This window comes from Cryptomeria japonica, chromosome 2 (assembly GCF_030272615.1).
Source record: "Cryptomeria japonica chromosome 2, Sugi_1.0, whole genome shotgun sequence".
Taxonomy (NCBI): domain Eukaryota; kingdom Viridiplantae; phylum Streptophyta; class Pinopsida; order Cupressales; family Cupressaceae; genus Cryptomeria; species Cryptomeria japonica.
This window is the reverse complement of record NC_081406.1, coordinates 487,294,794-487,366,882: the sequence shown is the minus strand read 5'-3', so window position 1 is coordinate 487,366,882 and position 72,089 is coordinate 487,294,794.

Here is a 72,089-nt window from a genome sequence, read left to right as displayed (position 1 = left end):
CCCCCCCTCTTAGTAGTTGACCGGATTTGTATTCTTTCATCATACCATCAATTGGTATCAGAGTGAACTAGGTCCTCTAAGGCCTAAGCCTAACAACTTGAGGTAAATATCTTGTTTAACATGATGAAAAAGGAAGGTCCGAAGTTTTACAAAAAGAACTACAGAATATGGATTGATAGAATGAAAATTTATATCAAGTGTCTTGGAAATTAGTACTGGGAACATGTTAATACTTAATATGTTGCACCTAGTGGGATTATGATTGATGATCAGAAGAAAGAGCGATAAGAAAACAACCAAGGACTGGAGGCTATTATCAGTTCTTTTTCTAATGCAAAATATATTGGTGTTCATGTTCTAGAGATTGCACATGAGGTATGGAAGAAACTTGAAGAGATTTATAACAGTGATGAACATGTGAAGATTGCCAAGGAAGAGAGTCTAAGAGGAAATTTTGATGACATGCGGATGGCTGAAGGTGAGAATATCCAACAATATGGTTAGAGGATAAAAGAGATAGTTGGAGAGATCAAGAGTGTTGGTGGTAAAGTGGAAGACACCACAGTGGTTAGTAAGGTGTTGAGAACTCTGCTTCCGGTCTACACTATCCGAGTTGTAGAAATTCAGGAGCTAAAGTCAGTTGACAAAACCAAGGTAACCCTTGACTCCATCATTGGTAAGCTTACTACTTTTGAATTAAATGGTTATGATGGTAGTATTAAGCAATCTGAATCAGCATTTAGAGCTTCAGTTTCTAACCGATCTATGAGGAAAAGTAGATGTGTCAGTCACTGTCATGAATCTAGATCCAACAGAGAAATTGATGATGAAGGCAGTTTGGTTGAGCTTGAAGCATTGTTGAGCAAATGATTGCCCAGAGGTATCGGTAAATACAATGGTAAATTACATTTGAAATGTTTTCCATGCAACAAGATTAGACACATTGAAGCTAACTCTCCTAATGGTGATAATGAGCACAAGTGAGAGAATTTCAAGAAGTACAAGGGAAAAGGAAAAAGAGATTGTCTTATTATAGTGATGGTGGTATCACTGATGAGGAATCTGAAGGTGATGCTAATGAAGACTTTATCTTTGTAGCCATTAAAGAGGAGACATCTGATCAAAAGGCTTTAGTTTCTTGCATGGATAATTCTGATGAATAGATTATTGATAGTGGTTGTTCACATCACATGACCGATTACTAGAGAAAATTTATTTATTTGAAGGAATTTGATGGCGGGGTTGTAAGATTTGGTAGTGACTCACCTTGCATGGGTAAAGGTAAGGGAACTATTTCTCTTAATGAGAAGAGTAGTGCAGATGATGTCTATTGGGTTGAAGGTCTCAAGAACAATCTTTTGAGTTTTTATCAACTCAATGACAAAGGATACCCATTAGAGTTTAAGAACGGTATGTGCAAAACCTATGGGAGCAAAGGTGAACTGATTGCAACTGGCAAGCGCACTAAAGGTAACTTATTTCACCTGAATCCTAAAGTCAGCAACTGTTTAATTACTAAAGTGGATGATTGTTGGCTTTGGCATAGGGGATTTTGTCATTTGAATTTTGATAACATTGTTAAAGTGAGTAAGTCCAAGACAGTGAGAGGTTTCCCTTAGTTGGACAAACTGATTAATGCTCTATGTAAGAAATGCTAGTTGGGAAAGATGACATCCTCAAGTTTTAAGAGGAAGTCTTTTTCAGCGGAACATCTGTTAGATTTGGTTCATACAGACCTATGTGGACCAATAAGGACTAAAAGTATTCAAGGTGACATATATTTTATGATCTTCACTAATGATTTCTCAAGGATGATGTTGGTCACATTCTTAAAGGATAAAATAGAAGTATTTAGTAAATTCAAGGCATTCAGGGCCTTAGCTGAAAAGGAGAGTGGTAAGAAGATAAAGTGTTTGAGGACTAATCAAGGCGGTGAATTTACTTCTGAGGAATTCACTAGATATTATGAAGAAAATGGTATCAAACAACAACTTTCTGCACCAAGGACACCACAATAGAATGGTATTGTAGAGAGGAACAAATGGTTAGTTGTTGAAGCTGCTAGGATGATGTTGATACAAGGAGGTGTAGCATAAACTTTTTTGAGAGAAGATGTCAGCACAACTGTCTACACAATGAATTGGATTTTGGTAAAAAGAGGTAAGGATAAGACTCCTTATGAATACTGGTATGGTAGATCACCTAATGTTGGTTATTTCAAGATATTTGGCAACAAATGTTTATTAAGAGAGGTGACTATATTAGTAAGTTTGAGGCTAAAAGTGATGAATGCATATTTCTTGGTTATTTCACCAAAAGTAAGGCCTACATATATTACAACAACCAGACACATAGAATCATTGAGAGTGCTGATGTTAGAGGGGATGATTATCCTGAAGTCTCAGGAGAAACTAGTATGGAGAGAAAGGATGAAGATCCTTTTTGTTTTGTTTTTGGAATCAGAACCTGTGAAACCTAAAACCGGTAAAGTAAATGCTATTGTACCAGTTCAATTGGAATAGGTAGACTCAAAAGAAGATGAACCTGAAGATAATGATCATGTTATTCCCAGGTATGTGAGACTCAATCACAATCCTAACTAGATTATTGGAGATAAGGATGCTGGAGTGCTAACCAGAAGAAGAATTAGAGAGAATTCTTTCATGATATTCACTATTGAGCCTAGAACTGCTAAGGAAGCATTTGGAGATAATCATTGGGTCAAAGCTATGGAGGAGTAGCTTGATCAAATTAAGAAGAACAACACATGGACCCTAGTACCCCGACCGGTGAATAAAAAATTGATAGGTACTAAGTGGGTTCTTAAGAACAAGCTGAATGAAGATGGTGTAGTAGTTGAAAACAAAGTTAGATTGGTTTGTAAAGGTTATGCACAAGAAGAAGGAGAAGATTATGGTGAGACTTTTGCACCAGTTGCTAGACTGGAAGGTGACAAAACTGTACTAGATTTTGCAGCTCAGAAGGGATTCAAAGTATATCAGATGGATGTGAGGTCTGCATTTTTGAATGGAATACTGGAAGAAGAAGTATACATTGAACAACTAGATGGTTATGCCTCGAGTGATGAAAAAGGCATGGTATATAAGTTGCACAAGGAATTATATGGATTAAAGAAATAATTGAGAGAATGATATGAAAGGCTTCATTCACACCTGATTAAGATAGGTTTTCAGAGAGCCAGTGAAGATAACAACATATATCTCAAATTTGAAGGAGATAAGATACTGGTAAGTGAAGTGTTTGTGGATGATATCATATTTGGAGAAAATGATGACATGAGAAATGAATTTGCAAATGAAATGAAAAGTGAGTTTGAAATGTCTTTAGTGGGAGAGATAAAATTTTTCATAGATTTGCAAATATAGCAAACGAAGAGTGGTATTTTCATTATACAGTGTAAGTATGTGAAAGAGGTATTAAAGACATTTGGTATGAGTGATTGTAAACCAGTTGGTACACCAATGGTTACAGGTTGTAAGTTGTCTAAGGAAGATGATGCCTCATCTGTTCATGAAAAGGAGTACAGGTCAATAATTGGAAAATTGTACTATGTTGTTCACAACAGACCGGATATAGCTCATGCAGTTGGTCTAGTTGCTAGATTTCAGAAGAATCCTAAGGAAACCCATTTGATAGAAACCAAGTGGATATTTAGATATTTGAAAGGCACCGTTGACTATGGATTATGGTATCCATATGAAGGAAACTTTGAGTTGAAGGTGTATATAGATGCATATTGGGCAGGTAATGTTGATGATAGGAAAAGTAAAATCGGTGGAGCATTCTTTCTAGGAGGAAGATTTGTTTCATGGAGTAGTTAGAAGCAGAGTTGTATATTACAGTCTACTGTTGAAGCTGAGTATGTTCCTACTTATATGAATTGTACCAAGGCTATCTGGATGAGGCACTTTATAGAAGGTTTCAAGATGAAGTTTACAGAACTTGTAAAGATCTTATGTGACAATACCAGTGCCATAAATATTTCCAAGAACCCTCTTTTGAATGCACGAACCAAGCATATCAAATTTAAGTATCATTTCTTGAGGGCAAAAGTGCAGAGTAAAGATGTGATCTTGGAGCATGTTTCTACCAAGGAGAAGCTTGCAGATATCTTTATTAAACCTCTACCTAAGACTACTTTTAAGTATCTTAGAAGTCAGCTAGGGGTTGTACCCCTTCATGAGGTGAATTGAGCATGATGTAGATTAAATCAGTCCCAGAGATACTTGCAGAATTTTATAGCAGGATTGGTGTAGAAGTGGAGTTATTCCACAGGGGGAGCATCAAGTTGCAGGTTGTTGATGCTGAACAATGAGTTTGACATTGCATGTTTTATTTTCTATTTGGCATTGTTGTCAAAGGGGGAGAAGAAATATGTGATTTTTGGAGGAGATGAATTGTATGATTGTTCTATTGCCAGGGACAAGCTAAAGACAAGGAGAGTACATTGTAAAATGTAAATCAGGATTCCTATTCACAATCACAGCAATCAATGGTATTAATATTTTTATTGCCATCAATGACAAAGGGGGATATTGTTGGCATTTGCACGAAGATTGCATTAATGAAATGTTATGTTGTCATTGATGTCAATTAACCGGTAATGATATTGTTATAATGTTATTTTTTAACTGGTAGGAAGAGCTAGTGAAGGAAATTCTAACTGGTAGGTAAGTTTGTGGAGTAAATCGGTATTGCTAAGTTTTGGAGAGTTGAACCGGTAAACCCTACCTATTGATTTGATAAACCCTAACCGATTAAGTTTGGTGAATTGGTTAATATTGGTTTATGATCTAATGATGAAATAATTATGACACGCATGCATATTGTATGAGGAGAGTTTCAAAGTGTTTTTGACGGATTGGATAATGGTTTTTATCTTGGGAATGAGAAAGTATATTGCATGTGATGAGTTACTGAGATCGATGAAGCGGTGATCAAGGAGCAGTCAAGGCTTTCTTGAATGATGTTCATAGATTGTTATATAATCCAACGGTCATACCTGAACCGACTTGTTTGTAATCTCTATGAGAGAATTAGGTTTTTGTTGTGTTACCGACCTAATTGATTTGTTTATAAGGTCGATGAGCTGGTTTGTTTAGTGTGTTGGCAAAGTTGTAGTTGAGTGTGTTGTTGCCAAACTTGATGATGTATCTACAATTTGAGCAAAGGCAGATAAGAGCATCAAAAGGATCTGAACAAGCAAGTGTAGTGCTATTCAAATGGATCGACAAACTCCTATTGTTTTCTAACAATTACAACAGTAAAATCCCCTAACCGGGTAAGCTCTAACAAGCTTAGTGTTATTCAAATCCTCTAACCAGGTGGTCCATTAGCTTGGATTTCAAATCTTCTACCGAGGTTACTCCTTACAGGGTATTGCTTCAAAATAGTCAATCCCTTAATTGGGTGGTCCCTAACAGGATCTGTTCTTAACAAGACTTTTTGTAAAAGCTTTAACAAGCTTGGCTCCTAATAGGGCAAACTTTAGAAGAGTTTTGATAGTTATCTTGTGAGTCTCATCTCACCGTGGGTTTTCCCATTTGGGTTTCCACGTCAAAATATTGTGTCAAGTGGTGAATGTTTTTGTGGTCATGTTTTCTATGGTTGATTTTCTTAACTACTTAATCCACTTTTATAAGTTATGATAACCAGTAGAAATCAGAAATAAGGTTTTACTTATGTCAAGTAAATGTATTTGGATGTTTGTGAGTTTCAAGTTGTTTATTGTTATCAGTAGTAACAATCAACTGATTTTAACTTGATAGATTATTCTGACAGTGATATTGCATTTATAGTTCAGTGGTTTAACTTGTTAGTTTAAAGATTACTTTGAGAGGTTGTTTCAAGAGTTAGGTGAAAGTTTATCAATTTTTCCAACTACAGATTCACCCCCCCTCTTAGTAGTTGACCGGATTCGTATTCTTTCATCATACCATCAATTGGTATCAGAGAGAATTAGGTCCTCTAAGGTCTAAGCCTAACAACTTGAGGTAAATATCTTGTTTAACATGATGAAAAAGGAAGGTCTGAAGTTTTATAGAAAGAACTACAGAATATGGATTGATAGAATGAAAATTTATATCAAGTGTCTTGGAAATCAGTACTGGGAACATGTTAATACTCAATATGTTACACCTAGTGGGATTATGACTGATGATCAAAAGAAAGAGCAACAAGAAAACAACCAAGCATTGGAGGCTATTATCAGTTCTTTGTCTGATGCATAATATGTTGATGTTCATGGTCTAGAGACTGCACATGAGGTATGGAAGAAACTTGAAGAGATTTATAGTGGTGATGAAGATGTGAAGATTGCCAAGGAAGAGAGTCTAAGAGGGAAGTTTGATGACATGCAGATGGCTGAAGGTGAGAATATCCAACAATATGGTTAGAGGATAAAAGATATAGTTGAAGAGATCAAGAGTGCTGGTAGTAAAGTAGAAGACACGACAGTGGTTAGTAAGGTGTTAAGAACCCTGCTACCGGTCTACACTATCCGAGTTGCTTCCATTTAGGAGCTAAAGTGAATTGACAAAACCAAGGTAACCCTTGACTCTATCATTGGTAAGCTTACTACTTTTGAATTAAATGGTTATGATGGTAGTATTTAGAAATCTGAATCAACATTTAGAGCTTCAGTTTCTAACCCATCTATGAGGAAAAGTAGAGATGTTAGTCACTGTCATGAATCTAGATCTAGCAGAGAAATTGATAATGAAGATAGTTTGGTTGATCTTGAAGCATTGTTGGCCAGATGATTGCCCAGAGGTACTAGTAAATACAAAACTAAATTACCTTTGAAATGTTTTGTATGCAACAAGATTGGATACATTGCAGCTAACTGTCCTAATGGTGATAATGAGCACAAGCGAGAGAAGTTCAAGAAGTATAAAGGAAAAGGAAAAAGAGATTGTCTTATTGCAGTTGATGGTGGTATCACTAATGAGGAATCTAAAGGTGATGCTAATCAAGACATTATCTTTGTAGCCATTAAAGAGGAGACATTTGATCAGAAGGCTTTAGTTTCTTGCATGGATAATTCTGATGAATTGATTATTGATAGTGGTTGTTCACACCACATGACCAGTGACCGGAGTAAATTTATTTCTTTGAAGGAATTTGATGGTAGATTTTTAAGATTTGGTAATGACTCAGCCTGCATGGTTAAAGGTAGGGGAACTATTTCTCTTAATGAAAAGAGTAGTGAAGATGATGTCTACTGGGTTGAAGGTTTCAAGCACAATCTTTTGAGTTTTGATCAACTCAATGACAGAGGATACCCATTGGAGTTTAAGAATGGTATTTATTAAATCTATGGGAGCAAAGGTGAACTGATTGCAACTAGCAAGCAGACTAAAGGTAACTTGTTTCACCTGAATCCTAAAGTCAGCAACTATTTAATTGCTAAAGTGGATGATTGTTGGCTTTGGCATAGGAGATTTTGTTGATAACATTGTTAAAGTGAGTAAGTCCAAGACAGTGAGAGGTTTGCCTCAGTTGGAAAAACCGGTTAATGCTCTATGTAGGGAATGTTAGTTGGGAAATATGACATCCTCAAGTTTTAAGAGCAAGTCTTTTTCAATGGAATATCTGTTAGATTTGGTTCATACAGACGTCTGTGGACCAATAAGGACTAAAAGTATTCAAGGTGATAGTTATTTTATGATCTTCACTGATTATTGCTCAAGGATGATGTGGGTCACATTCTTAAAGGATAAAAGAGAAGCATTTAGTAAATTCAAGGTATTCAGAGCCTTAGTTGAAAAGGAGAGTGGTAAGAAGATAAAGTGTTTTAGGACTAATCAAGGCGGTGAATTTACTTCTAAGGAATTCACTAGATATTATGAAGAAAATGGTATCAATGAAAACATTCTGCACTGAGGACACCACAATAGAATGGTATTGCAGAGAGGAACAACCGGTCAGTTGTTGAAGCTAGTAGGATGATGTTGATAAAAGGAGGTGTAGCAAAAACTTTTTGGAGAGAAGCTGTTAGCACAACTATCTACATGATGAACCAAATTTTGGTAAAAAGAGGTAAGGATAAGACTCCTAATGAATACTGGTATGGTAGATCATCTAATGTTGGTTATTTCAAAATATTTGGCAGCAAATATTTATTAAGAGAGGTGATTATGTTATTAATTTTGAGGCTAAAAGTGATGAAGGTATATTTCTTGGTTATTCCACCAAGAGTAAGGCCTACAAATATTACAACAACCGGACACAGAGAATCATTAAGAGTACTGATGTTCGAGTGGATGAGTATCCTTAATTCTTAGGAGAAACTAGTATGGAGAGTGTAGCGTCCTAAAATTGTGACACTTGCAATTTTGACTGCATTTGGGTCTACACGATGGTGATGCAACACGGAACCTGAATGGAGACCCCGAAACTTGTTCATGACATCAAAAACTACATTTCTCAGCACCCTGGCCTGATCCTCCTTGCACCCCACTGTCCCTGGAGGTGGGACCATGGCGCCCAGTGCCCTGGTCCTTCAGGACTAGGGCACCCAGCGCCCTGGTCCCCCAGGACCATGGCGCCCAACGCCCTGGTCCCTGGCCCTATTTTGGGCCCGGTCTCCTATGGGGCTTCGGGTCTTTATGTTTGCAATTTGGAAAATAGTACTTCTTGGTCGGCCCAAGGTTGAGAAAATCAGTCTTTTAACCCTAATTGGCAAGTATATAAACTACATTTCCTCTCCCATTTGGAGGAGGAAGGACATATGTGAGCAAGGCGGAAATGATATTCAAACATTCAAACATTCAAGCATTCAAGCATTCCTTCAAGCAATTGATCATTCTAAGTCTCCATTCAAGGCTAAGTGTTGCATTCAAGACAAGGATTCAACCATTGAAGAGGAGATCACTTACAACACATTACATACTACATGCATTACACCTTCGCATGTAAGAATACAAACATTCTTACAATAAGGTTGCAGGTACGCGGCTGTAATTGAAGATCTGGAATCCTTGTGTAGAGATGAACAGATCCCCCTTCGTTTCGCGGATTTTTCGGAGGACCGTGTGCACGCCGGGTGCCATCGTCCCGTCAACTTTCGCTCAAATTTGCAGAATAGCACCGTCTCGACATTTTACTGCTAATTCCAGGTCCGCAGCTTCATCCTATATTCCTATCTCTGTTTATAAGTGAATTTTTCCTACTTTTCATGCATTCCTAGTTCAATCTTTCTATCTACATTTCTTTACAAAAGAGGGTATCCTTGATGTCTTAACCCTTGAAACTCATTTAGAATCCAATCTTGCATTGTGTGGGATTGGATCTTGTGGGTTTCAACCCCTCTTTTGAATGTAAAGTCCCTCCTAAGTGAAAACCATCAACCCTAGTGACTCTCCCTTCTCTCTCCTTGGAGTTGGGGAGGGGAGAACGACTAGGGTTCGATTTTTCCGCTTTACAGAGAGAAAGGATGAAGATCCTTGCATTTTGTTTTTGGAACCAGAACCTGTGAAACCTCAAACTGGTAAAGTAAATGCTGATGTACCAATTCAACCGGAATAGGTAGACTCAGAAGAAGATGATAATAATGAAGAAGATGAAGGTGAAGATAATGATCATATTATTGTGAGGTATGTGAGACTCAATCAGAATCCTGACCAGATTATTGGAGATAAGGATGCTGGAGTGCTAACTAGAAGAAAAATTAGAGAGAATTATTGCATGATCTTCACTATTGAGCCTCAAACTACTAAGGAAGCATTTGAAGATGATCATTGGGTCAAATATATGAAGGAGGATCTTGATCAAATTAAGAAGAACAACATATGGACCCTAGTACCCTGACCGGTGAATAAAAATGTGATAGGTATTAAGTGGGTTTTCAGGAACAAGCTGAATGAAGATGGTGTAGTAGTCTGAAACAAAGCTAGATTGGTTTGAAAATTTTATGCACAAGAAGAAGGAGAAGATTATGGTGAGACTTTTGCACCAGTTGCTAGACTGTAAGGTGTTATAACTGTACTAGATTTTGCAGCTCATAAGGGATTAGAAGATATCAGATGGAATGTGAAGTCTGCATTTTTGAATGGAATACTGGAAGAAGAAGTATACATTGAGCAACAAGATGGTTATGCCTTGACTGATGAAAAAAACATGGTATGTAAGTTGCACAAGGAATTATATGGATTAAATAAAGCACTAAGAGAATGGTATGAAAAGATTCATTCACACCTGATTAAGATAGGTTTTCACAAAACGAGTGAAGATAGAAACATATATCTCAAATCTGAAGGAGATAAGATACTGGTAAGTGAAAAGTTTGTGGATGATATCATATTTGGAGGAAATGATGACATGAGCAATGACTTTGAAAATGAAATGAAAAGTGAGTTTGAAATGTCTCTAGTGGGAGAGAGAAATTTTTTCATAGGTTTGCAAATACAACAAATGAAGAGTGGTATTTTCATTACACAGTCTAAGTATGTGAAAGAGGTATTAAAGACATTTGGTATGAGTGACTGTAAACTAGTTGGGACACCAATGGTTATAGGTTGTAAGTTTTCAAAGGAAGATGATGCCACATCTGTTCATGAAAAGGAGTACAGGTCAATGATTGGAAAATTACAGTATGTTGTTCATAGCAGATCAGATATAGTTCATGCAGTTGGTCTAGTTGCTAGATTTTAGAAGAATCCTAAGGAAACTTATTTGATAGCAACCAAGAGGATATTCAGATATTTGAAAGGTATTGTTGACTATGGGTTATGGTATCCATATGAAGGAAACTTTAACTTGAAGGTGTATACAGATGCATATTGGGCAGGTAATGTTGATGATAGGAAAAGAACAACCGGTGGAGCATTCTTTCTGTGAGGAAGACTTGTTTCATGGAGCAGCAAGAAGCATAGTTGTATATCACAGTCTACTACTGAAGATGAGTATGTTGCTGCTTATATGAATTGTACCCAGGCTATCTGGATGAGGCACATTTTATAAGGTTTCAAGATGAAGTTTACAAAACCTGTAAAGATCTTATGTGACAATACCAATGCCATAAATATTTCCAAGAACCCTGTTTTGCACGCATGAACCAAGCATATTGAATTGAAATATCATTTCTTGAGGGAAAAAGTGCAGAGTAAAGATGTGATCTTGGAGCATGTTTCTACCAAGGAGAAGCTTGTAGATATCTTTTTTAAACCTCTGCCTAAGAGTAATTTTGAGTATCTTAGAAGTCAGCTAGGGGTTGTACCCCTTCATGAGGTGAATTGAGCATGATGTAGATTACATCATTCCCAGAGCTACTTGCAGACTTTTATAACAAGATTGGTGTAGAAGTGGAGTTATTCCATAGGGGGAGAATCAAGTTGCAGGTTGTTGATGCTGAACAATGAGTTTGGCATTACATGTTTTACTTTCCATTTGGCATTGTTGTCAAAGGAGGAGAAGAACTATGTGAGTTTTGGAGGAGATGAATAGTATGATTGTTCTATTGCCAACAACAAGCTGAAGACAAGGAGAATACATGGTAAAATATAAACCGGGAATCCTATTCACAATCATAGCAATCAATGGTATTGATATTTGTATTGCCATCAATACCAAAGGGGGAGATTGTTGGAATTTGTAGGAAGATTGCATTAATGAAATTTTATGTTGTCATTGATGTCAATTAACCGGTAATGATATTGTTATAATATTATTTTTTAACTGGTAGGAAGAGCTAGTGAATTAAATTGTAACCAGTAGGTAAGTTTATGGAGTAAACTAGTATTGCTAAGTATTGGAGAGTTGAACCAATAAACCTTACCTGTTGATTTGATAAACCCTAACCGATTAAGTTGGTGAATTGGCTATATTGGTTTATGATTTGATGATGAGTGGTAATGATTATGACACATATGCATATTGTATGAGGAGAGTTTCAAAGTGTTTTTGATGCATTGAGATAATGGTTTTTATCTTGGGAATGTGCAAGTATTGATAACTTAATGATGAACGGATAGTACCAAACCAGTACTGAGAGGGGGGGGGGGTGAATCAGTACAGGCAAAAACACAATCCTAAAACCGGTTTGTCAACAGACACTATGCATAGTCAGACAAACAGTAACTCCAGTCTTAAACAAAGTACAACCAACAAAGCCCAGAATAACTGAGACAAGCATAAACCGATTGACACTTATCTTCTCATACAATCTAATACTTCATTTCCATTTCACCCTAGTGCATGAACAGGTAATCTATCATCAAAAGATATATAAACAACTAGATCAACGTGATTCACCTTTAGACACAAATCACTCAAACCATTACATGAATAACACCATACATGACACACAGATTTTTCACGTGGAAACTCAACTGGGAAAAACCACGGTGGGGATGAATACCCACAAGCTGTTTTTGAACTCTTTAGAAGTTTGCTCTATTAGGAGCCTTGTCTGGTTAAAGACTGATACAACGGGTTCTGTTAGGAATCGATCCTGTTAGGGATCACCCGGTTAAGGGATGGCTAGAATACCCAGTTAAGGGTTAAACCCTGTTAAAGGTTACCTTGTTAGAGGATTTCAAGAACTCAATGGTTTTGAGTCACCCTATTAAAGGATTTATAGTAAGTCAGTTAAAGCTACACTGTTAAGGGATTTCCCAACTGTTGAAGTGGTTAGAGATCAACAGGTATTACAACGATTTGGTAACAACACTCAATGCCAATGCAGATTTGCTTTAGCTCCTCTTCACCTTCTGCACTTACACTCTGCAGGTATGACTTCTCTCTTATGGTCTGGCAAGAATCAAGTATCTCTTCTCTTGGATACACACACACAACTTTTGCCAACAACCTTAGAAAGAAACACAACATCGACCTTATAGGAAATAGATAGGTTGATAGCATAAACCCTAAACCCTAAGCCTATTAGGTTAAGCAATTCAAACGGTTCAATCCTAACTGTTGAGCACATTGCATTAAATGCAACAGTCTTGAACCAATCTCAAGATGTTCTCCATCATTCATTTTCCACCGATTTCATGGTGGCTGATAACCCATCACATGTTATCATCGTTTATAGACTTCGCACATTCCCAAGGTAGATAGGAACAATCTCCTTCATGCAAGATCCTTCATGTGCACAAGGATGACGTGGCAACATGATCTGTTCTTTGTTACAATGCTAACTCATCGCACAAAGTCACCGATTGAGCCACACAGGCTTGAAGCACTTAAACCAGAAACCTTGAAGTTGAGACTACCAACTGGTAGTCATACAAAGCTTCCATGTGCCGGTTCCCATAACCACATGCCAGTTCACCTTAAACAAACACACCGCTTCACTTTGGTACAAATGCTAGTTCACAGTGTTATACCAGTTCTCACATATACCAGTTCTTGGTAACATACCAATTTTCACATATACCGGTTCTCTCCTCTTCAACATATTGACATCAATGACAACATACAATGTCAAAATGTCCTCATACCGGTTCACATAATGCCAACAAGTATATTGCATGTAATGTAAAGCACATGATGAGTTACTGAGCTCCATGAAGCGGTGATTAAGGAGTGGTCGAGGCTTTCTTGAATGATGTACAAAGTTGTTATGTAATCCAACGGTCATACCTGAACTGACTTGTTTGTAATCTCTATGAGAGAATTTTTTTTCTCTTGTTTTACCGACCTAATTGATTTGTTTATAAGGTCGATGAGTTGTTTTTTTTAGTTTGTTCGCAAAGTTGTAGTTGAGTGTGTGGTTGCTGAATCGGATGATGTATCTGTAGTTTGAGTAAAGGTAGATAAGAGCATGAAAAGGATCTGAACAAGTAAGTGTAGTGCTATTCAAATAGATCAGCAAGCCCCTATTTTTTTCTAACAATTACAATAGTAAAATCCCCTAACCGGGTAAGATCTAACAAGCTTAGTGTTATTCGAATCCTCTAACCAGGTTGTCCATTAGCTTGGATTCAAAATCCTCTACCGAGGTTACTCCTCATAGAGTATTGGTTCTAACAAGGCATTATAGTCAATCCCTTAATCGGGTGGTCCCTAACATGATCTGTTCTTAACAGGAATTTTTGTAAAAGCTTTAACAGGCTTGGCTCCTAATAGGGTGAACTTTAGAAGAGTTCTGATAGTTATCTTGTGAGTCTCATCTCACTGTGGTTTTTCCCATTTGGGTTTCCACGTCAAAAATATTGTGTCAAGTGGTGAATATTTTTATGGTCATGTTTTCTATGGTTGATTTTATTAACTACTTAATCCACTTTGATAAGTTATGATAACTGGTAGAAATCAAAAATAAGGTTTTACTTATGTCAAGTAAATGTATTTGGATGTTTGTGAGTTTCAAGTTGTTTATTGTTATCAGTTGTAACAGTCAACCTGTTTTAACTTGACAGATTATTCTAATAGTGATATTGCATTTATAGTTCAGTGGTTTAACTTGTTAGTTTAAAGATTACTTTGAGAGGTTGTTTCAAGAGTTAGGTGAAAATTTATCAGTTTTTCCAACTACTGATTCACCCTCCCTCTTATTAGTTGAGCGAATTCTATTTCTTTCATCATACCATCAATTGGTATCAGAGAGACTAAAGTCCTCTAAGGTCTAAGCCTAATAGCTTGAGGTAAAGATCTTGGCTAACATGATAACGAAGGAAGGTTCAAAGTTTAATAGAGAGAACTATAGAATATGGAGTGATAGAAGGAAAATTTGTATCAAGATTCTTGGAAATCAATACTGGGAACATATTAATACTCAAGATATTGCACCTAGTGGGATTATGACTGACGATCAGAAGAAAGAGCAACAAGAAAACAACCAAGAACTGGAGGCTATTATTGATTCTTTGTCTGATTGAGAATATATTGATGTTCATGGTCTAGAGATTGCACATGAGGTATGGAAGAAACTTGAAGAGATTTATAGCGGTGAGGAACATGTGAAGATTTCCAAGGAAGAGAGTCTAAGAGGAAAGTATGATGACATTTAGATGGCTGAAGGTGAGAATATCCAAAAATATGGTTAGAGGATAAAAGATATGGTTGGAGAGATCAAGAGTTCTAGTGGTAAAGTGGAAGATGCCATAGTGTTTAGTAAGGTGTTGAGAACCCTACTTCCGGTCTACACTATCCGAGTTGCAGCCATTTAGGAGCTAAAGTCATTTGGCAAATGCGAGTGATGATGGTGATTCTTCTAGGCATTAAGTTCCATCTCATTTTTGTCGATATTTTGGTTCTCTTTGCACTTATGATCCTAATAGTTCTGAGAATGCACGTGCACGAGCAAAGTTTGCTACAAAGAATATTATCATGACATAATCCTTGCTGAACGAAACATTTGGCATTGATACCCAGGAGAATTTCATTACAAGTTCATTTCATTCTTTTTATTAAATCTTATATTGAAATTTAATAATATATCTAAATTAGTAAATTATTATGATAAAAAATTTGGATCAAAGTGTTCACAATACTAGCAACATTCCTGCATCACCCTTTTTCACGACTTCGTCGACTCCACAGGTATACAATGAGTGAAGAAATATAATTATTATATGTAGATAGTTGAACCTTATGTGAATAATTTTCTAATTACTCATTTTAGATGTCAAATAGTTTGATGCCAGAGCTTCAATATCAAGACCTCGCAGTGTATTTCATCAACAATCTTTCACCTAGGTAAGCAATTTATCTTTAATGTTGTTATTAAATAATATAGATAGTTTTGACGATTAATCAATATACTTTGTTTAATTTTCAGATGTTGACATCAGAGACTCCTCCTGCTATTTGCACATCAATGGAGCGCATGTTGCTACAACAGTAGCAAGTTCAACTGCTTTGACAGAAGTATGAGACGTATTTGTAAATTTAGTAAATTTAGCATTACATTTGTTATCTTAATAATATGTTATTGAAAATTTTAATGACACTTGTATTTAGTTTAATTTATATTGTGATGCTTACAAGAGGGGCTTGTCACTCCAGATCATGAACTTGCACCTGTTGTGGATGAACATCATGATTATTTGTATGTGGTAAGTGACTATTCTATTATATGTCATTCTAAAATTCAATTTTTGTATATGCTAACATCATTATTTTCATTGTATCAGGTGGAGTTACAAAAAGGTCTAGAGAGGAGGTCGAGTGGGTGTACTCGAAAGACACCTGCATTATATACATCTCCATCCCCTCGACATACAAAGATATCTTGTGATCTGTTTCCTTCCCCTAGAGAGAAATGAATATAATAGAGTCCTATTTTGTATGCCTATATGGAAATTTTGAACATATGTTTTGTATTACGAATATGTGACATTCTATGTCCATATGCCTTTTGGCTAGCTCCTATTTGACTTTATTGGATACCATGTTGTATGCCTATATGGCAATTTTGAACATATGTTTTGTATTACGAATATGTGACATTTTATGTCCATATGGATTTTGGTAATCTCCTATTTGACTTTATTGGATGTCATCTTGTATACCTTTATAGCAATTTTGAAAATATGTTTTTTTTTTTGAATACATGACATTCTATGTCCATATGGATTTTGGCAAGCCTATTTGTCTGTATTGGATATATTTGATAGTTTTAATGGTATACAATGTTGTATGGATTTGTAGCTTTTTGGTTAATGAAAATAATTTATCATGGTTATCCATAATTGCAGTACATGATTAAATGAATAATTGCACAAATTTTATTGTTACTTAAGCTTTGAACCTAAATATGTGTTTGTAATCCAATATACAAGCTTATAGGGATCAACACAAATTCAATAGTTATAGTTGAAATAAGACTATATAAAGGAAACATGGATAGAACCAAAATTAGACAATGTAAGACACCATTGTACCAATACCCATTCTAAAAAAATTGCATAGCCCATACACTTCTATTCATCTAATGCATACCCTAATAGAGCTACTTTAAATGACTCCCAACAATTAATATTACTTAAGAGTATTTAGGTCTATTAATCTAATGCATATCCTAATAGAGTGTCATAGAATGACCCCATAGGATCAAATGACTCATTTATATGTCTCACAGGCATCGAGAAACGCATCGCCGAAGTTTGACAACTTTTTGCGCTTTGAGCACTTAAATGGGATGGCCGGTAGGGTGTGGCCTGCATCGATCAGACAAGTTGGAGAGAAAAATGAAGGCATTCCTAGCGTAAAACCATCCACCTCGACACTTATGAGCTGACGATTTGGTGCCATGACGAGCGGATTGAAAGATGGGGCATTGTACAACTTTTCATTGAACTCATCTGACGCTTTTTGTCGCAGCTGAGAAAGTGTAGCCATGAGAAATTGGATCCAAGTCTACCTAACCAAGAGAGGATTTTTTAGAGTGCCATAACACAACCTTGTAGGATCAAATGACTCATTCTTATGATTAATAGGTGCTAAGAAACGCGATGCCAAATATTGACAACTTTGAGAAACTTGAGCACTTAAGCGATTTTGCTGCTAGGGTGTGGCCTGCATAGATCAGACAAGTTGGAGAGCAAAAAGAAGGAATTCCTAGTGTAAACCCAACCACCCCAACATGTACGAGCTGACAGTTCGGTGTCGCGACGAGTGGATTGAAAGATGGGGTATTGTGCAACTTTTCATTGAACTAATCTGACGCTTTTTGTTGCAACTGAGAAAGTGTCGCCACGAGCAATTGGATCCGAGTCTACCTAAATTGAGAGAGGATTTTTTAGATTCCCATAAAATGACCCCGTAGGATCAGACGACTTTTCCTTATGATTAACAGGCGTCGAGAAACATGATACCTAATATTGACAACTTTAAGCAACTTGAGCACTTAAGCGATTTCGCTGCTAGGGTGTGGCCCGCATCGATCAGATGAGTTGGAGATAAAAATGAAGGAATTACTAGCATAAAACTGATCACCCTGACGTATATGAGATGATGGTTTGGTGCCGCGATGAGCGGATTGAAAGATGGGGCATTGTACAACTTTTCATTGAACTCATCTGATGCTTTTTGTCGCAACCGAGAAAGTGTCACCACGAGCAATTGGATTTGAGTCTACCTAAACAAAGAGAGGATTTTCTAGAGTACCATAACACAACCATGTAGGATCAAACGACTTGTTCTTATGATTAACAGGTGCTGAGAAACGCGATGCCAAATATTGATAACTTTGAGAAACTTGAGCACTTAAGCGATTTCGCTGCTAGGGTGTGGCTCGCATCGATCAGATGAGTTGGAGAGAAAAATGAAGGCATTCCTAGCATAAAACTGACCACCCCAATGTGTACGAGATGAAGGTTTGGTGCTGTGACGAGTGGATTAAAATATGGGGCATTGTGCAACTTTTCATTGAACTCATTTGACAATTTTTGTCACAATCAAGAAAGTGTCGCCACAAGCAATTGGATCTGAGTCTACCTAAACCGAGAGATGCCTTTTTAGAGTGCCATAACATGACCCCGTATGATCATATGACTCATTCTTATGATTAATGAGCATCGAGAAATGCGATGCCGAATATTGACAACTTTGAGCAACTTGAGCACTTAAATGATTTAGTTGCTAGGGTGTGGCCCATATCGATCAGACGAGTTGGAGAGAAAAATGAAGACATTCCTAGTGTAAACTTGACCACCCTAACACGTACAAGCTGATGGTTTGGTGCCACAACGAGCGGATTGAAAGATGGGGCATTGTGCAACTTTTCATTGAACTCATTAGACACTTTTTGTCGCAACCGAGAAAGTGTCGCCATGAACAATTAGATCCGAGTCTACCTAAACTGAGAGAGATTTTTTTAGAGTTCTATAACATGACCTCATAGGATCAGATGACTTGTTCTTATGATTAATGGGCGCCAAGAAATGCGATGCTGAATATTGACAACTTTGAGCAACTTGAGCACTTAAGCGATTTTGCTGCTAGGGTGTGGCCCACATCGATCGAACAAGTTGGAGAGAAAAATGAAGACATTCCTAGCTTAAACCAGACCACCTCGATGTGTACGAGCTAATGGTTTGGTGCTACGATGAGCGGATTGAAGGATGGAGCATTGTGCAACTTTTCATTGAACTGATTTGATGCTTTTTGTTGCAACTGAGAAAGTGTCACCATGAGCAATTGGATCCGAGTCTATTGGTATTATGGATGACTTCATCATTTGTTGCATTGGTTTTATCATTGATGTCAACACTTATCTTTCTCAAGGTCTACATTGTTGATTTGGCACTCTGGTTATATTGGTTTATTGTTGAACCGACACATTGTGGTCTTGGTATGGATAATGGTTTATGCACAGTCATCTATATATGCTTCACCGATAGGATATATGGTTCACTGGCAGTGATGATGACTTGTTATTGTGTTGACTTGAATTTCATCCTCAAAATGCTACCTGCAACAAGTTAGTTTCACAAAATACAAAATGGAAATGCTACAAGAAATACAAACTCAACCAATGAAACTACATGAAGTACATATGAAATAAAACACTAATATTACCTTCATGGTTTATGTCCCATTGTGTCCTAAGTCCACTGTTCTTGGTTGCAGATGGTGTGCTCTCAGACAATGCACTAATGGCTTCCAACATGGCATATGAAGAATGGACTGATAACTTGTAGTTAACTGATAATATGATATGCAAATACTACATGATTATGCTAAATGATTATACTATGATGCTATATGATATTTGCTATTTGCTATTTGCTATTTGCTATTTGCTATTTGCTTCAAGATTAAAACTCAGGGATGCATATGATTAATTTGAAGACTAACTCTCTCTCAACTGAAGCTCTTGATTTTATAGACCTTGAGAGGATTAGATGATGTGGCTTAGATCAACGGTCTTGATCAGATCTGCAGGTTTGAATGGCTGTGAGCAAAGGTGAAGGTTGAGAGAAAGGGGGAAGGAGAAGACAAGTGTTACTCGTCTCACCTTGACTGGGTTGCTGATTGAGGGAATCTAGGGATGGTTGGAGGAAATTTAGGCATGAGAGGACAAGTGGACTCAAGTCCTTCCTAAGATGTTGGGGGTGTTGGAGAGAATATAGGAAATGGTTATAAAATATGTGTACGTACACAATATTCATTAAGTTTGGAGGTTGAAGATAAATGATGAATTAATATTTAAGAAATATTAATTTCCTTAGCCACATGATTGATGGGTTAGCAAAGGGAAGATGAAGTGGAGATGGAGGGTGAGTTGGAAAAGGGATTAAATAATTTTGAGAATTATTTAATATTTGAGACTATAGGATAGGAGAATTACCATTAAATATTAGATATTTAATTGTTTAGAGGAGATAATTAAATATTAGATATCTAATTAACTAGAGGAATAAGATAAATGAATTAATTAATAGAAAGATACGAAAATGAATTAAATAAATTAATCTTTTCAAATTAACTATTTAATAGAAGAATAATTATTAAATAAATATAAAATATTTATTTAATTGTTCATAGCCAAATTTTATGTGTATACATTTTGCCCCTCTTTGAAATGATGTGAAGACAACATTGTTTCAAGATTAAATCAAGTCTTGATAATGCGTCTGTCAAAGATTGAAAATCCTGATTGTGTGCCCCCTCAGGAGATTGATCGTGAAATTGTCAAAAATTCTGGTTTGAATGATTAATCTCTTGATAATTTGATAAACTTATGGCCAATTAAATTCATTTGTGAAAAAAAAAAAATTAAATTGCTCCATTGAAATTAATTACTCTTCAAATAGTAAATATAAAATTAACCAAGGTTAATTTTAATTTCATTGTTATCCTTGTCAGCTTGTGGAGAAAATATTCTTGCTGAGGTGGTGAAATGGTGATTCCCGTGGAGAACCAACATTTTGAGCTTGTTCGACGTTATCAACGACTTGTCAAGTATGGGTATCCGGTAGGTATCTTATCCCGAGCTTTGTTTTCAAGTTTTCATGCAAATTATCATGTTTTTAGCGCGTTTTTGAATTTTCAATTTTTTTGCAATTTTTGAATTTTTTCGGCATTAGGTTAGCGCTTTTGTTTTTTGTTTTAGTGCATATGCAATTAGGTTTAGCGCATTTGCATAGATTAGCACAAATATTCGTTTTGTTAGCGCATATGTTAAGGATGTTAGCGCTTATGCATAGGATAACGCAAATGTTTTGTTTGTTAGCGCTTTTGCCTAATAAGGTAGTGCTTTTGCATGGGTTTGTGCATATGCTTGTAGATTTAGCGCATTTGTTCAAAAGAATAGCGCATATGCACTAGTTTAGCACAAATGCCTTTAGATTTAGTGCATTTGCTGTAGTTTTGCGCAAATGCTCAATAGGATAGTGCTTTTGATCAAATTTGATGTTTTTGATAAGTGCAAAGGCTAAAAATCACTTTGATGATTAGATTTAACGTGTTTAATATGTATTGATGATGAAATAGAGACTTGATTGAGCGATTTGTTGGATAGATAGATAGATAGATTGATTGCGTGATTGGCTTGATTGCTCGATAGATTGCTTGATTAGCTTGATAGATTGCTTGATTAGCTTGATTGCTTGATAGATTGCTTGATTAGTTTGATTGCTTGATTGTGTGAGTAGTTCTAAGAAACCGATTTAGTTTCTGATGTAAGAGCTTAGCAGAGTTTTGAGTGAACTCGGTGATTGATAGAAAACCATGATTGATAGGTTTTAAAATGATTTGATAGCGTAAGTTGCTTCAATTTGATTTGATAGATAGATAGCATAGATTGCTTTAGTTTGATTTGATAGATAGATGATGATTTGATGATCGATTGATTTCTCTTGATAAATAGGAGAAACTTGATGTTCTCCAGTGTCGGGAGAAATTACCGATAGTGCATCATTTAGTGCCAGAGTTGACACAGGCAGAGGTTAGACATATAGATGCCTGTGGTTTACGCCATTTGTTGTATATACCTGGGATTACGCATAATAGAGTATTGTTGATGGTGTTAGCCGAGAGATGGCATAGCGAGCATAACACTTTACACCTACCTACGGGTGAGATTAGTGTGACTCTTGAGGATATCTATAGGATTCTGCACATCCTAGTGGCTGGTGAGCTAGTGCACTATGATTTTTAGGATTGTGTTGGTACAAAGGCTTACAGAGTCGTATTTGCTGATGATAGCATTGGTAGAGGAGAGATCCGATGGGTGGATATGGTGATGTATTATGAGGCTCTTCCCGTTATTCTTGCTAGTTTGATTGGAGGATTTATATGTTTTGATAGGCGATCATGAGGTTTTTCGATTGGATGGGGTGAGATTCTCCTGAGTATGATGCAACATCGTACTCGATATGCTTGGGGTGTTTGTATGTTGGCACATTTATATCATGATCTTCGTCAGGTGGTGTATGATGAGAGTACGAGTTTGTCTACATGATGCACTTTATTGCAGATATAGTGCTAGGAGCACATTGCTATTACTCGACCTATCCATTATAGAGTTCGTGGAGAGAGGCAGCCATATGTATATTTTTATGCAAGTATCCTTACTCAGCATAAGCTAGGTAAGATGGAGTATTGGCGGTGGGTGCTTGATTCATTGGATATCATTACTTGGAGACCATATGTTGATTGTGAGCCATGGATGGATGATGCACAAACATTACCATTTATCATGCAGAGTAGATATCTCATTGGTCGGACTCCTTACATTGTTGAGCGACAGTTGATTAGTCGCATTCTGAGACAATTTGGTATCATCCAACATATGCCTACTAGTGTGATGATATATGCTTGGCGGTATAAAGATAGGCAAGATTGGGGACCTTTGTTATCATTTTAGATTGCTCGTGCAAAGTTTGTTGCTACTCCAAGAGTGGCTTATGATATGAGATTGCACATTCTTGATCGTGGGGTTACTGCAGAGTATGCTCAGTATATACTAGCTCATCCATTTCCTCGTATTACCGATCCAGTAGATCCTCCTCCCAGCTTAGGAGATGATGATGATTCAGATGATCTAGGTGTGAGGAGACGTAGATAGAGATGAGAGCTTAGAGCTACTCAGGAGGCTGGGGGAGGTGGAGATGAGGGTGGGGATGGAGGTCGTGGTGGTAAGAGACCTGGATGGAGGGGACGTCGACTGAGAGTCCATGGAGGACCATTTGGACTGGTTGGTAGGATTGGGAGACCATGACCTATGGGTGGGAGGGATCATGGCAGGGCAGGGATGAGATCATCGAGAGGGTTTCCATTAAGAGGAGGAGGCAGGGTGACTGGACTAGATGGGGGTTGCGGGAGAGGCATTTATTTTGGATAGATTCAACCAGACCCTAGGGTTAATATTGTAGCGCATGGTGGAGATGATGAGGATCCTGAGGATTATGTTCCCCTGATTAGACGATGGGTTTAGAGAGTTACTCGACCGAGATTCCAGCAGTTAGATAGGTTGTTGGTGAGGAGGGGATTGGGTTTCATGCACCACAATAGGATTTGCCAGAGCAGGATGCACCAAAGCATGATATGCTAGAGCATGATGTACCAGAGCATGATGTGCCAGAGCAGGAGACCATTGACAGTCTTAGAGCACAGATTGATCAGCTTCAAGCATAGGTGCAGACTCTTATGACTGAGAGGGATAGAGCTTTTAGGAGACAACAAGATACTCAGGGCCTTCTTGATCACATTCAACAGGTTGGATTAGGTAATCTCTCGGCTGACACTGTTAGAGTATTAGTTGGGGCTGGGAAGGAGACTTTTCACGGGCGACGATGATATGAGGAGGTAGTTGCAAAGAGCTAGAGAGAAGGTAGTTATCATACTACCATGCTGATGGACACTAGTAGTGGTGGGGTCATGGGACCTCCTCAGAGGAGTGGTGAGCATGGGAGACAAACATATGGAGGATCATCTCACCCATAGCCACAGAGATGGACAGAGTCAGGTGGTAGTGGTATAGGACAACCGTGACTTGATGTGGAGGCACTTGTATTGTTTATCTTATATCATTGTATACTTGGACTTTTATTGTTTTATGATGATCTATATGTAGACATGGACTCCATATGATGATGATCTTTATTATGCATGTTATTCTATTTGATGATCTATATGCCTTGATTATATGGATGTAGTGATTATATGGATGATGTTTCTTTATACATGTTATTCTATGTGATGATGATATGGATACAATGATTATATGTTTTTGTTTATTTTCAATTTTGATGATCTTGGATGCAAATGAAAATGATTACTATCTTAAATGATGCAAATGTAATGATCTATATGGAATGCAAATGAATGATTGATTTTCTTTTGATGATGATGCAAATGATCTATATGAAATGTTTTTGTATTTTTATATGTAATGTATATAATGATTATGAATCTAAGTGCAAAGATGCAACTAAATGATCGTTAATGGAATGATAATGCAAACTATAATGATGATACACTATATGATGAATAAAAATGCACTTAATTGAATGAAAACTAATGCAATGATAAAATGCAACTAAATGAAATGAATGATGATTAAAATGTTTGTTAAAAAAGAATGTACCTATAATGATTAAATGCAAATTGTTTTTGTTTGTCCAAGTATACTCAATCTTTATTTATGACCGTTGATCTGTTAATGAAATGATATGCTTATAATGCAACTGACCATTAATGCTTATAATGCAGATGAATAATGAGCTAATGAAATGATCTAACTAAAAATTGTACTGCCATTCTTCATATGCTATCTTGTAACAGTGGTTGATTTCATCATTGAGCTTTAAAATGTTGTAAGAAAATACAAGCAACTTGACATAATGATTCAAGATGACCTGAGTATTCCTTACATGGATTTTGATATAGCAAGTTAATACAAGCAACTTGATATAATGGATCAAGCTGACCTGAGTATTGCTTGCAGAACAGACAAGGATTATCCCCTTTCATGCATGACTTGGAACATCCTCCTTGATCTTTTGCCGATCATATACTTAGACAAGTACATACCATAGTAAGAGATAAACCACAAACAACAATCAAAGAAAATAATCATGCCCCATCATAGCTTCTCTAATCATGGACATCCTTGAGTTGCATAGAGTACATGATTACCAATAAAATTAAGATATTAACAATGAATCTTGTATGTCATTTACATGTTCTTATGGTCATTAAATGATATAATCATCTTGACGAATGATCTTTGATAATCCTTTATTACTTGTTAATTGATTGGTTTCTGAGTTGCATGATTTAGTTGTTGATGAAATGTCTTGATTTTCGTTGCTTTGTTTTCTCATTATCTATTTCAAAATCCTAGGTGTTTTTGGTTTTTCAAAGTTTTTCGAATGTTTTGGGATTTTCAAAGATTCAAAAGATCACCTTAGCAAAAAGAAATTAGGATTTTGCCCCCAGTGGAAATTTTTATTATTATGGATGTATGAATTGATCAAGATCCAAACCATGGCAAGATAAAAATGCAGATATGATTGATTTTCATAAAATCTAAGACAATGACTACGGCAAATATGTCAAAGATTGATAACTGTTGGTAAGATGCATATTTCTTGCTAAATGGTTCAGAGAAAATGGATGCAAAAGATGGAATGGATAAACTAAGATAGATGGAAGCGATAGATGCGATAGGATGGAGTGGATAGGTGCACAAAGCGATCTCATAGATGGAGGAACTCACTTTTTAGATAGCGCCTTTTTACCAGGTTTTCACCATCTAAATTTATTGTATTTTTTTGGATTTTATATGCTTTTTATTGATTTTTTTTCAAGATTTTATATGCTTTTTGTTTATTTTTTTCAGGACTTTATATCTGAAGCATAGAATTTCTTGAGATGGATAGAATTGATAGGTTCATCAAACCAATCACCTTCAGGGGTAGATAACTTGTATGCTCCTGATCCATATGTTGCTACTATGACAAAAGGTCCTAGCCAATTCGGTTCAAATGTTTCCTTCTTTTCCCGGTCTTGCTGATTTCTTGGATTTTCTCTTAGAACTATATCTCCAATCTAGAAAATACGTGGCTTGACTCTATGGTTATAACTTCTTGCCATTCTTTTGATGGTATACTTTCAAATGTTCTATTGCATTTTGGCGATGTTCCTAAATCAGTTCTAGTTCTTGGAGTCAAGAGATTCGTTGTTCTTCTTCTGGTATAAGACCATGCAAGGATCCTCGTAGAGAAGGTATCTCTACTTCTATAGGTAATATGGCTTCTGATCCATAGACCAAACAGTATGGAGTTTCCCCTATTGGAATGCAGACACTAGTTTGGTATGCCCAAAGAGCAGGATTTAGTTGAATGTGCCAATATTTTCCAGCTTCATTGACTGTTTTCTTCAAGATTTTCAAGATAGTTTTGTTTGATGCCTCAGCTTGACCATTACCTTATGGATAATATGGAGTAGAGAACCTATGTTGGATATGAAACTGTTCACATAGCTCTTTCACATCTTGATTTTTGAATGGTCTTCCATTATCAGTGATAATGGTCATAGGAACTCCATAGCGACAAATTATATAATTCAAGACGAATGATGATATTTGTTTTCCTATCACTGTTGTTAAAGGCATTGCTTCAATCCACTTAGTAAACTATTTAGTAGCAATCAAAATAAACTTATGTCCATTAGAAGATGAGGGATTGATCTTTCCTACCAAATCAAGGCCCCATTGTGAAAATGACCATGATCCTATCATAGGATATAACTCTTGTGCTGATACATGAATGAGATTTCCATGGATCTGACATTGTTTACATTTTCTAGCATATGTGAATGAATCTCTTTCCATAGTAGGCCAAAATTAACCCATACGAATAAGTTTCTTAGCCAATGTTAAACCACTTGAGTGTGTACCACAAATACCCGCATGAATGTCATTAAGAACTCTCTCAGATTCATCCTTTTCAAGACATCTCAACAACGTACCATCTAGACCATGCCTATATAGGATATCAGCAATAATAGTATAGCGAGAGGACTGACGGATAAATTTTCTTATCTGATTACGAGATAATTCAAGAGGAAGGATATGATCTTTTAAATAATGATAAATTTGATCGTATAAGGATTGACTAGTTCTTGATATATGGAAAATTCGATAGGTATGCTAGGATTGGATGGTAGGGGTTAAGATATCTTCCACGATAAATTCCTAACGCTATTGATTCTCCTTATTCTACAAGAGAGATGCTATTGTAGCCATTGCATCTGCTACTTTATTCTCATTTCTTGGAATCTGGGTGAATGATATTTCTTTAAATTCCTCCACCAGTTGTTTGTATGGCATAATATTATCATCCTTTGTTTGATATTCATCATTTATTTGGTTTATGATAAGTTGTGAATCACCATAGACATGTAGTTCTTTGACATTCCACTCAATGGCCATTTTAAGCCCTATAGCCAATGCTTCATACTCTGCAGTATTATTGGTGCATAGAAATCACAGTCTATACGATTTCTGAATTGTGTGTTCTTGAGGTGTGATGAAAAACATTCCTGCACCTGATCCATATTGTGTATAAGAACCATCAAAGTACAATTCCCAAAAGTTTATACTTACTATTAAGATATCTGCATTAGGAAATTTGATGTGCAAAGGCATGTCATTTTGTAAAGGTGCATCAGCCAATTGATCAGTGACGACTTGTCCCTTGATAGCTTTTCGGTCAACATATTCTATGTCAAATTCATTTAGTATCATAACCCATTTGGCTAGTCTCTCTTTCAATGTTTACTTGCTCAACAAATATTTGAGAGGATCTATCTTTGCTATTAGTTTCACAAAATGAATCAACATATAATGTCGCAGCTTCTGAGTTGCAAATACAATTGCTAGACATATCTTTTCAATTGAGGAATAATTTAATTCATAGCCAACAAGTGTTCTACTGATATAATAAACTGCTCTTTCTTTTCCTTCATCATCATGTTGAGCTAGGAGAGTGCTTGGTGATACACTTGTTGCGGAGACATAGAGTAACAATGGTTTCCATTTGGTTGGTGATATCCTTACTAGAGGACTCATAAGATATTCTTTTATTTGCAAGAAAGATTCTTCACATTTTAGATCCCATTTGAATGGAACATTTTTATGTAGAAGATGGGTGAATGGAAGACATCTATCTGCTAACTGAGAAACAAATCTCCTGATTGATTGCAATCTTCCTTGTAAAGAGTGCAATTGACTTATGTTCTTAGGTGACTCCATCTCCATGATAGATTTAACTTTTTTAGGATCTACTTCAATGCCATGAGCTAATATAATGTACCCAAGGAGCTTTCCAGAGGTTACCCCAAATGCACATTTCTTTGGATTTAATCTCAATTGATATCTTTCCAGCCTGTCAAAAATCTTGCTTAAAATGTTCAAATGTTCTTGTCTTGTATGAGATTTTGCATGTATGTCATCGATATAATCTTCCATAAATGTGTGCATCATATCATGGAAAATTGTCGTCATAGCCCTTTGATAAGTCGCTCTTGCATTCTTAAGCCCAAATGGCATAACATTCTAGCAATATGTTCCCCATGCACAGGTGAAAGTTGTTTTCTCTTGATCTTCAAGTGTGATTCTTATTTGATTATATCTTGAGAAGCCCTCCATTAATGAAAACATCTCATGTCCTGCTGATAAGTCCACTATGATATGAATGTTTGGTAGTGGGAAATCATCTTTTGGACATGCTTTATTCAGATCTCTGAAATCTGCACAGACCCTTATGCTCTTATCTGGCTTTGATATTGGTACAATACTTGAAACCCATTCTGGATAAGCAACTGGTCTTATGAAACCTACTTCTAATAGTTTCTTCAGCTTGGTTTTTACGAGAAGAGCAATGTGCAGATGCCTCTTTCTTAGCTTCTAATTAATGGGTTTTTCTTTTAAATCCACATTAAGATGATCCATGATAAGATCAAGATTAAGTCCTGGCATATTTGCATAAGACCAAGCAAAATTTATTTGTCTTTGCGTAAAGAATTCCATGTATTCTTTGCTCTCTTTTTTTGACAATGAGGTAGCAAAATGAGGTATTTTAGGATCCTTTGATGTACCAATGTTTACTACTTCTGTTGGTTCTATCAGGATAGCAGATCTCTCTTGAAAATATGTAGGAAGAATGTCAAACCTTCCATCTTCTAATGCCTCAAGAAAGTTTTCACCATTAGATATGTCCTTTGTTTTCTCTTTTGATTGATCTAATGTTGCCATGAAATGGTTTTCAACAATAGGTCTCTTTCCTTGTTTTATTTCATTTTTGCGACTGGAAAGTTTGGCATTTTCTTGACTACGAGAAACATCACTTGATTCTGCAATGGAAGATATCTTAGGTGGGATGGGTTTAACAATGTTAAGGTACACAACTAAGTCATGATCATTAGAAAAGACATTCAGTTTGGGGTTATCTAAATTATCCCAATCAATTAATTCAAGATGAAGAAGGGGTAAATCATAATCACTGTCATCATTAGGTGTTTCAACATTCATGACATAATGATCATAGCTTGGCGTATAATAGGTACTGTCATAGATTAAATGTTTTTGAGAATTGTCTTTCTCAAGCGTTTCCGAAGTAGTCTTAACAAAATTAATATTAGCATTGTGTAGTTCACACTCAAGTGGTTCTTCAATTGACATTTTTCCCTTAAATGAATGGATTATATCCAGACGCACATCTTTAATACTGCAAATTCCTTCTTGATTGACCTCATTTGCATTTAGATGTTGACATATTTGTGCACATGATAAAGAGGATTCTTTTAATAGATTTTGTCTCCTTTCAAACTCAACTTCTTCTGTACTAATAGTCAATCCAACTTGACTATCTCTTAGTTCTTCTAGGGTTCTGCCACATCTGGATACATCTTGTTCCTCTTTTGATGAAAATCTTGTATTTTCAAATGCTTGATCTATCCTTGTTTGTACTTCTTGTGGCATTACTTCTTTGTCTTTGTCATTTCCTTTCCTTTTTGCATATGCCTCTTTTCTTTGAATTCTGAGTTTTTCTTGCCTTCTTTCTAACTTCATCTTTTGTTCTGCAATAGACAAGTCTTCTTTCGTGATAGCTGCTTGATCTTCATTGTGTTCCTTACTTGATGTAGTAGATAAGACATCTGGACCCCATTCATACTCATTGGAATCTATTTCTGAATCCTGATCTAAGATTACTCCACTATACCATACTGGAATGTCGTATGGTGCAAAAAGTTCTTTGATTTCTGTCATCTCTATTTTTACTGCTTCTGGAATATCTTGTTCAGATTTTGCATTTGTTTGACAAGATTTTTCTTCACCTTTGATGGTAATCTCCTCTTCTTTCTTTTCATGTTCTTCTTGCTTCTTTTGTTTATTGGTTACTGTTTGGGCCACTTGATGTAGCTTTTCTTGCCAATTTTCTTCTTTAGAAACTGATTTCTTTCTCCACTTTTGCTGTTGATGATTATGTTGCTTTTGATTTAATTTTAGATATCCAACCCAGATTTATCTTCTATGGATTGTGAGTGCGGACAAATAGGTTCTAAAATACCTTGATGTTTCTTACCAATTGGTCCTTTTCCTTCATATCCCATCTTTTGCATGATTTCATATCCTTTGCCATATTGTTTTATGAGAATATTGACTTCTGCTACTATTGCTATAGTTTTATCTTCATCCTTGTACAACCAACCAAGAATTTGTTTGTCGTCATTTTCCTCTTCAAGAGTTCTAGCACTAACAAAAGTTCCTTTAAACATATGTTTTGATTTTCCTCTTGTCTTTGATTGAATATCTATAGGCTTTCCATATGACTTAGGAGAAAGTGGAAAATTTTGTAAAGAATACTTCCCCATTCCTTCATCATTTAACTTGAGCTTTTCTTCAAAAGTTTCCCATAACTTTTCTTGAATTTCTTTGGTAGGATATACTGATTCTCTATTATGTGGAACTCTTGTATCTTGTGTTGGCCTCAAATTCTTGCAATATTGACTGGAATCTACAATTATAGTGATCTCTTTTCCTTCATGAGGAAATTTTACACATTGATGATATGTAGAAGGAACTACTTGCATCTTGTGAATCCATGGTCTTCCTAGAAGAATGTTGTAAGAGAGGTTCAAATCTAAAACCTGACACAATGTATCCTTTTCCATAGGTCCTATTCTTATTGGTAGCACAACAATTCCTTTAGAAGAATGTTTTGCTTCATCATAAGCCTTGATGGTTATTTTCTTTTTCGGGTCTACTGCATTTTCTGAATATCCCAAAGCTTTTATCAAACTTAATGCACAAATGTTTAAGCCAACTCCTCCATCTATGAGTACACATTTAACACGAGTTTTATTAATGGAGACTTCAACATGTAAGGGAGCATTGTGAGGATGTTGTAAGGATGCAACATCATTTTCAGAAAATGATAAGCGACGAGGAGCTACAAGGTGTCCTACAATGTTTTGGAATTGATCTACATCCAAGTATTTTGAAACTGTTGTTTCCACTAAAGCTTTCTTCAAAATTTCCTTATGCATAGGTGAAACCTTGAGAAGTTCTAGAATTGATATTTGAGCAAGTATTCTTTGTAATTGCTCCACTAAATTGTATTGTTGTGATGTGGAATTTGAGTCTTTTTCTATACCTCGAAAGGTAACCTTTGCTTTGCTTCTTGTGATAACATTGATTGGCTCTAAAGATGGATTTTTGTTAACAATGATCACATTTACCACATCATCGTATGTATAAGTGTAATTCACTTTGGCTTTTCCTTTGTCATCTTTTAATTGGGACGATTCACCTTTGTCATAATTCAGAAGTGGATTTTTGAAAGCCAAGTGTGATTCGCTTGTCTTATGGCTATCCATTGTGATGGTTCCATTATCGATTAGATCTTGGATAAGGTGTTTCAATTTCTGACAATCATTTGTTAGGTGTCCTTTATTTCGATGATAATTGCAAAAAAGATTGTCATTCCACCAATTGGGCTTGACTGGTGGTTCATAACTTCTTGCTTCTGGTAAAACAATCAATTTGTTGGCAAGCAGAGTTTTTAGAGCTGATTCCAAAGATTCTCCAATGTTTGTGAATTTCCTCCGAGGATTGGAGAAAAGGGACTTGACTTTATGGTTTTCTGGATTGTTATTGCTTAGGTTTTGACTTGATAGATTAAAAATTGGTTGTTGTTGTTTTGCAGTACTATTATCATCATTCCCTTCATTGCTGACATTCCTATTCTTTGACTAGAACTTGGGTTTGTCATTGTTGTTGTATGAATTATTGAAAAGTTTTAGCTCTCCTTTCTTTATCATTGCATTCTCTATTTTCAGACCATTCTCGATCATTTTGGCAAAAGAGGGAGGACATTGCATCCTTAGTCGATAACTCATTTCACTGATAAGATTATCAATGAATATGTCCATTTTTTCTTGATCAGGTACATCTCGGGGATACCTATTAAACATGCATTTCCATCGTTGTAAGAAAATCATAAAGGATTCACCATTCTTTTGTTTAACATTGCAAAGATCTAGCATTGTTATTTCATTCCTTATATTGTAGGAGTATTGTGAAATAAACCTATTCACAAGTTCTTCAAAGGATTTGATTCCGGATGGTAATCTTGAAAACCACTCTATTGATTGTCCATATAAACTCCTAGGAAAAAGACGCATAAGGTAAGTTTCATCATGAGCAAATTCCATGCCCATAGTACAAAACTCCCTAATGTGATCTCGAGGATCAAATTTTCCATCGTATTTGTCATATTTAGGAATCTCGCAATGTTGTGGAAATGGTATCATATTCAGATTTTTATTGAACGAACATGGGCATATATCTTCTAATGAATACTTCTTGGAGCTTGTCCCATTTTGCATGTCTTGTATTTGTTGTTGTAGAGTTTGTATTTGTTGAGTAAGGTTTGACAATGGATTATCCACATAGTTTCTCCTTGTTTCCTCGTGAGTTCTCTTATCACTACGCTATTTTCTTTTGTCATCCCTTTCTTTCCTTGTTTCTTCATTGCTTTCTTTGTTCACATCTTCGTTATTTGGCTCATCTGTGTTTTGGGTGTTACTTGCCTCCGCATCTTGTTTCAAGCTTTCTATGTTAAAGTCTTGTGGTAGTTTAGCTCCAGATTTTGCCAACATCAAGAGATATTTTTCTTTTTGTTTTGCCAACAATTTTTCCATTAGCCTATCAAATTTGAAATCTTTCTCAAGGTCTCTAATGGTGCTATTGATTGCTTCTTCGTCAACAATGATAAATCCAAAAGTTTGGAATACAAGATTATCTTCTTCCTCCATTTGTTGTTGTTTTTTAAGTTGTTCATGTTGGGCTCTAGTCCAAATTGGCATGTGATTATTTCAAAGTTGTTGAAAGTTCCTAAGGACAAAGTCAATAGGTGATTATTGGTTTAGGAATATATGCCTTGTTGATTTTACCGCTATTGTTTGTTCATTGGGATAAAGCGTCTCTTTGTTGAAAAGAACGTCTTTGCAAAATTTCACTGTCAAAATCTATACCGCAGCCACATAGGTAGTGATAAAAATGGTGTAGGAATGTCCTATGTTTCAATAAGATCTTGTGATTGATATACAAGAATCTTATCCTTTTTTGAGTAGCTTTATAACTAGGTTTTCTTTTATTAAGGTGATACTTAAAAGTCATATAAGCATTTGGCAATTCACAAGTTTGTTTGATTCCAATGTTGGTGCAATTCTAGCTTTTATACAACCTAGGTTCAAAATAGGAAAGATATATCAAAGATTAGGAACCTAGTATAGATTGATCAAGCTTTGTGATAGAGGATTTGATTATCCTGATGAGAAACTTGACAAGGATGTCAATTTTTTTTTGCACTTAAGATGTTTGAATCAATAGCTTGTTGAATGTTGATGTTTATAGAACCTTTTGGGAATAACCTGTTATCTTAGTGACCTAGTTGTTTGAGCTAGTTTGAAAATACGTGATGCTTTAGAGACAAATCTACTTCAAGAATTATTTTGATATTGATGTTTTGACACTTTGATTTTGATCTGGTGTTTCAAGTGTTGGAAAGCTTTTTGTATTACCCTTTTGATCACACTTTTTCAGTAATTTGTTGGATTTTTTCTCTCTTGTAGATGATAATTTTCTTCAATTTTTGACCATTTGGAACATGTTACAGACATAGGAGAAATAATGTTTAATAAATAAAATGCACAAGCAAGTACAAACCCTATGGTAGGCTGAGACAATAGTTGTTGAATCTCACATGGGGTTTTCCCCGAGGCTATGCTATTCAAAGTGGATATTTAGATACTTGACCCCACTGGCTCCACCCTTAACACTCACTTCTTCGGGGCAGCCAAGCACCAGTTTCCATGAAAACTCCCCATGGCAAACTTTATATCTCTACTAGGAATCGTATGTATGTGAACCGCTTCAGAGGTCTGACTTCCTGCACCAACAACTAGAAGGATTTTGGCAACTAGTACAAGTGGCTTTTAGTAAAGGCTTCCGGTCATGTGGCCATACATGCGACACTTTCAGCTCTGTAAACATACAAGGTTCCCAACCTATAGAGGTTACGCTCCATAGGGTTTATGGGGAAACATAGTGTCGGTATGAACTTATCAGCACATGTTGTTTGGGACTTTCATCACAAACACGATTTATTTATAGTGGATTGGAAGGACACGGTATTAGCCCATTTCCACTTTAGGTCATTCCCCTCTCACTGACCCTCTTAAGGCAGCTCAGGAAGGTAGGCCCTCTAAAGGATTTAATTGCTTGAAAGTAAAGAAATCGTAAAAGAGTGGGTTTGGCTTTTTGGTCACCCAATTAACGGGAGAGCATATACATACCACTTCCAATACACAGAATATAAGTGTTCTTTTTAATCTTTTCAAAGCAATTGTTGGCTAAGTCCTATTTGGAGATGTTGCTCCAACAAGCATGGTATTTATTTTAGCCCTTTTAAAAGTCTATGTGCAACTATTTTAGAGAAAATACTAAAAATGCAAGTTGCATGTTGTCAATTCATCCTCTTAGTTAAACTAGATGAACAAGATATGATATGTTACTTCCCAAAAAAAGGCTTTTAATTAACTAGATGATGAAATGCATAAAATTTTCCTTAAATACCATCCTGCACATGCATGTTAGTAATCTGAAAAATCTGATTTCTTGGACATTCGAACCTGCAAGAAATTTTTTGTCAGTTTGTAAGCAAAAGTGCTAATCTAACACATGCACTACCTTTTTGCTCAAAAGTGCTAACCTGTAGGTCAAAAGCACTAACCTAGACTATAAAAGTGCTGCTCCGTGGATACAAAAGCGTGATTTATTTGACAAATGTGCTAACCTAGGACACAAATGCGTGAACCTGTAATACAAATGCTCATGCGCTAACCTATGGTGCAAATGCGCTAACCTAGAGGGAAAATGCGCTAACCTGCAAAACAAAAGCACTGTCAGAATTCACACATGCGTGAATCTGAATTATAAATATGTTAATTTTATTATTTGCGAGATTTTTAAAGGTATATGCGAGGTCTATGAGCCCCACGGTGGGCGCCAAAATATGTCGACTTGAATTTCATCCTCAAAATGCTACCTGCAACAAGTTAGTTTCACAAAATACAAATGGAAATGCTACAGGAAATCCAAACTCAACCAATGAAACTACATGAAGTACATATGAAATAAAATACTAATATTACCTTCATGGTTTATGTCCCATTGTGTCCTAACTCCATTGTTCCTGGTTGCAGATGGTGTGCTCTTAGACAATGCATTGGTGGCATATGAAGAATGGACTGATAACTTGTAGTTAACTGATACTATGATATGCAAATACTATATGATTATGCTAAATGATTATACTATGATGCTATATGATATTTGCTATTTGCTTCAAGATTAAAACTCAGGGATGCATATGATTAATTTGAAGTCTAACTCTCTCTCAACTGAAGCTCTTGATTTTATAGACCTTGAGAGGAATAGATGATGTGGCTCAGATCAACGGTCTCGATCAGATCTGCAGATTTGAATGGCTGTGAGAAAAAGTGAAGGTTGAGAGAAAGGGGGAAGGAGAAGACAAGTGTCACTCGTCTCACCTTGACTGGGATGCTGACTGAGGGAATCTAGAGATGGTTGGAGGAAATTTAGGCATGAGAGGACAAGTGGACTCAAGTCCTTCCTAAGATGTAGGGGGTGTTGGAGAGAATATAAGAAATGGTTATGAAATATGTGTACGTACACAATATTCATTAAGTTTGGAGGTTGAAGATAAATGATGAATTAATATTTAAGAAATATTAATTTCCTTAGCCACATGATTGATGGGTTAGCAAAGGGAAGATGAAGTGGAGATGGAGGGTGAGTTGGAAAAGGGATTAAATAATTTTGAGAATTATTTAATATTTGAGACTATAGGATAGGAGAATTACCATTAAATATTAGATATTTAATTGTTTGGAGGAGATAATTAAATATTAGATATCTAATTAACTAGAGGAATAAGATAACTGAATTAATTAATAAAATATTAATTAATAAAAAGATACGAAAATGAATTAAATAAATTAATCTTTCCAAATTAACTATTTAATAGAAGAATAATTATTAAATAAATATAAAATATTTATTTAATTGCTCATAGCCAATTTTTATGTGTATACAATTATCATCTGGAGATCATTTGGTTATGTTAAAGACATGGATTGGATGTTTGGATTCGGTATTTTTCTTATTGGACTAATTGGGTTCACATATTTGCCTTTACCAGCAGATAGGTATAGGTTATGGACCGGTACAAGATATCATGTTCCAGATCAACACGACACGATTTGGAAATGGTTTATTGATTGAATAATGTGTAAATGTATTGAGTTGACACATTGTATCGCATCAAGACTTATTTTGTAATTGTAATATCTTTAGTGAGCCAACCTCATGATAAGGTCTTAGGTTTTGTATAAATAACTGTAAGATCTTATTTGAAGATCATTATGAGTGTATGCGAATATTGAAGATCATTGTGAAGAGAGAAAATAAGTAGTTTCTTGTGCGAATCATGCAGATATTATTTGAAGGTTGAAGGAAATGTTATGCAGGTGTTTGGCACTCATGGTCAGAGCTTAAACCAGTACTGAATCCAACATTGTAGATGCTATACTGAAGCAATATATTGTTATTGGATTTAATCATCCAATTGCAGTCAGTGTGACTCCTATTTTGTGTTTGAGTAGTGAGTTCTAGGCGGTTGGCCTTTTTGCATGTGCAAACCCCATTATTGTATACACTTACTATCTGCAGTAGTATCATTTGATTGTGGGTAAGGTTTCCCACCATGGTTTTTCTCCTTACAAGGTTTCCACGTCAAAATCTTTGTGTCATGTGTTGTGGATGCATTTTGATTTCTGTTTCATGCATTAAGTTATACCAGTACTGCTATAACTGTTAAGTTATTTTACCGACATTAAGTTTGTTTTACCGACACTAAGTTGGATTAATTAGTTTTGGGTTGTATTTTATTGACAACTGATTCAGCCCCCCTCTCAGTTGTCTTTCCGGTTCCTAACCGAGTCTACCTAAATCAAGAGAGGATTTTTTAGTGTGCCATAACATGACCCCGTAGGATCAGAGGGCATGTTCTTATGATTAACGGGCACCAAGAAACATGATGCCGAATATTGACAACTTTGAGCAACTTGAGCACTTAAGCGATTTCGCTGCTAAGGTATGACCTGCATCGATCAGATGAGTTGGAGAGAAAAAAGAAGGCACTCCTAGCATAAACCTGGCCACCTTGATGCATAAAAGCTGACGGTTCGGTGCCGCGACGAGTGGATTGAAAGATGGGGCATTGTGCAACTTTTCATTGAACTCATCTGACACTTTTTGTCGCAACCAAGAAAGTGTCACCACGAGCAATTCGATCCGAGTCTACCTAAACCGAGAGAGGCCTTTCTAGAGTGCCATAACACTACCGCATAGGATCAGATGACTCATTCTTATGATTAACAGGCATCGAGAAACGCGATGCTGAATATTGACAACTTTGAGCAGCTTGAGCACTTAAGCAATTTCGCTGCTAGGGTGTGGCCCGCATCAATCAGACGAGTTGGAGAGAAAAACAAAGGTATTCATAGTGTAAAAATGACCACCCTAACGCATATGAGCTGATGGTTCGGTGCCGCGATGAGTGGATTGAAAGATGGGGCATTGTGCAACTTTTCATTGAACTCATCTGATGCTTTTTGTCGCAACCGAGAAAGTGTCACCACGAGAAATTGGATCTGAGTCTACCTAAACTGAGAGAGGATTTTTTAGAGTGATATAACACAACCCCATAGGATTATACGATTCATTCTTATGGTTAACAGGCGCCGAGAAACGCGATGGTGAATTTTAACAATTTTTCACACTTTGAGCACTTTAAGGATTTTGCTACTAGGGTGTGGCCCAAATCGATCGGGTGGGTTCGATAGAGGAATGAAGGCATAAAATTAGCCACCCAAATGTGTACGTGCTAAGGGTTTGGTTCCGCGATGAGTGGATTGAAAGATGGGGCATTGTGCAACTTTTCATTGAACTCATGTGACACTTTTTGTTGCAACCGAGAAAGTGTCGCCACGAGCGATTGGATCTGAGTCTACCTAAATCGAGAGAGGATTTTTTAGAGTGCCATAACATGACCCCATAGGATCAGACAAATTTTTCTTACGTGTCCCTAACATAGAGAAAAATGATGTCGAATTTTGACAATTTTTCACTTTGAGTGATTGACAACAAATGGGCAATTTTTACATCTTTTACCATATTAGCCTAAAACTTCACGAAATGATCCCATGTGATCTCTAATGGTCCAAAATGATATTATTTACATAGAATCACACAAAACAAGACAAAAACACAAATTTTTATATTACAATGCCTCAAGTAGTTGAAAAATACAACTCATGTACATGTATTCAAATATGATTGATATTACAATTTTTTGCATTTACATTTAATCCAATAAACCATCTGGATATTCTCTACTCTTTATCGTGTCTAGTATGGCCTCATGGTCAGACTCACAAACCTTCCATAGGTTCTTGTTTAGTGGTCTACCCCCATATCTAATCAAATGAACATTTGAAGCTACAACAAGGTTAGAATAATGAAGAATCTTCCTATGTGTCTCAAAGTCCTCAAACAACCATAAGTTAGAATTCTTCACTGGGTACCTTCTAAGCCATGTACCAGTAACAACTGCTGATCCTATGGGGTACTCAATATTTTCTCCATCTACCACAGGGCCATCCAGTTTCTCTTTTGCGTCCACACAACAACACATGTAATAATCTGGTCCTTCTTCATTGTCTTCATCTACAATAACTGCATAAACATGGCCTGCAATGATAAAGTGAGAAGAATTTAGCAAACAACTAAGGTAAAATATTAAAGTGCACAAATTTTAGATGTGGATAATTTACCTCATTGGACTAAATCTGACACATGGTCAAAGTCAACTGATGCTTCCATCTGTGCTAGTTGTAGTACACTCGGAGGTCGATATGTCTCAAGTGGGATTAGAGGTCTCATACACCATTCGTCCACCCACTCCTTTGACTCACACTCATTATAGGCACCATCTCTACATGAAGAAAAATAACATTCCATCTGTTGCATATGTATAGTCCATGAACCTACATTAGAGCTTTTGAAAGAGTGTAGCTCACTCGATCCTGTCAATGTACAACAATCTTGGAGTTTTGCAATGTTAGTATCATCTACCAACCAAAAAAATCTGTGAACTGAAGACTTACCTTGATTACCTGGACCAATTGTACCATTGCACCATTGAACAATTGTTTTTGCATCTTTCAAGTTTGCATTCCCTTTGTACTTTAACTCTTTTCATGCTAAAGCTCTTTTATTACATGCTCCTGCACCATCATGCTTCCCCTTTCCATGCCCAACTCAGAGAAATTCCACATATGTTGAATAGTAAAAAAAATATGCATCCTACTCAACCAAAAAAACATCTGAGAGTTCTTAAATTGCGATGCACAATTATCTGACCATATGATATGTTGACAGAATGATATGCCTCGACTAGCCAAATCATCGTAGAATATCTGAAAACAACCTTGCACAAACTCTGTAGAGTGTGAGCAATCATCACTGATGTAAAAATGATACTCCCTCAATATCTTCCTATCCTCTTCCATACTATCATGCACATGATTGAATGCTATATGCACAAATATAGCAACTTGTGTGGAGTTGTAATATTGTGATTGCACCTTGTTCTGCAGTTGTAGTGTGTAGTTCTCTGCAAAGTCAACAATTGAAATCATTGTATGAAGTGGAAATGTGTCCTTGCATAAATTAAATTATGAGTCCAACCAATGAGATCGATGGTTATGCCTTGCATACTCATACACTATATTCTCATGAAAGATGCCCATAAACTGATACACTGGAATCTTCTCACTAACCAATTCACACCTTTTTTCTTCTTTTCCATCTTTTATCATGTAGGCCACTATCTTATATTTTCCAAATTGCACTAATTCATGAACAATTTCTTGTCCAATATCCATATGTTGACAAATTTGTAAATGTCGCAATCCACCACAATGAACACATGTGCCATCCAAGCAACACTTATTGTAATATACTTGACCATCTACTCTTTCACATAAGATCCTAGATATGAATTCCCTTGAAGATGTCGGTGGACCATTTATGTTGCATTCCTACAAAACATTGTTAGCATGCAAATCTATACATATGTGTTGATGAACATCATAATGGTTAGAAAATTTGATATGTACTCTACAACAACAAGTTGTGTGTGTATGGTTTATTTTGACATAAAAAGGCTTTACCACTTCAAATAATCTTTGACTAATTTTAATTTGAGGATACATACGTTGAAACTTGGTAAAAAATTGTGTTTGAGTCATATCCAAAATTTTTTTTGGATGTGGATCACGGATTTTACTACCAATCCTCCTTCTTACAACATCTCTTTGATTTGGAGAGAGCCTTGTGTTATTCTTCCAAAAATATTCAATTAGGGATCTCAAGGCTTCAACAATTGCTTTGTCTTTCCGTGGTAATCTACCGGAAAATGCCCTTAACTCATTGTTATATGGATCCTCTGCTCTTTGTCGCCTTCCCATAGCTATCATTAGAGTTTGTCTATTTTTTTTAATTTTTTACTTGTCTTTCTAATAAGGCGAGCTTTCTTAGTTTGAGTGCTTACAATTATTGATGTAATGACACGTCGTGTAGAATTACTATCTTTTGTGCATAAGTTAGAACCAACAATATCATATGCATTCATCAAATTCCTCACAATAGATTTGTCGCTTGATTCAATCGACATTCTTAGCCCAAGAATCTTCATTATGGGCCTAAATTTCAGATTTCTCATCATTTCAACAAATAGCTGACATCTTCCCATCTCATTTAAAGGCTCAAAAAATATTTTCCATATCCGGTTAGCATGTCTTTGAAAAGTATGCTTTAGAATATTGTCAACCATTGGTTTCAAAACATTAGCACCAATATCAATCAAATACTTAGGCTTTCTATGCAAAACTCTAGGAGGTGTTATCAAACTTTGAGTTACCTAAAGATTAGTAATGTCAACAACATTAGGGATAGGTGGTATACCTTCAATCGGAGATGAAAATGATGACATACCTTGAAATTGAGGTGTACAAGATGGTGTAGCTCCAATACTTGATGTCAATCGTGAAGTACTTGCAATGTCAAATGTCATAGAGGGAGCGCATTCAATATGAGATGTTGTAGACGCCAATGATGTGCCAATAAGAGATGGTGTGCCTTCAACTTGAGATGTAAGAGATGGGGTGCCTTCAACTTAAATTGTGGTAGACATGCTCTCAACCTCAGGATTCAATTGTCTTATTGCATGAAGGTTTTGCATCCGTTGCCTTTGTGTGGCCAATTTTGTCTCTCTCTTAGATTGGATGGGTATTTCATGTTCCTCTTCAATTGGCACCTCTTCTTCTATGGTATTCAATTTCCTTGCTTCATGAAGTTCCTTCATTCCTTCTCTTTTTTTTGCATTCTTAGCTTCACGCTCTTCCGGTGTTAAATTTTTTGGTCGTTTCCTCGGCATGATGATGATTTCTACATGTACATGCACATAAAAGAGAAAAAATTTAATTCATAAAGAGATTTCAAGAGGTGTAAGGGGCAGTCCTAATGCATCTATGACTGTCCTAATTATGTTAGGACAATCCTAATGCATCTATGACTGTCCTAATTATGCATATGTTACAATGGATATATGAAATTGAAATTATTTCATGTATTCTTTTTTAAATTATTTCATAAGATCTTAAAAAGGATGTATGAAATTGCAAATTTTGTTTTAAACCACTAAACAAATAATTTTCTTATGCAGCTTCCTTCAAATGCATTGTTAAATCTAATGTAAATCTAATAGGATTATAATCAATTTTGAAAAAACACTTTTATTATAACATTTAAACAAAATAACACTTAATAAGTATTTGAATTCTAAAAAAAAGAAAATATTACCTCAATTATTCAATTTTGGTAAAAAAAACTATGTTCTTCCTCTTCGACGTTGCCAAATGAAAAAAGGGTGGTGGAGAGCTGATGGAATGTATAAAATAACCTTGAATAAAATGTCAACACCATGCAAAAAGTATTTTTTTGTCTGATCATGTGCAGAAGAAGACAAAATGAGAGAATGTGGGCTTGGATCACGGGTCCCATATAACCGTTTTTTAGTGCAGCTCATTTGGCTAGCGCCAAATATGGCACGAGCCAAATGACTTCCATTGAAATTTTTTAACCTTTGATAAATTTATACTCTATACCCTATAATCTATACTCTATACCCTATAGTTTGATAGCCACAACCATAAAAATTAAACCATTTAAAACCTATAACAACCCTAGATCGTATGACCCAATATGCTAAATCCTCGACCCTATACAATAACCCTATAACCTGATATGCTAAACCATATGAGGTAAGGTTGGAGGGTGAGATATGGAGGGAGGGGGGGAATAATGTGGGTGCAACACTTATAGAAGGAGGGAGAAAGAAGAGGAGGGATACAAGAACAAAGAGAGAGAAAATGGAGGATTGCGGGAGAGTTAGAGATAGGGGTAAGGAGGGAATGGAGATACCTAGAGAGGGGAAGGAATGAGGAAGAAAGTGAGGGAGATACCTCGAGAGAGGAGAGAGTGAGGAAGAAAGTGAGGGACAAACCTAGAGAGGGAAGGGTGTGAGTAAGAAAGTGAGGTCGACAGATCTGGGTATAAAGGACATAGAGGGGAGAGGGGTGATATGGGGGTTTAAGGATAGTGGGTGGCATGAAGAAAGTATGGGAGAGACCTAGAGAGAGGAGGGAGTGAGGAAGAAACTAAGGGAAAGAGGTGAGAGAGGGAATTAGATGGGTGTAAGGATGGAGAGGGAGATAGCTCGAGGCATAGGGGAATAAGGGAATTGTGAGAGATAGAGAGGGGAGGGACAAAGAAGAGTATGCATCTATAAGATTGAAGATCCCGAGAAGAGGTAAGGGGAGAGAGAGAATATGAGATCTAGTTCATAGAGAGAGATGGAACTACGAGGGAAGGGAGATTTAACTACTGAGAGATTTTGAGAGGTGAGAAACTTGGAGGAGAGAGGGGTGATATGGGGGTTTAAGGACGGTGGGGGGGATATAGAGTTAAACATTCAAAGGGACTAAGAGACTTAGTGATAAAGGGCATAGAAGGCCCAAGGGATTTGAGAGGTCTAGAGGGGAGAGATAGGTACTGAGGTTTAAGGAGGGTGGAGGTGATAGAGAGGTAAACATGAAGGGAATGAGAGACTTGGGGATAAAGGACATAGAGGGAAAGGGAGGTAAAAATCCATAAGGAGGATGAGGGGGATACAAAGGTAAACATGAAGGGAATGAGATACTTGGGAATAAAGGACATAGAGAGGAAGGGAGACCTAAGAGGCTTAGAGGAGAGAGAGAGAGAGGTGGGATAAAGGAAATCTAGAGGGGAAGGGAGGTGAGAGGCACAAAGGGGAGAGAGATATGAGATGGGGGTTTAAGGAAGGTTGGGGGTGATAGAGAGGTAAGAGTGAAGAAAGTGTGGGAGAGACCTAGAGAGAGGAGAGAGTGAGGAAGAAACGAAGGGAAAGAGGTGAGAGAGGGAATTAGATGGGTGTAAGGATAGAGAGGGAGATAGCTCGAGGGATAGGGGAATAAGGGAATTATGAGAGCTAGAGAGGGGAGGGACAAAGAAGAGTATGTATCTATAAGAATGAAGAGCTCAAGAAGAGGTAAGGAGAGAGAGAGAGAGAGAGAGAGAGAGAGAGAGAGAGAGAGAGAGAGAGAGAGAGAGAGAGAGAGAGAGAGAGTATGAGATCTAGTTCATAGAGAGAGATGGAACTACGAGGGAAGGGAGATAAATAAGGAAGAGGTGAGATGGGGTTTTGAGGAGGGTGGGGGGATATAGATGTAAACATGAAGGAAAGGAAATATTTGTGGATGAAGAACATAGACAAGAAGAGAGGTAAGAGGCATAGATGAGAGATTAAGGAGGATGAGGGGGATATAGAGGTAAACATGAAGGGAATAAGATACTTGGGGATAAAGGACATAAAGGGGAAGGGAGGTGAGAGGATAGAGGGGAGAGACAGGTGGGAGACTTGGGGATAAAGTATATAGATGCGAAGTGAGTGTTAGGTCCCAGAGACAATTGAGAGGGGGGGGGTGAATCAGTTGTCTAATAAATTCAAACCAAAAACAACTTAACCAACTTAATGCTTAATACCGGTAAACTAGTTCAATATGCCGATAGACAGTTTTAACAGTTAATTGCTATACCAGTAAGGATTAGTGTATGAAACATAAAGACAAAGTCATCCATAACACACAACACCAATATTTGTACGTGGAAACCCTGTAAGGGGAAAAACCATGGTGGGAAACCTTACCCACAATCAGATGATACTATTGCAGATAGTAAGTGTACATAAATGGGGTTTGCACATGCAGAAAGGCCAAGCGCCTATAGCTCACTGCTTAATCAAAAAATGGGAGTCACACTGACTATAGTTGGATGGTTAAATCCAATAAGAATGTACTCCACAAAATAGCATCTTTATATGCTGGATTCAGTATCAGTGTAGTTCTGATTGTCTTCACAAAAACCCTTCGTCAATCTTCAAATGATGTCTGCATGTATAGCTCTGCTTATTCTTGCATATACCTTCACACAATCCTTTTTTGCATTCCACATGTGATCTTACAAATAAGATCTTACATTTATACCATAACTTAAGACCAATTTTAGTAGGTCGACTCTACAAGATATTACAATAAAACATTTTTACAAACAATACAATATCCGATGCAATAACCGATTGAAAATGTCGGCTTAATGCATTTACAACAATAATTAATCATCTCCATACCATGCCATGCTGATCTGGAAAAGATAAACCTACCGGTGTAACCCTGGACCTAATTGCCGGTAACAACAAATATGTGAATGCTAATGTACCAATAAACAAAACTCCAAAACAAAGTGTTCACACACACAATGTCTTCGACATAACCAAGTATTTTCCATATCATTCCAAGTGCCGGTGATCATTATATCTTGCCGGTGTACTAGATACCGGTGACTGTGCATGAGTCACTTGCTTGCCGGTGAATATTGCTGATTCTTCAAAGTGCTAGAGTTTTAGTAAGTGTTGACATCAATGACAAAACCATACCAATATACCAACAATCTCCCCCTTTGGCATTGATGGCAACACAAGATGGAAAAACCATCAAAGTGCCAAAACAGAAATGCCAAATACCAAAAACCAACAATCTTCAAAAAGAGATCATAACCAGAAATCAAAATATAGATACAGAGAGTAATAATCTCTCCCCCTGGGAGCAACATGTGTTTTCCTTGTGTTTTTCAAAGTTTTTCCATACCAATCTCTCCCCCTTTGACATCAAATGCCAAAGTTACAATAAAAACCAAGTTCATATACAAAATACCAATCAATTCAATATACCTACTACTCCCCCTAAGAAGTAGCTTCCCATCAAAGACAGAAAAAACATTTCTCTGTTAATTCTGCCGGTTGATGACAATCATCAACTGTCTAAGTCTCTATAGGTGGTGGTATGACTGCAAGCTGATCTCTGAGATATTCAAAAGTCTCCTTAGGCAAAGGTTTAGTGAAAATATCTACAATCTGCTCTTTAGTATTCACATAAGCCAGTTTTATCTCCTTTGCTTCAACATTTTCCCTTAGAAAATTTAGTTTGATAGAAACATGTTTGGTTTTAGAATGTAATATCGGATTCTTAAATATATCAATTGCTGCAGTGTTATCAGAATAGATAGTAATAGGTTCCTTGCATTTTACCTTTATGTCTTTCAACATTTGCTTAAGCCATAGTACCTGTATACAGTTAGTTGCTGCTGCAACATATTCTGATTCTGCTGTTGATAAAGATGTACAACTTTGTTTCTTACTCAACCAAGAAACTAATCTGTTTCCAAGAAAGAATACTCCGTCGGTGGTGCTTTTTCTATCATCCACATCTCTTGCCCAATTTGCATCTGTGTATGCACATAATTCAAAGTTTTCATCTCTGGGGTACCATAATCCAATATTTATAGTGCCTTGTAAGTACAGGAAAATCCTTTTTACTGCTGATTCATGATTTTCTCTAGGATTACTTTGAAATCTTGAAACAATAATTACTGCATTCATAATATCAGTCTGGTTTGTGTCAAATATAGTAAACCTCTTATCATAGATTTGTATCTAGTTGGATTAACAGGTGTAGATTCATCCCTTAGTGATAGTTTGTCATTTGTTATCATAGGTGTGCTTACCGGTTTAGAGTTCTCTGTCCCAAATTTCTTTAGTAACTCTTTTAAGTATTTGGATTGACTCAAGAATATACCTTTATCAGTCTGTAAAATCTGCAATCCTAAAAAGAATATTATTTCTCCAATCATAGACATTTCAAATTCTTGCTGCATTTTAATAGAAAATTCTTTACATAATCCATCTTCTCCTCCAAAGATTATATCATCAACAAATACTTCTATAATAAAGATGTCATCATTAGCTACTTTATAATATAAATTGTTGTCTGCATTTCCTTTAGCAAAACCAATCTTTAAAAGATACTTATCCAATCTTGCATACCAAGCTCTTGGAGCTTGTTTCAATCCATACAAAGATTTTCTTAACCTACAAACCATATCATTGTCATCTATCAAAGAAAATCCATCAGCTTTTTCAATGCACACTTCCTCTTCAAGATCTCCATTTAAAAATGCACATTTAATATCCATTTGATAAACTTTGTAGTTCTTGTGTGCTGCAAAAGCCAAAAATAATCTGACTACCTCAATTCTAGCTACCGGTGCAAAGGTTTCATTGTAATCAACTCCTTCCTTCTGAGAACATACCTTACACACTAGTCTTGCTTTATTTTTGACAACCTTACCATCTTCATTAAGTTTGTTTCTAAAAACCCATTTGGTTCCAATTACATTTTTATCTTTAGGTTGGGGAACTAATGTCCAAGTGTTGTTTTTCTCAATTTGTTCTAATTCTTCTTCCATAGCTTTAATCCAAAATTTATCTTCACATGCCTCATTAACAGATGATGGCTCAATTTGAGAAATAAGACATACCTCTTCATTTGCCAATCTTCCTCTTGTCATAACTCCTTTAAACTTGTTTCCAATTATCTGATCTTCAGAATGATTCAGTCTTACATACCGGGGTGTCTTTGTTTGTTGTTGTTCCTCAGTTACTGTGGAATTCTCAGATGATACCGGGGTAACTGGATCTTCATTCTGTACCCATGGATTCAGTGTAGGTTCATTTGTCCAAATTTCTGTTGCCGGTTCAGAGTCTATATACCTTGAAGTTCCTCTGAATTGTTCATCAATCTTTACATTTGTACTTTCAACAATTTTCTGCAATCTTTTGTTAAAACATCTATATGCCTTGCTCTTAGATGAATAACCAAGAAATATTCCTTCATCACTTTTAGGATCAAATTTGCCAATATACTCATCTCTTCTGATATAACATTTATTTCCAAAAATTTTGAAATACTTAAGAGTAGGAGTATTACCAAACCATAGTTCATGAGGGGTCTTACCGGTTTCACCTTTGATGTGAACTTTGTTGAATGTATAGACCATTGTACTAATTGCCTCTCTCCAATATGTTGGTATTTTGGTATGGTTTTGTCATTGATGTCAACACCTACTGAAAACAAGCACTTTGGAGATCCAGCAACATTCACCGGCAAGCAAGTAACTATTGCACAGTTACTGGTATATAGTTCACCGAGAGAATATAATGTTCACTGGTACCTAGAATGATATGGAAGAAACTTGATAATGTCGAAGACATCATGTGGACACCTTGTTTTGAAGAATTGATCATTGGTATATTCATATTTGCATATTTGCTTTTACCGGCAAATAGGTCTAGGGTTATCTAGGGTTACACCAGCAGGTTTATCTTTTCCAGATCAGCATGGCACGCTATGGAGATGATTTATTATTGATGTAAATGCATTAAGCCAACATGTTTAATTAGTTATTGCATCATATATTATATTGTATGTAAAATGTTTATTGTAATATCTTGTAGAGCTGACCTACTAAAATTGGTCTTAGGTTATGGTATAGATGTAAGATCTTATTTGTAAGATCAAGTGTGGAATGCAAAAAAGAATTGAGTGAAGGTATATGTGAGATTAAGAAGAGGTATACACAAAGACATCATTTGAAGGTGAAGCTAAGTTTTTCTATAAGCATATCAACATTACATTAGTACTGAATCCAACATATGAAGATGCTATTTTATGCAGTACATTCTTATTGGATTTAACCATCCAACTGTAGTCAGTGTGACTCTCATTTTGTGATTGAGCAGTGAGCTCTAGGCTGTTGGCCTTTCTGCATGTGCAGACCCCATTTATGTACACTTACTATCTGCAGTAGTACCATCTGATTGTGGGTAAGGTTTCCCATGGTGGTTTTTCCCCTTACAGGGTTTCCACGTACAAATATTGGTGTTATGTGTTGTAGATGACTTTATGTTTATGTTTCATGCATTAATCCTTACTGGTATAGCAATTTACTATTAACACTATCTACCGACATACTTAACTGGTTTACCGATATTAAGCATCAAGTTGGTTAATTGGTTTTTGGTTTGAATTTATTAGACAACTGATTCACCCCCCCCCCTCTCAGTTGTCTCTGGGACCTAACAATTGGTATTAGAGCTTTGTCCTCTTTTGCAGAAGTTTAACAACTTGAGGAGATCCAATGTCTACTAATTACTTCAGGAAGGACAGTCCTAAACTTGATGGAACCAACTATGGGATATGGAAGATCAGGATGTAGACACATCTAAATTGCATTGGTAAAGACATCTAGGAAGTTAAAAAGAATGGTTATATTGCTGTTGTAGCTGGTTAGACTGCTCGAACTACCTTAGCTAAAGATGAAGAGAATGATTGCAAAGCAAGAGAAGCACTTTTGAGCACATTATCAGATCAACAAATCATGGGATTATTAGATAGGTCTACTGCTAAAGCTATTTGGGATCATTTGGAAACACTAAATGAAGGAGATTCCACAGTCAAGATTGCAAAACTTGAAAGCTTCCAAGTCAGGTATGAACATCTGAAAATGGAAGAAGATGAAAGGATTTCTGCTTTTATGGAAAGAGTAAATGAAATTGTTTTGGGTATTAAATATTGTGGAGGAACTTTGAGTGAGGATGAAATTGTTTCAAAAATATTAAGAGGATTACCACCGGCATATAAAATGAAGGTTATTTCTATAAATGAGTTGAGAACAATGCCTAATACATCAGTAACTAGGGATACATTAATTGGAAAACTTTCAGTCTTTGAAATTGAGGAATTTGGTCCTATTGCTACTATAAAAACTGATTTGGCCTTGAAAGTATCAACATCATTTGCTCCATCATTTGAAAAATCAGACTGGAAAGCCTTTTATGCAAGAGAAGTTGAAGAAACCAGGAAGGAGAATGAAGAGCTTGAAGAACTTGAAGCACTATTTGCAAGAAAAATGCCAAAAGGTCCAGTTGGAAGTAAGTATGAAGGTAAAGCACCCTTTAAATGTTTTAACTACAATAAGATTGGTCATATGGCTTCGAGATGCCCTGATAGACATGCTAGACTAAGAGAAGAAGCTAGAAGAACATACAAGCCTAATCCTGAATATCAGAGATATAGATTTAAGAATAACAAAGACAAATCCTGTTACATTGCTGATGAAGGTGATTCTGATGAGGATCCAGTAGACAATGGATGGGTTTTTGTTGCTATAACAAAGGATCAACCGGCACCTACTACTCAACCAGTAGAACAAGCCTTAGCAGCCAAAGTTGAAGTAAAGGATGAATGGATCATTGACTCAGGATGCTCACATCATATGACAGGAGACAAAGGTAAATTCTTGAACTTTCAGGAATACAATGGAGGTTTAGAAAGATTTCGAGATGACAAAGCCTGCTCAATCAAAGGTAAGGGTTCAATATCTCTTGATGGTAAGAATAACATGGACAATGTCTACTATGTTGAAGGATTAAAGCATAATCTTTTAAGTGTTGGTCAATTAGTTGAGAAAGGATTTCATTTACAATTTAAAAATGGAAAATGCAAAATCATGACTAGAATTGGTTTGAAAATTGCAACCGATAATCAGACTAGAGGTAATATCTTTCATTTGAATAACAGTGAAAAGGCATGCTTAATTGCACATATAGATGAAAGTTGGTTATGGCATAAGAGACTATGTCATGTAAACTTTGATTGCAGGGTAAAAATTAGTACTTCTAAGGCAGTTAGAGATCTACCTAAAATTGTGAAACCTCAGAACACAATTTGTAAGGAATGTCAATTTGGAAAACAAGTTAGAGCTAGTTTTAAAAGTATTCCAGAAAAATCCAATAATGCTCTTGATTTAATTCACACTGATTTATGTGGTCCAGCTAGAACTAAAAGCCTACAAGGTGATAGATATCTCATGCTAATTATTGATGATTATTCTAGAATGTGTTGGGTTACTTTTCTCAGAGAAAAATCAGAAGCACTTGGGAAGTTCAAACTATTCAAAGCAATGGTTGAGAATGAAACCGGTAAGAAAATCAAATGTTTAAGATCAGATTAAGGAGGAGAATTCACATATAAGGACTTTAATACATTCTGTGAAGTGAATGGAATCAGAAGACAGTTATCAGCACCTCGGACACCACAATAGAATGGAGTTGTTGAAAGGAAAAACAAAACTATCTTGGATGCAGCAAGAAGTATGTTATCAGAAGCAAATCTACCACATGTGTATTGGAGAGAGGCAGTTAGCACTGCTGTCTATACATTCAACAAAGTTCACATCAAAGGTGAAACCGGTAAGACCCCTCATGAACTATGGTTTGGTAATACTCCTACTCTTAAGTATTTCAGACTTTTTGGAAGTAAATGTTATATTAGAAGAGATGAGTATATTGGCAAATTTGATCCTAGAAGTGATGAAGGAATATTTCTTGGTTATTCATCTAAGAGCAAGGCATATAGATGTTTTAATAGGAGATTGCAGAAAATTGTTGAGAGTACAAATGTAAAGATTGATGAACAATTTAGAGGAACTTCAAGGTATATAGACTCTGAACTGGCAATAGAAATTGTGACAAATGAACCTACACTAAATCCACTAGTATAGAATGAAGATCCAGTTAACCCGGTATCATCAGAAGATTCTACAATAATTGAAGAACAACAACAAACTAAGACACCTCGGTATGTAAGATTGAATCATTCTAAAGATCAGATAATTGGAAACAAATTTAAAGGAGTTATGACAAGAGGAAGATTGGCAAATGAAGAGGTATGTCTTATTTCTCAAATTGATCCATCATCTATCAATGAGGCATGTGAAGATAAATTTTGGATTAAAGCTATGGAAGAAGAATTAGGACAAATTGAGAAAAATAATACTTGGACCTTAGTTCCCCGGCCTAAAGATAAAAATGTAATTAGAACCAAATGGGTTTTTAGAAACAAACTTAATGAAGATGGTAAGGTTGTTAGAAATAAAGCAAGACTAGTGTGTAAGGGATATTCTCAGAAAGAAGGAATTGATTACAATAAAACCTTTGCACCGGTAGCCAGAATTGAGGCAGTCAGATTATTCTTGGCTTTTGCAGCTCACAAGGACTACAAAGTTTATCAAATGGATATTAAATGTGCATTTTTGAATGGAGATCTTGAAGAAGAAGTATATATTGAACAACCTGATGGATTTTGCTTAACAGATGACAATGATATGGTTTGCAGGTTAAGAAAAGCTCTGTATGGATTAAAACAAGCCCCAAGAGCTTGGTACGCAAGGTTGGATAAGTATCTTTTAAAGATTGGTTTTACTAAAGGAAATGCAGATTGCAATTTATATTACAAAATAACTAAAGATGACATCTTGATTATTGAAGTATTTGTTGATGATATAATCTTTGGAGGAGAAGATGGATTATGTAAGGAATTTTCTATTAAAATGCAGCAAGAATTTGAAATGTCTATGATTGGAGAAATAAAATTCTTTTTAGGATTGCAGATTTCACAGACCGATAAAGGTATATTTTTGAGTCAATCCAAGTACTTGAAAGAATTACTAAAGAAATTTGGGATGGAGAACTCTAAATCGGTAAGCACACCTATGACTACAAATGACAAATTATCTCAAAGGGATGAATCTACACCTATTAATCCAACTAGATACAAATCTATGATAGGAGGTCTACTGTATTTGACACAAACTAGGCCTGATATTATGAATCAACAGTAAAAAGGATTTTCCAGTACTTACAAGGCACAACAAATATTAGATTATGGTATCCTAGAGATGAAAATTTTGATCTATGTGCATACAAAGATGCAAATTGGGCAGGAGATGTGGATGATAGAAAAAGCACCAATGGAGGAGCATTATTTCTTGGAAAGAGATTAGTTTCTTGGTTGAGTAAGAAACAGAGTTGTACATCTTTATCAATAGCAGAATTAGAATATGTTGCAGCAGCAACTAACTGTACACAGGTACTATGGCTTAAGCAAATGTTGAAAGACATAAAGGTAAAATGCAAGGAACCCATTACTATATATTGTGATAACACTACAACAATTGATATATCTAAGAATCCGGTATTACATTCTAAAACAAAACATGTTTCTATCAAACTGAATTTTCTAAGGGAAAAAGTTGAAGAAAAAGAGATAAAACTGGTTTATGTGAATACTAAAGAACAACTTGCAGATATTTTCACAAAACCTTTGCCTAAGGAGACTTTTGAATATCTCAGAGATCAGCTTGGAGTCATACGACCACTGGTAGAGACTTAGACAGTTGATGATTGTCATCAACCGATAGAATTAAAAGACAAATATTTTATTTCGGTCTTTGATGAGGAAGCTACTTCTCAGGGGGAGTAGTTGGTATTTTGTATGAACTTGATTTTTGTATCTTTGGTATTTGATGTCAAAGGGGGAGAGATATCTATGGAAAAACATATTATCTTTTGAGGAGAAATTGAGATTGTTGGTTTTTGGTATTTGGCATTTATGTTTTGGCACTTTGATGGTTTTTCCATCTTGTGTTGCCATCAATGCCAAAGGGGGAGATTGTTGGTATTTTGGTATGGTTTTGTCATTGATGTCAACACCTACTGAAAACAAGCACTTTGGAGATCCAACAACATTCACCGGCAAGCAAATAACTATTGCACAGTTACTGGTATATAGTTCACCAGCAGGATATAATGTTCACCAGTACCTGGAATGATATGGAAGACACTTGATAATGTCGAAGACATCATGTGGACACCTTGTTTTGAAGAATTGATGATTGGTGTATTCATATTTGCATATTTGCTTTTACCGGCAAATAGGTCTAGGGTTATCTAGGGTTACACCGGTAGGTTTATCTTTTCTAGATCAGCATGGCATGCTATGGAGATGATTTATTATTGATGTAAATGAATTAAGCCGACATGTTTAATCGGTTATTGCATCAGATATTATATTGTATGTAAAATGTTTATTGTAATATCTTGTAGAGCCAACCTACTAAAATTGGTCTTAGGTTATGGTATAAATGTAAGATCTTATTTGTAAGATCAAGTGTGGAATGCGAAAAAGAATTGAGTGAAGGTATATGCGAGATTAAGTAGAGGTATACATGAAGACATCATTTGAAGGTGAAGCTAGGTTTTTGTATAAGCATATCAGCATTACTTCTGTACTGAATCCAGCATATGAAGATGCTATTTTGTGCAGTACATTCTTATTGGATTTAACCATCCAATTGTAGTCAGTGTGACTCTCATTTTGTGATTGAGCAGTGAACTCTAGGCTGTTGGCCTTTCTGCATGTGCAAATCCCATTTATGTACACTTACTATCTGCAGTAGTATCATCTGATTGTGGGTAAGGTTTCCCACGGTGGTTTTTCCCCTTATAGGGTTTCCACTTACAAATATTGGTGTTATGTGTTGTGGATGACTTTATGTTTATGTTTCATGCATTAATCCTTACTGGTATAGCAATTTACTATTAACACTATCTACCGACATACTTAACTGGTTTACCAGTATTAAGCATCAAGTTGGTTAATTGGTTTTTGGTTTGAATTTATTAGACAACTGATTCACCCCCCCTCTCAGTTGTCTCCAAGACCTAACACAATATACATGTGGTAGGTTTTCTTTTGATAACATACTTCTTGTTGCATCCAAGATAGTTCTGTTTTTCCTTACAACAACTCCATTCTGCTGTGGTGTCCGAGGTGCTAATAGCTATCTTCTGATTCCATTCACTTCACAGAATGTATTAAATTCCTTAGATGTAAATTCACCTCCTTGATCTGATCTTAAACATTTGATTTTCTTACCAATTTCATTTTCAACCATTGCTTTGAACAATTTGAACTTTCCCAGTGCTTCAGATTTTTCTCTGAGAAAAGTAACCCAACACATTCTAGAATAGTCATCAATGATTAGCATGAAATATCTATCACCTTGTAAGCTTTTAGTTCTAGCTGGACCACATAAATCAGTGTGAATCAAATCAAGAGCATTATTGGATTTTTCTGGAATACTTTTGAAACTAGCTCTAACTTGTTTTCCAGATTGACATTCCTTACATACTATATTCTAAGGTTTGACAATTTTAGGTAAATCTCTAACTGCCTTAGTAGTATTGATCTTCACCATGCAATCAAAGTTTACATGATAGAGTCTCTTATGCCATTAACAACTTTCATCTATATGTGCAATTAAGCATGTCTTTTCACTGTTATTCAAATGAAAGATATTACCTCTAGTCTGATTACCGGTTGCAATTTCTAAACCAGTTCTATTCATGATTTTGCATTTTCCATTTTTGAATTGCAATTGAAATCCTTTCTCAACTAATTGACCAACACTCAAAAGATTATTCTTTAATCCTTCAACATAGTAAACATTGTCAGTGTTATGCTTACCATCAAGAGATATTATACCCTTACCTTTGACTAAAAAAGATTTGTCATCTCCAAATCTCACTAAGCCTCCATTGTATTCTTGAAAGTTCAAGAATTTACCTTTGTCTCCTGTCATATGATGTGAGCATCCTGAATCAATGATCCATTCATCCTGTACTTCAACTTTAGCTGTCAAGGACTGTTCTACTGGTTGAGCAGTAGGTGCCGGTTGATCTTCTATTATAGAAACAAAAAACCATCCATTGTCTACTGGATCCTCATCAGAATCATCAGTCACACCTTCATCAGCAATGTAACAAGATTTGTCTTTATTCTTCATAAATCTGTATCTTTGATATTCAGGGTTAGGCTTGTATGTTCTTCTAGCTTCTTCTCTTAGTCTAGCATGTCTATCAGGGCATCTCGAAGCCATATGACCAATCTTATTGTAGTTAAAACATTTAAAGGGTGCTTTAACTTCATACTTACTTCCAACTGGACCTTTAGGCATTTTCCTTGCAAATAGTGCTTCAAGTTCTTCAAGTTCTCTTGCATAAAAGGCTTTCCAATCAGATTTGTCAAATGATGGAGCAGATGATGTTGATGCTTTAAAGGCCAAATCTGTCTTTATAGTAACAACAGGATCAAATTCTTCAATTTCAAAAGCTGAAAGTTTCCCAATTAATGTATCCCTAGTAACTGATGTATTAGGCATTGTTCTTAACTCATTTATAGCAGTGACTTTCATTTTATATGCTGGTGGCAATCGTCTTAAAACTTTTGAAATAATTTCATCTTCACTTAAGGTTCCTCCACAACATTTAATACCCAAAACAATCTCATTTACTCTTTTCATAAAAGCAGAAATCCTTTCATCTTCTTCCATTTTTCAGATGTTCATACCTGACCCGGAAGCTTTCAATTTTTGCAATTTTGATTGTGGAATCTCCTTCATTCAGTATTTCCAAATGATCCCAAATATCTTTAGCAGTAGACCTATCTGATAGTCCCATGATTTGGTGATCTGATAATGCGCTCAAAAGTGCTTCTCTTGCTTTGCAATCATTTTCCTCTTCTTTAGTCAAGTTGGGTGGAGTGAGCTGACTCTGAGTAGGAGCAGTATAACCATTCTTTGTAACATCCTAGATGTCTTTTCCATTGCAATTTAGATGTGTCTCCATTCTGATCTTCCATATGCCATAGTTGGTTCCATCAAGTTTAGGACTGCCCTTCCTGAAATAGTTAGTAGACATTGGATCTCCTCAAGCTGTTAAACTTCTGTAAAAGAGGACTAAGCTCTGATACCAATTGTTAGGTCTCGGAGACAACTGAGAGGGGGGGGGTTGAATCAGTTGTCTAATAAATTCAAACCAAAATCAACTTAACCAAATTAATGCTTAATATCGGTAAACTAGTTCAATATGCCGGTAGATAGTTTTAACAGTTAATTGCTATATCGGTAAGGATTAGTGTATGAAACATAAAGTCAAAGTCATCCATAACACACAACACCAATATTTGTACGTGGAAACCCTATAAGGGGAAAAACCACGATGGGAAACCTTACCCACAATCAGATGACACTACTGCAGATATTAAGTGTACATAAATGGGGTCTGCACATGCAGAAAGGCCAAGTGCCTAGAGCTCACTGCTCAATCACAAAATGGGAGTCACACTGACTATAGTTGGATGGTTAAATCCAATAGGAATGTACTGCACAAAATACCATCTTTATATACTGGATTCAGTACCAGTGTAGTTCTGATTGTCTTCACAAAAACCCTTCTTAAATCTTCAAATGATGTCTGCATGTATAACTCTGCTTATTCTCGCATATACCTTCAAACAATTCTTTTTTGCATTCCACATCTGATCTTACAAATAAGATCTTACATTTATACCATAACCTAAGACCAATTTTAGTAGGTCGACTCTACAAGGTATTACAATAAAACATTTTCACAAACAATACAATATCCGATGCAATAATCGATTGAACATGTCGGATTAATGCATTTACAACAATAATTAATCATCTCCATAGCATGCCATGCTGATTTGGAAAAGATAAACCTGCCGGTGTAACCCTGGACCTATTTGCCGGTAACAACAAATATGCGAATGCTAATGTACCAATAAACAAAACTCCAAAACAAAGTGTTCACACAATGTCTTCGACATAACCAAGTGTTTTCCATATCATTCCAAGTGTCGGTGATGATTATATCTTGCTGGTGTACCAGATACCGATGACTGTGCATGAGTCACTTGCTTGTCAGTGAATATTGCTGATTCTTTAAAGTGCTAGAGTTTTAGTAAGTGTTGACATCAATGACAAAACCATACCAAAATACCAACAGGGAGGTGAGAGGCCTAGAGGGGAGGGAGAGGAGAGATGAGGGTTTAAGGAGGGTGGGGGCGATAGAGAGGTAAACATGAATGGAATGAGATACTTAGGGATATAGGACATAGAAGGGAAGGGAGGTGAGAAGCTCAAAGGGGAGAGAGAGGTGAGATGGGGGTTTAAGGAGGGTGGGGGGGATAGAGAGGTAAACATGAAGAAAGCAGGGGAGAGACTGAGGGAAAGAGGTGAGAGAGGGAATAAGATGGGTGTAAGGATGGAGAGGGATATACAGAGGGATAGGGGAATAATGGAATTATGAGAGATAGAGAGGGGAGGGACAAAGAAGAGTAGGTATATAATAATGAAGGCAGATAATAGGTAAGGGGAGAGAGAATAAGAAATCTAGTTCATAGAGAGATATGGAACTACAAGTGAAGGGAGATAAAGGTGGGTAATGGGATATCTATCTCATAGAGGAGGGTAATGGGACATGGATGAATATGGATACCTCGAGAGATTAATGTGAGATGGATAGAGGTGGATAGCTCGATAGGTGGAGAGAGAGGAGAGAGACACCATAATTGAGAGAGGGGAGTGAGATATAAAATGAGAGACAAAGGAACAAAGAGAAGGAGGGAAGGAGGGGTAGATGGTGATTTTTTGAGATACTTAGAGATGGTAAAGGTAGATATAGGTGAGGGGGAGAGTTCATAAAGAAAGAAAGAGGGGCAAGTACTTGTAGGGTGAGAATTAGAGAGGGATAGAGAAATATACAGAAGGGAAATAGAGGTGATTTACTTAGATCCTAAGGAGGGATTAATAAGAGACACAATAGGTACAGATAGATATAAAAGGAGAGAGAGATAGCTAATGGGACATTGTTTCTACTAAAAATTGTTTCTATGTACACATTTGGCACTCTCCCTATTTGGCGCGCGCCAAATGTGGAATATGGACCACATTTGGTGCACACCAAATGGGAAAACCCATTGATCACATTTGGTGCATGCCAAATAGGGAGAGTGCCATATTTGGCGCACACCAAATGGCCTGCTTTGGGAAACACCAAACCTATGGGTTGGATTTGCCTTGGGCATCCAACCCAGAGTTTTGGACGACCATTTCAAGCTAGAGATGTGTTTTTATCAGAACATTGAAAATTTTGACATATTTTTGGTCGTGCTCTCTGTCAGGTTTGCACGTGTTTCAATAAAGTTAAAAAAATATCGTGGTAAACTTGAGCTCCCTCTTAGCTATCCAACAATGTAATTTATTTCAAATTTTGATTTCGTTAAGTCTTTCATCTATAATTTCTTTTGTCAATGTGTCTATTTTTTGTCAAAAACCAACATGCACGATTTTGGGTATAGATTTTTACACGTTCATCAGATTTTGAAAAAACTTACATTTTTAAAAACTAGACTCCATTCTCCACAATTTAAAAAAAAGTTTTGATTTTTTATTACTTTTCAATGATTTTAAGGGGAAGCATGCTCAAATTTCTATTTTTCAGGGTGTGTCCACTTCAAAAATTAGTAAAAAATCATATACTCATTAAAAAATTAGCTGAAAAATTTGGCATAAACTACAAGGTGTTAGCTAATTTCTCACCAAATCGATTTTAAAAATTAAAGAAAAAACTTAACATTTTGGGGGGGCCACAACAAACGCTATGTTATGCTTTTTGCATAAAAATAGGACCACTTTTGTGGCCCCCCTTTTTGAATCCCTTAATCTCCACCATTTTCAAAATAAATTAGTAGTTTAGAAAGTAGACTCAAAGCACTCTGACTCTTGTTCTTGTTGCATGTTTAAATTTGGAGTGTAATTATGTTCAATTTGTCATTGAAGTTCGGACTTTGCTGATTTCAGAAAAAAAAAAAAGTGGCATCTTAAGACCCCCTTTTGGTACCACAACTTGGTGCATATACCCACAAGGGGGAGTTACTAGAGGTTACTTCAAGGACATGATATTTTCGATAAGAATATAATTCAACCTATAAGAAATATTGCATCAACTTCAAATATTTCCCTTTTAATTTATTTGTATTTTTCAATTTTTAGTTCATTTGCTGTAATTTTAAAAATTTGCCATAGTTAAATTTCTTAAAACATCAGTAGATAAGAATTAAAAAATAGCAGAATAAATTATTTATGTGATAGCCTATTTTTTTCAAAGTATCATGAGATTTTGTTTTGGGCATTAGTAAAGCATTGCAAGCATTTTCACATGTGCATTTTGTATTTCATGTTCATTAGAGATAGTGGCTTACCAAATCAACTTAATGATATCTCTAAGATATGTGCTAAGATTAAAAGCCTTTTAAAAAATTAGGTAATCATTCTGTTAGGATTCCCACAGATATTGAGAGGGGGGGGGGGGGGTGAATCAGTATCTAACCGGTGTGTGGTATTTCTTAAGTTAAAAGATGCAGAACATAAAATAGCAGTATATCGGTATGCAAGAATTAGTGCAATAAATAGAATCAGAAACATCCACATGAAAAGAACACCATAACAAAAGATTTTTAACGAGGAAACCTGGTGTGGGAAAAACCTTGGTGGGATTTGTGACCCACAATATTCACTTACTAGCCAATAAGAGAATATTACTTACAATAGGGGCCTGCACATGCAGGAAGGCCAACTGCCTAGAGCTCACTGCTCAATGAGAAGTCACACTGACTTACAATGAGGATTATACTAATCCAATGATCTGTACTGCTTTACAATAGCATCTCCAATGCCAGATTCAATACCAGTTCTAACTCTATTCTTTACATATACCCTTGACCTATAATTCGCACATTAGGTCTGCCTAATAATTTTCTTTATGCTTTCTTCCTTACACTTACAAATGTCTACAATGGTATCTTTTATATACAAGAGTCATTTTACAATTTGCCAAGTCGGCTTACAATAATAATCAAAGTATTACATATCAAAAATTATGTCGGCTTTTATGCCGGTATACATCTTTTCTTCTATGCCGGTGCCAGTGTCGGTGTAGAGTGATCGTGTTGATGCCAGTGCATTGTCTTGCTTGTGTAATGCTTTGCCGGTAAGATGTCTTGCCGGTGCTATAGGATTGCAAGGTTGCCATCAATGACAAAACCTTCAATCACACACAATGTCTCATTGGAGTGTCCATATGCCAACACATTCAAGAGACAATGGTCCAATGTTGGATCATTAAATTAGAGCCACATTATATTTGGAATAATTATCTTTTGTAGTATTCCAAAACCTTTTAGACCAACTATTCACTAGAAAATGAGCTCTAATTCATTTCAAAAGGAGAATTGAGAGCAATCAGGTATATAAATATTAAATAGTATCCACCAACATAGTACACATGAGGGATACTAAAATTAACCCAAGGAAGTTAGTGGTCAAGGATACATTTATATGAATGGCTTAAAATGTATTGTAGCTTAAGACTGGGGTATATTCTAACTATAAGCCCTAGCAATTAAAACTAAATATGTAATTTGAATTGTTGGGCATATATTTTTTATTATAGTTCACTGTCATATGATTTCTTTGATAATTGAGTTTATTTTTAAGCATTACTATTGAGTAATTATGTAAAGGTTGCATTGTAATGCCCGCCAAAATACCCTAGAGAAAACTAATCATCTATCATACTAATTGATATATATATATATATATATATATATATATATATATATATATATATATATATATATATATATATATATATATATATATATATATATATATATATATATATATATATATTTCAATTAACTTTTAATAACAACTAATGTAATACATAAACATCTCCATATAACTACATTCATTAACCATATAAACATTATGAATATACATCATCTCACATTTCACTAATTTACGCAAGCGGAAATAACATAACATCATTAACCTTTCCCTAGGGTACTTCAACATCATTACTCATTTAACTTCCATAATGACAACCTACTCACATGATAAACATATTCTATCTTGAATTAATGCATCATATTTAATTTCCTAATCATGATATATGCAACCCACTAGCTTATCTATCCATTATGAAATGAATACCATTATACCATTCTTCTAGCATATTACATTCCTTCTTTTAAAATGTAAGACAACTCCATAATCCTACATTCGTTTTATGCACCAAATCCAAATGTGTTTTAACCCAACCTATCCTATCTACATGCTCTTTTCCTTTTCCATGATGATGCAATCCTAATGCATAGGTAAAATCCATCTTTGATAATCCATTTAAACATACTTCAATCGCTTGTAATACTAACATGATCTCATTCTATTTATTATGATTATCTCCTCATAAAGTATAAACTATAATTCATTCTTCAGTCCATATGATAAACTAATTTCCTTATTCCTTTACTCAAGCACAACATCACACTAATCCTTCAATCATAAAGTTCATTTATTGACTTAAAAACATATAACAATATAAATCCATTAACTTCATTATAAGTAAATGGCATAAATCATATACAGGTCATTTACTATTTATCTAGCATGATATATATTCTGTTACAATGCAAATCAATCCATTTCATATTAGCTTCATTATAAAGCCTCAATACCTTTTAATCCCAATTTTCTTTTACATTCAAATTCTCACATGGTCATATATGTCTCCTCCATCATGATTTACCAATTACCAACATGATCTATTCACATATCTAATTTCTTCATAACATCGTAGTTTTCACATAGCACCAAAAGCATATCCATGAATCCAATAGCAATAGTTTCATTTCCTAATCCAACTACACATGCAACCACTTTCCCAATTTGACAATAATCCCCAAAGGATAACACAAGAATCCTAATATTTTCCGAGCATACACATAGAGGCATAATTATCTAATCCTTATCCATATCTTCTAACATCTTCAATACCTATATTTAAGATTATTCCATTTCTCAAGGTCCTTTCACATATTAAATCACAATCTAAAAAAAAAACCCTAGAATTCATTTCTAACCAATACAAGCAGATCATATTATAAATCACATCTACTTCAATTGCAACTCCATTACCAAATTAGGGTACATGAAATCATTCCGTTCATTTAACAAGAACATATCCATACATCTCATTGCCACATTTACAAATCATGACATACCCTAACTACCAATTATGAACTACTTACAAATACATTTACATAACAATACATCATGAATATAGCTCTTATTTTTACATGATTCCATCTACCACATACAAGGTACTACATACATGTATTCCATCGTACTCATTACATAAATATTCTACAAGGTACATCCATAATCCATCAAGAAGGAGAATCCACATCCATGCACAAAGAACACCAACAAGGGGAAAAACCCAATGGTAAAAAGCACCAACCACCCAGCCATGTGGAACCAAAGAAACCACCCCCTATGCTAGGAGATGTCACAAGGTCCGAACACACACTCTACATCTAGGTTGACACTTAATACCAAAAAAAAAGATTATAACAACTCTCTCAAGCATGGAGAAAATGCAACCAACACAAGCAACCATAATAAGAAACTCCCAGAGGCGTAAAAATCATCAAGCCATGAATGCATTCAATACGCATAATCATAAATCATAAAGGGGGAAACACATGTAGGAGTGAAGTGTCATCACATGCCATCCTCGTAACATAATAACATAATAACACAAGGCACTATCCCGATGGACATGTGGAGCCATCTCAACCTATGAGAGACCAAGGGAGATTAGCTTACCATCTTCACGACCTTCTCATGCTTATCCTAAAACATCCTCCCTAGGACTAAGTCATGAGGCTAAAAACTATTCATTATTTTATTTAAATGAGTTATAATTACCCATCCCAATTAATTCACTATCAATGTTATCACTTGTTTACAAATCACGGAAAACTCCAATGTGCCTTGGTGGTCTAGACTTCATGCATCCTTACAAGGAACCTCATGCAAGCCTATCTCTCATGACCCCGATCATCACAAGGAATCCCACTCCCCCTAACATGGATCCAAACAATAATAATCACTAATAATCACAAGATTCTCCAAAACCATAATCAAAACTGAGAAGATACATGAATCTAAAATCATAAGTAATCCATATGCAACCAACAATGTCATCTCATAATCATGAAACATGTGAAAGGTAACATCATGAGAACAAAAAATCAATGAGCCTCTTGGCCAAATAAACATATCAAGGCCATAAGAAATACCATCAAATCTGAAATGAATCATCAAATAATCTTAGCAAGGCCTATCCACTTGCTGACGCATAATCACAAGAATCTCAATCTCTCTCTTGGCACATCAACAAGAGAGGAAGCACAAACAACTCAAATGGAGTAAAATTCATACAAAACTCAAAAATAAATCATATGAAGACATCACAAATCATAAATCAACATTAGAGAACATCATAAATGCCCTCAAAAATCCTCTGGTACGGCCCAAAATCCAACTGACATCAAACAAACTTCAAACAGGACAAAACCCTAAAAATACACAGAATGACACATAAATTCTCTGAAGTGGCACATATGGCTAATAATTTAGCGCATATGGGTGATATTTTAGCACATATGGTGCTTATTTTAGTGCATATGGTAATTCCTTTAGCGCATAGGAAATAAGTGTAAATTTTGGTAGAAAACGGCTTAAGTGTGGGATCAAAACTGCTCGAAACATAATGAGCCAAATATGACATATTTATACTCGTTGGAATTGGAACAAAATGAACTATAAGAATATGTAAATAAAATAAAATAATAAAATCCACCCAAGGAAATCCAATTGAAAACATAATACAGACTTCAGGAGGGAAAAACGTCTCCAGCAAGTCTAGAAAACCATCAAACACCAAATCTTGAATCCAAATCATGAAATAGACTCAACACACATATAAATAAAAACAATAAAATTATTCAAAACATAAAAGCACATTAAAACAAGGGAAATATATAAAATTTCGCAAAAGGAGATGAGTCCTATGAGTCTTCCTCACAGCAAGGCCAGACTAGAAGCTCACAAGGCTCTCCCCTCTCAACTCCACAAACTCTCTTAAATATTTAACAACATGAAAGAAATATCAAAAACAACAATAATCAAATAAAATCACATCATAAATGGAAGAAATATCAATACATATAAATCCCATGTCGTGCATTCACGACAACCATAGAAAAGATAACTTCCAAACTTTCATCCAAATAAAGATCTCATAAACCATGTAATTCCCAATCATTTCCATTAAGAATAGAGAGAATGAAATGAACTATTTCTTTATTTCCCACACAAAACATTCACAGAGTAAACACTTGCAGACAGTGAAAACAAAGATAAACAGCAAGGGTATGGCCTCGAACTTGCAACCAGTGTGATGATAGGTCGCTGAAGGAAAGCCCACAAGTTTTGCAATCCAAATCCAAACCCAAATCTCTTTCAAACCCAATCCAGGCAATCCACCGAGAATACAAAGCCAAAGAATGGAACTCGTGAACATAACAGGCAATTCACTAAAAGGAAACAATAAACAAGAAACCCTAGAAAACCAACCAATAGGGTAATTCCATTTTGGAATATTTTTCCCATATCCTATGGTTTCCCAAAATAAAATCCTCCAATAGGAGAATAGGGTAGGTAGGAAATACTGACATATATTATAAGTGGGTGGGATAAATATATTTTAATATCCCAAGTTATAATTACCATACCACCAAATAAATATTAGTATTTAAACTGTATGCAGGAAAAGCGGGTCAATAGAACTCAAAAAGTGAAAAATGGAGCTCTATGGAGCCTTGCTCACACACACACAGGACTTCTTGGTGCAAGCGATGGAGTAATGAAGTATCACTCAGCTTCCCAAGGTTGGTCCCATGGTTCTCTATCTTACAATGTCCCTCAAACCAATGTTTTTGCTCTCAAATCACTGAGCAAAATGGTTTAGGGATGGCAAATGTAAGAACGAGGGATGATTTGATAGATTTTAGAATGAAATGCATCCTAAGCTATGCATGATTCTAGAAATGCAATAAACTAGATTATAAGATGACAAGGTTAGTATAAATACTATCCTAACATGATATATATTAGTCTATGATTGAGCTAAATGATAAAGAAAGTATTCTAAACATGCATATTTAGACTAATTCCTAGTTAAAAGAGAGGCTAAAATGATGAGCATAAAAATGATATATGAAAGCTTGAATGTATTTGAGAATAAGTATGATACTACAAATTTGGAGGATCTATCAAAATGGAGGAATGAGAGCTCTATTTATAGCAAAAATAGGGCAATGGATGGCCAGGATTGAAAGGTTTAATCAAGGGTTGAGTTTGAAAGTTGGGGATCCATGTTTGCAATTTGCACCAATGAAATGGTGACAAGTGTCAACATAGGGTTGGGTTGAGAGAAGGGGTTGGAGGCATTAAATGCCTGAGAAGACCTTATGGTTATCTAGAGGGTAAGGGTGAAGCTTAAGTTAGGCTTACCCATTGGATTAAGAGTTAATCCAAGGATAAACCGTTGTGCAAATGATTAAGAGATAATCATGGTCAAAGCATTAAAGGCTTGATGAGACCCTTGGGTTGGATGAAGGTTGAGTTAAAAGAAATTCTTTAACCATGTAAGAGGGTTTGAGTTAACCATTAATGGTTATGAAGACTTTGGGGAATTAAGTGGTTGAAGACTTGAAGCCTTTAATGGTTATCAAAGACTTTGAGGTTTTTGAGAAGTGACCTCCCTTTGCTTAGGGATGTGACAAAGTTTAGAAGATGGGTTAGGCTAATTAGAAATGATTAGAAGAGTCTAGAAGAATTTAGGAAGGGGTTTAGGAAGCAAGTGGGAAATGTAGGAGAATGCAAGTGGATGGAGGGATAATAGGATTTAATTGAATTTAATGAATTTCATTCAATTTGGTTGTATTTAAATAAATTAGATTTATTTAATTTAGGATAACTATTTAATTAAATTTGAATTTAATTAAAAGTGGATAGGGGGAATTTAATTGAATAAAATGATTTATTCATTAAATGGGTATAGTGAATTTAATTTAAATAAATTGAAAGTGGATAGGGGGAATTTAATTGAATAAAATGATTTATTCATTAAATGGGTATAGTGAATTTAATTTAAATGAATTGAGTAATTTACTTAATTAAATAGAGGAATGTGGGTAATTTAATTAAATTGGATTTAATTAAATAGAGAAATGAACATAAAATATTCATTTAGGAATATGGTCATTTTTATGCGTCTACATTTTGCCCCTCTTTGAAGTGACATGTGTGCACATGTTATTTCAAAGAAAATGATGTGTTATCGTGATTTATGATCAAATGCCATTTTTGTGTCGCTCTTTTGATTTGCAAGTCGTGCCCCAGATTTGATTTGATGCATGATGCCCAGACTCGATATTTGATGGTGATGCCCCCTTGGGAGATGAATCCATATTTTAAAAATTTTGATTTAATTGGATGAGTTGTGTGTGGTGTGTAGGATTTTGTCTCTATGAAATGTGTGTAAATTGATTCATCTCCTGATAATGTACATTGTGTAGGGTATAGGGGAGACCGCGACCATATTACATGTCCGTTTGGCTAACCCTAATTTCATTTTCCTCCTATAAAAGGGGAAAAGAGCTTTGATTTGATTCATTTGTGCCTTGTTGACTTTGGAGAAAGAAAATTTGGTTTGAAGTCAGAATGCCTATTTCGTATTCCAGACATCGTTTCGAGCGTGTTCGGAGGTACCGGAGACCTACAGCGTAAGGACCACCAGTAAGTCAACACTTTTGACCCTCTTTTGATTTTTGTTTTTTGATTTGGTTGTTTTTGGTCGTTTTTTGATTTTTAAAATTCGGTTTTAGCGTTTTAGCGCATCAAAGTCATAGATTAGCGCATACGAAGTTTTAGGTAGCGCATCAAGTCAATTTTTAGGGTCACGTCCGAAATAAAATAGGGTAGCACATAGGAAATATAGGTTAGCGCATAGACTTAAAATAGCGCATGGTGATAATCGGGTAGCATGTCAGGTCAGCAGGTTAGCACGTAAGGTAGACCTAGTGCATAGGGGCCGCAGAGGTTCGCATGGGTAAGGGGGTTTAGCGCGTAGGGTAAACCTAGCGCATAGGGTCAAACAGGTAGCGCTCGGGAGGTATAGATTAGCGCGTCGGTAAGGTTTAGCACATAGTGCAGGTTAGGTGGCGCATGGGGGGAAAGATTTAGCACGTAGAGTCAGTCTAGCGCATAGGGTGAATAGATTAGCGCGTAGGAAAAACAGCCTAGCACATGGGTGAATTTTAGCGCATCGAGAATCTGTTTTAGCGCATCTGAAAAAATTTTGCAAGATGAGGTGATTTGTGAATTTGTTGTGTCGTGCTGTCATGATTTTTATGGATTTTTCCAATATGAGTGTCGATATAACTTGTTTTAATTCGCGATATTTCAAGTTATGTATAGATATCAATGTGATGTGTTTGATCAGAATATGATTTGTGTTTGCACTCTGTTTCAAGTTCAATGTGTGAAGCCCGATTTGTGTTACAAGCTGATATGGGTTGGAAACTTGAGTTGTTTTACAAGCTGATATGGGTGGGAAACTTGAGTTGTGTTACAAGTTTATGTGATTTGGAGACTTGAGTTGTGTTACAAGTTTTGATATGGTTTTTGAGAACTTGAGTTGTGTTACAAGTTGATATGAAATGATAGGATTTTGAACTTGATGTAGATGAGAAAATTGTTTCATGTTGTTGATGTGAGTTTTATTTTGATATCGTTGTTTTGATGTGGAAACTGATATTGGATTTGTTTTGCATGTTTGACAGGAGCGATTGGGTGTGGTTCAGTCGCGGGAGAGATTTACGAGACCGTGGGCATTGATACCGCGGTTGACTCAGGCTGACCTCAATATCATTGAGAGATGCAGTTTGACGTCCCTTTTGGATATGCCTCGATTCACTGTGAACCGGGGGCTACTGACAGCATTGGCAGAGAGGTGGCACAATGACATGAACACCTTTCATTTTGCTACTAGAGAGATGATAGTCACACCAGAGGACTGTTACAGGATCCTGCGTATTCCCGTAGTAGGTGAACTACTACCGTATGAGCAATCGGAGGAGGGTGGTATAGAGGCACTGCACCGCATCTTTCACGATGAGACGGTTTGCAGTTATGAGATCCCGTGGCAGGAGTTCTTAGACCTAGATTACACACCCCTTCCATTAGTACTGGTAGGGTTTATTGGTGGATTCCTTTGTCCTGATCGCAGGTCAAAGGGATTCTTTGTGGGATGGGGATTGGTATTAGAGGAGATGGTTACACAGGGCTGGAGGTTTTCATGGGGATCAACTATGTTGGCCCATCTATACAGAGGCTTGCATGAGGTGGTATACCTCGGTTACGACAGTCTGTCAGCTGGCGTGACATTGTTATAGGTATGGTGCTGAGAGCATATTCCAGCGGCGAGGCCATTAGCAGATAGAGACAGGCCCGTTGGAGAGACATATGCGTATGGATACAGGGGTCTAGTTGTCCAGCGAAAGCTGGGCAAACTAGAGCATTGGAGGAGAGTCCTGGATGATATTGATACAGTTACATGGCGACCGTATACAGGATGCAAGGTGTGGGCAGAGGACGGGATGGAGATGCCCTTTGTATTTATAACGAGATATTTGATCGGGAGGACCCCATTTGTCATAGAGAGGTTTGTGGTGACCCGAGTTTTGAGACAGTTTGGTCGCCAGTAGGGTATTCCTTAGGGAGCTTGCCTATATGCATGGCGAAGGCAGGATGTAGCTGATTGGGGCCCGACCATTGATAGCGCAGTGGCGATGGAGGAGTTTGTCAGGTTGGCGGGCTAGATATGAGATTATGCCCCAGAGATTCTGGATGTGGGCATGACCGATGAGTTTGCTAGATTGTTTGCTGCACGGGCGGTGGCTAGGATATCTGATCCGAAGGAGATGAGACCAGCATTCGATGATGATGATGAGGAGGGAGACGAGGGAGACGATGGAGATGATGGAAACGATGGAGGAGGAGGATGAGGGAGAGGAGCCAGAGGGAGGCGGGGAGATAGAGGGAGGAGAGGAGATAGAGGTGTGGAGAGAGCGGTGAGACAGGGGGTGATAGACAGGGGGAGAGGTGGATTGGCTATTGGAGCCGGTGGAGAGGGGAGAGTGGGGGAGGTGCTAGCTGCAGTGGGGGGTACTGAGGAGGCGAGGCGACCAGCGCAAAGGAGGAGGATGGATGTGCTCCCACCTCTAACACCGAGGATAGGCAGAGTGGGAGGGGTTGCCCCTGCATAGGTACTGCTATGGGTTCGGGTCCCTACACATGTTGAGGATGCTCAGATTCGGGCCCTACAGGTGACTATACAACAGCTGCAGGCACAGGTTTTGACATATCAGTGACAGATTGCGCAGTTGACCACTGAGCGTGATACAGAGATAGAGCGGAGGGGGCGAGCAGAGGAGCTTACAGCCAGTGTACAGAGAGTAGCGGTGGGTGGCCCGATGAGAGACACCCTGAGAGAGCTAGCATTGAGAGCTCAGGAGGCGGAGTACTACCGGCGGCATTATGAGGCTGCGGTACCCTGGGACCGTTGAGTATAGAGATTTACACAGTCGAGATCTAGTCGATCTCGAGATACTGGGTCGCGATCTGAGAGCCGAGGTGTCACAGGGTCACCGAGATAGGACACTCCTGGAGATCCAGGGGCGGGGACATCTGGAGCTAAACCATCTCTGTCAGGGGATAGTCATACTTGAGAGACGTGGTCTCTGTTGTATTTTTTATTATTGTTTTCTTTGTACGGGACACAGTGATGATACATTTTGTACATTTTGATCATTTTTAAGATATATATATATATATATATATATATATATATATATATATATATATGACACCATTTTCTTTGATCATGTGGTGTGTTATATGGATGGATGTGCTTATGTGCTCTTTTCTTTTATGAGATGATGATGCAATGCTTAAATATATGATATAATGTATGATGCAGGATGTATGTTTTTATATGTTGTGAGATGTATCTTGAAAATGAGATGTATGATTTGATATGCAACTAAATGTAAAATGATATGCAACTATTTGTAAAATGATATGTAACTATGTTAAAATGATATGCAACTATTTTTAAAATGATATGCAACTATGTTAAAATGATATGCAACTAGTTTAAAATGATATGCGACTATTTTTTTGGTAGCATCCTCATTCTGGATTTGCCATCCGATATTGCCATATGTTGTTTGCTTTCTTTGTAGGTATCATCATTGAGCATTGATTTGTTTAGGATATGTTGAAAATTTATACAAGCATAATGGTATAATTGAACCATAATGACCTGAGAAAAATTTACATGATGTTTGATTTTGCAAGATAGCACAAGCGTCAAGGTATAATTGAACCAGGACGACCTGAGTGCGTATTGCATAAACAGACAAGATTAAATCATTTGTATGCGTGAAGTGGAATTAGGCCTTTAGTGATATTCGATGTATCACGTCTCGAGGCAAGTATTCACACAGTACAAGTGATTGCCTCCTAGACAGAAGACTAAGAAAAATATTAGAAGTTCCTCATTATCTCTAGCTTTGAAGCATTTAGTGAGAAAAGGAAGAGAATCCAATAATTTAAAATTTTCAAAATGCAAAAAATAGTCAAGATTTTTATGCGATAATGCAACATTTAGTACTTCAGAAAATCATCCATCCATGGTATTTCTTGAATTGTTTGGTTTTTGTTTTTGCGATGAAGTGTAGTTTTGGTTGTTGGATGCTATGCTTCTGGGTTTTGTAAATAGTTTTGATGTCTTGAATGTTTGCAAGTTTTGACGATTTTAATGCGCCTAGCTGAGTGTGCCTCTTGATGTGAATATGTATAGTGATTTCCAAGCCATGGTGGAATGTGTTAAGAGGATATATATGGATAAACCAGGATAGTGACTATGCTAAGTATGTCCTGAATGGATATGTGCTAAGTGTCGGGCGATGGCCGATAGTATTTTGACGGATAAAATGGTATAGAGATAGATAGAGGAGCCGTTCTTTCACAAGAGCGCCTGTTTACCAGATTTTCACCATTTGTCTTTATTGTACTTTGTTTTTGCTTTTTCTGGATTTTTTTGATTTTTTTTGATTTTTTTGATTTTTTTGATTTTTTTGGCTTTTTTCGTGCATTAAGCTACTTAAGTGTAGTA